This window comes from Podarcis melisellensis, assembly GCF_964234715.1.
Source record: "Podarcis melisellensis genome assembly, chromosome: 11".
Taxonomy (NCBI): domain Eukaryota; kingdom Metazoa; phylum Chordata; class Lepidosauria; order Squamata; family Lacertidae; genus Podarcis; species Podarcis melisellensis.
In genome coordinates, this window is record NC_138543.1 from 16355010 (window position 1) to 16427098 (window position 72089).

A 72089-nucleotide genomic window follows, 5' to 3' on the forward strand; every position below is an offset into this window, starting at 1 on the left:
GAGGAACAATGGCTAAGACCTTGCTTCTGATAGAGTTAGGCGGCTGCAATGGCTTGAGCCTGCATCTGATTTTGTTGTTGTTCTTATTGCACTGAAATTTCACCAGAGACATACACACAAAAATTAGTGATGCCTTTGCAGATAATTACAAACACATATATAGAAATGTTTTATTGCTCAAAGAACATATCAGTGTTACTCTGCAAAATATTAAATGCAGGATTGAAGTGCGTGTTTTGCTACTCTGATATTTAATAAACAATTGCCAATTTTCAATAAAACAACTCTATTTTTTTTTGTTTCGCTAACTTGTATCATGCTAGATACCTTAATGTAGTCTTAATTGCAGACTAATGTTTATGTTCCCATTCTTCAATTGCTCCCCAAATAATTATATTCTAGCTGGTGTCACCTTATAACACTACACTTGTTATTTACAGTTTGGGTATACGTTGATGCAATATTAAAAGTTCAAGAAAAGAGCATTCCAGTTATTCTATAAATTCCAGTCATACTATAAAACAATACTATAAAACAATAAATTCCAGTCATACTATAAAACAATTTTATTAGCAAATTAACAGTTTGCTAACTGTTTGCTACCAGAAACGGGAACAAGGCCCTGTTTGTTTCAACATTTTCTGCATGTTGGATTATAAATACCCATAATTTTACAGCAGCGGAAGGGAACCTGAGACCCTCCAGATGTTGGTGGACTTCAACTCCCATCAACCCCTGCCAGAATTCTGCTCACCGTTAGGCTAGGCACTTCTGCTGTTGCTGCCTAACGGTAAGCAGAATTAGGATGCAAGGCCCCAAAGAGGCCTGGTTGCAAGACGATACACTATGGCATCCCCATGGGATAATTCATGATTCAGCCTAATGCCAGCAGGGCCGTCTTACCCATAGGCGCTAGGGGTGTGGGGCACCCGGGCACCTGGCTCTCAGGGGCGCCAGGCCGAGAGTCTGGGGGCCAAGGGTTGAGTCAAGGGAAGAGCACACCCGTCGATCGGAGCGCCGCTGCGGGCTCTTCTGCTACAGGCAGCTCTGTACCACGAGTTTGGGGGTGACCGAGCCAATGAGATACTGAGGCGGCCAGCTGGCTCTGCCCTCCTTTGTGCCTGGGACTGGGCAACCGGGGACCGGGGGGGTGCCAGGCAGATCTTTGCACCCCAGCGTCGCATATGCTTAAGACAGCCCTGAATGCCAGTTCACAATTCTAAAGGACAATGGGGGCGATGGCTGAAAAAAATAGTTGTGTGAATCTACCCTGTTTACATATTAAATCTTTCTGTGAGTGCCTTTAAATGTACACAGAAATATGACAGCACTTAACTCCTGGCTTTATTTAAATGTCATTTTCTTTTACTTTTGTCTCTGCCTCAGAAGGCTAGGTCTTGTTTTTCCACCTGAAGAGCTCTCCAAGTTTGGCTATTTAACAATGAGTGCATTCACCAGGCCGCACAGTCTTGAGTTTTGTTGTTGTGCAACTTGGCCCGAAATCACAGTGCCATGCATTACACAGAAATCTTTCAGCCGCAACTGCACGCAAACAATTAACTTTTATTTACATTTGCAATGGGGCTTCGCTGGCAGGACTCCTTAATTTGACCCTGGTGAAAGACTCTCATTTTTGTAGCTGCACAAACAGTGAATTTAAGCACTAGGTGTTTTTGACAGGTCCCTCCCCCACACACACACTAAATGCTGGTCCTGCACATTTGGAAGAAGGGAGAGAGGGAGGAAAATGCTCTAGAAATTGCATGAGGCTGAGCCCAAATTAAAATTAAATGATGCTGAAATGTGAAAGCTAAATCATTTACAGCAGGCTGAGAGATGAAATGCAAATTTTAGCTGGCATTATAAAGGTCTCTGCGGAGAGATTTTTGACGCTCTGTCATTTTGTTAAGAGTGCAGATTATATCCATCAATTGGAAATCAATATGTATAGTTGGATGTTATTTTTAAATAGCTGGGTAAATGATTGTTGTAAATAAACAGGACATTTTGAGGTAATTGTTTTAGCCACAAACATTATAATTTTCACAGTGTAGGCTCAGGTTTGATTTTGTGCATGTTAACACACTTAGAAGTGCAAAATATCTATCTATCTATAGTATTTATTCAACATTCCTACGCATCTCTACATGACCACTTCTACAAGGCAGTGGGGAGAGTAGCCGTTGGCCAAAATCAACTTATACCTGCTCTTTGAACTGCACCAAAATCAACTTATACCTGCTCTTTGAACTGCACAAGAAATCTGTTGAGCTTTTGCAAGGAAAGTTTCCCAATGGACTGTCCTCTGTATGTTTTATTCTTGGCTTTAGCTCCACACATATAGATCTCTCTTTTTTTGTTTTAAGAAAATGAATATACAGTTAAGAGAAAACAGCTGCCATTTGGAGAAAATAGGTAGATCAGTTTCTTAAACCCCAGCAGAGTGTATACATCTACATTTGCTACTGGCTGTCCTTTGTGAGCTGCCTTCTAGTAAATATGTTCCCTACAGAGATGATTTGGCAAGCCTGTCTGTGCTGAGGAAACACATTATTTTCCTTCTCGCATCACATGGGTATTGTCAAGCATTCATTTCCAATAACAAGTTCAACACGGTATCTGCAGTTATCAGTGTAGCAGTCTTATTATTTTCTTTATTCCACGGAAGGAATAAAGGGGAGGAAAAGCACTAGCCTGCTCCTACTCTAATATCTGTGCACATGAGATTGTCATTGTATGGCAAGAAATATCTGGAATGGGCCGATTTAGTAGGACTTTTTGTAAATCTGCACTGCAAATCCATGTAACGAAGTAAACATTTTGGGCACCATCCACAGCAATGTTCTCCTGAGCCCCTTTCATGGAAACTGCAGAAGGGCCCCATTGTACTATTCCCATTGGCTTATGTGAACTTTGTGCATGACAACTTCTTGTTACGATTGTATCCCTATTTAGTTTGGGAGTTCACTGTGCTCCTTCTGCATAGTATGGATGTAATTAACCGGGATAGTCACAGGAGCAACAAGAACAACCCAGGAAGAAGAACAGGACAGGAGGACAGGAAGAAGAAGGACCAGTGGACTGGGTTTTCTATAATAATGGCCAGCCTACAGCAAAGCAAAATTTTTGAAAATATTTATGTGAACAAGAGCAGTCTTGGCTTGAAGTTTGGTAAAGTAGTTCCTTTACAGTATAAGATACAGTGGTACCTCGGGTTAAGAACTTAATTCGTTCTGGAGGTCCGTTCTTAACCTGAAACTGTTCTTAACCTGAGGTACCACTTTAGCCAATGGGGCCTCCTGCTGCCGCCGCCGCGTGATTTCTGTTCTCATCCTGAAGCAAAGTTTTTAACCCGAGGTACTATTTCTGGGTTAGCGGAGTCTGTAACCTGAAGCCAAGGTACCACTGTATAGTTAAACAGCAAGTAAAAGGAGAATTGACATTTTTGGAACACTTGATTGTGGCACGTAATGTTAATGCCAAAGGACAGATTACCCAAAATATAGAAAATATTAATAACATTGGATACAGGTGATCTAATATGATTTGGGTTATAATATGGGAAAGAATGTAGAAAAAGATGTCTATGAAATCAATCTCGGCAGAGTTTCAAGAATATACTCATGATAATCATTAGGTGATTCTATACACTAGTGATTTGATCACAAATTAAGCTCACTCTATCCCCAAAATATTAGTGCTGGGGGAAAAAACCCATAAAAGTTCATCTTTCCACTTCTGGTGGGACAGTCCTCTCAGTGGCAGCTTTTTGGGTGCTCCTAGAAATTAATTTCATAGCAAAACAAGACTTGGCACCAATCACTTCATTAGTATGACTGAGGATATGGGATGGGCCAAAGGAAGATGGTTTGGATAAAGAATTGATTCTATTTTTATTGTTAGCAGTCAAGATGGTTAGTACAAGGAAATGGAAATATTTAGAGGGCTTAAATAAAGATTTGAGTCAAAATAACTCAGGAATTAAGGCTGATGGGAGTTGTAATAAATCTATATCCAGAGGGCACCAGATTGGGGAAAACTCCTGTTTGCAAACTACAATGAAGAAGTGTGCAAAATTAATTTGTTTGTCAATGTCAAAAAAGACATATTAATATGATATCAAATCAGCGTGACCTTTTTCCATTTGATAAAGTGAATTCAGGCCTTAAAAACCAGAGCTTTCTATTATGTGTTTATGAGTGTGCCTGCTGAGATTATACAGCAAGTGCAGAACTTTGCTTAACGAATAAAGGGCCTGCAATCAATTACAAAGCAGACCTTCCTATCTAGGCTAGACACATGGAGACCACAATGCTATCTCATCAGGGAACCCACTGCGTCCAGGTGCCTTTTGGAAGAACGATGTAGGAACATGCTTCCTTGCATTTGGGGAATGGTTCGAGGGGGTTATTTCTGAATGAGTAATTAAAGGGAATCAATCTTCTTTGCATTTGCCACTGCTATGAAAAGCACCATAGCTGTGCAATAATCGCATGCAATTATTCAACTACCCCTTTGGCAAGGACAACATAATTAGTCCTGGTGGTGTCGAGAGATTCCCTTTATACCCAACAAATTGGCAGTTTTAATCAAGTGTTGCTGAAAATGTCTCATAACACAAGGAAAACAATAAGTGAAGGTACCAGGCCCCCAAGCTGTGTGACTCCTATCTACAATGGTACAATTTTACAATACTAACAACATGATGAATACTACCAATCCCTGCATAAGCTGATTATAATTGCATATCAGTCTTGAGTCACAATGGTGCCTACTTGTTTGGAATCCAGGATGTCACCCTATTTATGCCTTGGCAGATGAGCTGCTTTGAGATGTTAGCCATCGCTCAAACTCTGCTTCCAGAACATCCCTCCAAGCCACCTACTATCACAGCAATGAAGAACATGCCTGGAACTCTCTGAGTGACTTGCTGAGCCATCAGGAAATGTCAAATAGCCCAGAGCCTGAGCTGCTGAAAGCATATGGGAGAGTTAAAAGAGAGTTCACTGAAAAAAAGAAAACATTCAGCTGGGCTAGGCAAAGAAGAAAACAATCTGTATACAGAGCAAGGGTAGTCAATGGGTATTCCAACCAGCCCCAGCCAACATGGCCAATGGTCAGGGATGATGGGATTTGTAGTCCAGCAGCTTCCGGAGAGTACCACATTGGATATACCTGATGCACAGAGCAGGTCAGAAATTTAATAAATTCCTTGGACATGAACTCATGAGCAGTGCCTTGATGCAAAAGTCTGGGTGATCCACAGACTTTTCAAGTGAAGGACCATCAATTCTGGGGTGCTTTGCTGATGAACCCACACAACCCAGACCATAACATAACACAAAGAAGTAAAGGTAAAGGGATCCCTGGCCATTAGGTCTAGTCGCGCCCGACTCTGGGGTTGCGACACTCATCTCGCTTTACTGGCCGAGGGAGCCAGTGTACAGCTTCCGGCCCACGTGGCCAGCATGACTAAGCCGCTTCTGGCAAACCAGAGAAGCGCATGGAAACGCCATTTACCTTCCCGCCGGAGCGGTACCTATTTATCTACTTGCACTTTGACGTGCTTTCGAACTGCTAGGTTGGCAGGAGCTGGGACCGAGTAGCGGGAGCTCACTCCATCGCGGGGATTCGAACCGCCAACCTTCTGATCAGCAAGACCCAGGCTCTGTGGTTTAACCCACAGCACCACTCGCATCCCATATACGACATAAGTGACGGCAAAATGCAGGGTTTTGCTTCTATGAAGCTTAAAATCTAATTTCAATATAAATGAAGGAAGGAGGAAAGCAAACAGAAAAGGGCAACTTCATAAACATGCACTGACTGTATCTTCATTTTTATGCATATTTATGTAGTTGCCCTTTTCTGTTTCTTCTTCCCCTTCTTCCCCCCACCCCTGTTCTGGGGGGGGGGGGATAACTGGATTTGAGCCTCAAGAGCTATTCCACCTTGATTTAAGTAATACCCATTATGACTTCATTTCTGAGGCCTTTCTGTTGTTATTTGAAGCAGTTAAATCGACAACAGTGTACCTCATAGCTTGTAAAATGGGAACGCTGTGCTCACCTTCTCGGCAGACAGCAACAGCATGATTGCAAATCGTAAGACCTAATATGGCCATCAGGGTGGACCAGTTTGGGGGTGTGGAGACAAAAGGCCACAATATCAATTGGTAGAACAAGACACTCTTAATCTCAAGGTTGTGAGTTCAAGCTCCCTGGGCAAAAGATTCCTGCATTGCAGCGAGTTGGACTGGGTGAGCCTTGTGGTCTTTCCCAAGTCTAAAATTCTATGATCCTATTCTCATCCATTTACATTGCCTGAATGATAGCACAAGGATAGAATCACTTAATGCCCTATTCCTGTACGTCAGTGAGAGAAGCTTGTATGTAGCTGATTCCAAGGCTGATCAATGGGTTTATTTGGGGAATAGATGCATAGGTAGCCAGTCAGTTGTCCCAATGACTAAATAAAAGCTCCTATGATACTTTCATTGCTGACTAGAAGAAGTAATTTTTTTTCATGGGTTATTCCATTTCTGATGTGCTGTTTATAAACAATGCATATTTTCCAAACAAATAGGAATTTAGAATTTTTCGGCATAAAAATGAGAAACATTGTAGATGCTAGCTTTCTGTATACAGAGTACATATGTACATGTAACTACAAAACAATGTATCGAAACACAAGAAGAAATGTACGTGGAGCACAGGAATATATGATAACATTCGTATCTCTTAATGGCTTCAGAATCCCTAAATCAACAAAGCATTTGATTTAAAGATGTATGCATTTGAAAAGCATAGCCATTCTTGGGAAAGAAAAACAAGGAACTGTGTTGTTGTTTTTGAAATAAATATCTAGCATCTCTTAAAGAAATTACCTTAGAGCTTAAAATGCAAAAATCATTCCTTGGGCTACATTCCCATTTTTCGTATTTTATGGCTGCGAGCAGAACTGTTTGGGGTTTGCACATTGACAGAAACATCATTACTTGTAGCAAAGCGATGATTTGTTACATATTCTCTCTCTCTCTCTCTCTCTCTCTCTCTCTCTCTCTCTCTCTCTCTCTCTCTCCCTCTCTCTCTCTCTCTCTGCAAGCAATTTGAGAAACAAAGCTAGGCTGGAAAAGGAGGAGATTGGCGCATTCCAGTATATATGCACAAGAGGTTTTGTGTATAATCTGAATAACTTTCTTCCCTGCAGAGGTCGGTTATCTTAATGACTTTGCTTAAGAAGTTGTCCTGTCAAACACATTTAAAAGCTTTTGCCTCATATGAATAATGTACAAATGGAAGCAATTTGGCAACAGCCTAACTAGAGATAAAGGAGCTTCAAGGTATTGCAGAGACTTGGAAATGCTGAAAAATATAAAGTTATGAAATACCGAGGACCTTTAAAAAAAACCCTCTTGAGTTAAATTTGTCTGAGTACATACATCACAGAGTGAAAAGTAAGTACAAGCTCATTCACTTCTCTTCCCTACAATCTATGCTATGCAATAATTGGGAAGCTATAGTCTTAACAATATACTGTTGTTTTTTCTGCAGGAGACAGGGAAACTGGTACTTAAATTAAACTTGTAGCACACTGTGTTCGCTTCTGGAGCCATTAGCCATGCCTGGACTGGAGACTAATGTGCTTCAATTTGGCGTGGTGTTATTGCAACACAGAGATGGAGAAGATGTGAAGGAAGAAATGGAGATAATCCCAGGATACTAAGATTGCCAGATCAATTCCATGCATGTTTATTCAGAAGTAATGCATAATGGGTTGAATTCGGTTTGTGCCTCTGCGCTCACAAAATGGCTTTCGAACCAGTGGATGCTCCACAAATGGAAGAGGAAAGGGTTGTTGTTTTTTGGCCATTTCCTCCAGCCTCCTATGCCCCACCCCACCCCAAATCTTCTCCAGTCTGTTGCAGGACGAGAAAGTTGATTATGTACCTGGAAGTAAGCCCAACTGGACTGAATGCAGTTGGATTTAATTCTGAGTGAACATGACTTTGGCTGGATTGTGTCCACAATGGATAGCCAGTCCTCCACCCACAGGCCTAAGAGCAGAACTAGATAGGTGTTCAAAGATGTTTATAGATCTAAATAATAGATAAAGACAAGTCAAGCCAGCTAATAAGGAATTTTGGACCGGGGGGGTGGAAATTGGGGGAGTTCAATGTTTTTTGGGGGGGGGATTGAAATAAATTGATGTATTGGCCTTGTTCTCAGATTGTGACCTTGGGCAAAACACTTGTCTAAGACCAGATGTCCCTTGAGGTTCTCTCCAGCCCTACCATTCTATGATTCCATTTTTCAGCACCACTTGTTTGTCTTCTGTGAAATGGATATTGCAGCACCAAGGGTTGGGGCTCAACCCCCACTTCTGCTTTGTACTCAGTTTGGGGACCACGTGCCCCAGGATTCTGCTTTCAGCAGTGATTCACCAAATGCTTTTGGAAGGTCGGAAGCAATGCTCTAAGGTCCCTTGTCCATAGCACCTGTCATTCAGATATATACCGCTTCTGAATGTAGAGGGTCCATTGAGCTACTATAGCTGATAGGATGGCTTTAAATCAAGGGGTACCAACTTGAATAAAATATTGGGGGGACAGGTAAGCCACACCCCGTATAAGTAATCACATGACACACACACACACACAAACACCATTTGAATAGCAATGCCCATCAACTTTGAGAGGCCCTGGCCCCCTAAAATATTTTATTGGGGGGGCAAATGGCCCTCACTGCTTAAGAGTTAGCTCCTATGATAGATCCAGAAAATGGAAACACACAAACAGGCCTTTTCTGCAGTGGCACCCCCTCTGTGGAATGCTCTCCCCAGAGAGGTTTGCCTGGCACCTTCACTACATACTTTGAGGTACCAGGCAAAAAGTTCCTCTTTAAGCAGACCTTTGGTTGATTGTCATCCAATGTGGGGTTTCTTGGGGGGTATTGGGTTGTTTTCTTTAACTTTTATTATGTATTATGTGTTTTTATATTGTAATTTTATCCTGTAAACTACCCTGAGACCTGTGGGTATAGGACGGTATGCACATTTAATACAACAACAACAGAGCTGAATTGGAGAAGAGGGGGTGGAATTTGTGCAGCTGGAGCTGATGGAAAGTGTGATAGGAGTGACTTGGAATTCTGAGTGGGGCATATAGCATCCCAGCTTTTGGAAAGTACACACTGCCCTTGACTAAAAAACACAAGCACAGTCTAAAAAAAATCTAGACATTTCAGCAGCTCCCCCCCCCCTTTTTCACAAATACTTGTGGACATGCAGTACTTAAACAATGCAATTTTTGCATACGCACAAACGACCATGTAGTCTGTATATGAGACAGGCAGAACTAGATTATCTGCATATGAAAGAACAGAATCTGGAAGAATGACCCTGGCCACCTTAGATATATACAGACAATTACTTGCTGAGAACACGGGAAGAGTAAATGGAAAGTAAAATCTGTTAGACAACCCATAAATCAAGCTTGTTATCTTTAGCTCTTTGTTACAGTAAGAACCAAGCCATTTTAAATCCCAAGTTTTAGCAACAAGCCAAGTATATAGATGTCATTCACTAAATGAGAAGCAGATCAGCACACTTAAACTTTTCTGTGCACATTCTTTCCTTTCACATACTCTTTCACACACACACACACTATTAAAGCTGTATGAAAAATATATAGACAACTGCACAAATGGAATAGCAAATCTTTAAAATAGTGCCAATGAATTGTTCATCAATGTCCATAGGATTTTAAATACATTTTAAAGAGCCATTGTGAAGCCATTAGATACAAAGGAAGTAATGGAGATCAATGGGTCTAGAACAAGACTAGACAGTGTGGTGCCCTCCAGATCCTGTTGGACTACAACTCCCATTATTCCCAGCCAGCATGGTTAATAGTCAGGGATGATGGGAGTTGGAGTCCAACAACATTGGGCAGGCACATGGAGGAAGAGACAAAGAATAACGATGGAATGTTTTATAACTGTGAAGGCAGTAACTGGAGAATCTTCTTTAAACTTTCTGCATTGAAAAAGAAAGCAAACGAACTGGAGAGCACTGGCTGGAAGACTGGAAAAACAATGTCCAGCAAAGGGCGGAATAACTGAATAATCTAGATTGACTATTTTGAAGAAATATTGCATACAAAACTGACAGATGGATAGCTGGAGGTCGTTATCTTTTAAAAAAATAAAATAAAAATGTTTGTTTTTTCAGATTAAAATTTTACAGTCATATATCAAACATAGATAATAAAAACAAGATTCCAAGGAATCTCCTGGACTTCCATCCTCTCCTTTGTGGGTCCTATTATTAATATTTCCTCCTGCATCTCCAAATCTTTGTAGATGTACGTAGAATTCACCATTAAACTACAAGTGATACTCCAATCCTACTAACAATATTAATTGTTTATAATGGTGTTTAAGAAAGTTATAAATTTCCCCTATTCCTTATTAAAATTTTGGTCTTCCTGATTTCTGACTTTTCCAGTCATTTTAGGCATTTCGGCCTAGTCCATTAACTTCATCTGCCATTCTTCTCTGGTAGGAAAGAAGATAACGTCCCTACCGAAGGTCCGATTATATATTTCTTTCTTTCTTTTTCTCTCTTTACTTTTATTTTACTTGGTAGTTTATTATTATTCCTATATTATTACTCTCTCATTGTACTTTGGTAAGAATTGTATACAGATGAAGGGGACAGACAGTTTGGACCCCATGTGAGAGGTGAGGAAGGGGAGATATCACAGAATGAGAGGCTGTGAGAAGGATGAGCCCAGGTGAGAACTGGAATGATGATGATGATGATGATGATGATGATGATAACAACAATAATGATGATGATGATAATGATAATATCTATACCCCGTCCATCTGGCTGGGTTTCCCTAGCCACTCTGGGCAGCTTCCAGCAAAATATTAAAATACAATAATTCATCAAATATTAAAAGCTTCTTTAAACAGGGTTGCCTTCAGATGTCTTCTAAAAGTCAAATAGTTGTTTATTACTTTGACATCTGGTGGGAGGGCATTCCATCAAGAAGGCCCTCTGCCTGGTTCCCTGTAACTTCACTTCTCCCTGTAACTTCACTTCTTCCTATAACTTCACTTCTCCCTGTAACTTCACTTCTGGGAGCAAACACCTTCCTCTGTAGAGGATGAAAGTTAAGATATAGTGATGAGCGACGACCTTGTAGTTTCTTTTTCTGTTTCTTCTTTCTTTAGCTTCTTTCTTTTCTGTATTTCCTGTCGATTAGTTTGCTTCTTTTATTGCATTGGGAAAACTTCAATAAAAATTAATCCCCCCCCCCAAACTCAGAACATTTGGAGATTACGTGTTGACTATCCTGACTGAAAGGAAAGAGAATCAAAACAGGCAGCACCAGCTAAAAATATTATTCTCCGCTCCTATCTAACTGAGGTATCACAAAAAGCGATGGACAGCACACTTTGCAGCCTCTTTCCATTTGTCAAGGAAAGTACAAGCATGTACTAATATCATAAACAAACAAGTGGGGCCCTGTAACAAAATATTGTGGTGTATCCTTGGTGTATGTTACCTGAGAATGTGGTTAAGGGAGTTGTGGGGCAGGGGGAGTAAGTAGAGAGAGGCTGTTGGGACAAGCCCTCTATTCTGCAGTAGACTAAAAGATCAACCTAGATTGTCTGCAATTTAACACTCCTACTGAGGAAGCCAGAGGCTGGGTTTTGTCCCAGTTACACCTTCTCAGTTTACATCCATCCCCCCTTTTATAGTAACTCAGCTGATTGTCACTGGTTCTTTTGCTATGGACATTTAGAACCACTACGGAAGACGGAACAGTCTTGAAATAAATTTATGATTGACTACCTAGACGACTTACACCTGTCTCCATGCTATCCATCTCCATTAAGCTGGCTTTTACTAGTGTGTAAAGTAGCTTTTCCTCAGTTTGCCTTGAGGGCTTCTACTTGCTTACCTCAACTTCCATACATGTTTCATACCCACCTGAATGATGTTACTTTATGTAAGCTGCTGAAACTAACTTACATAAGCTTAGCTAAAATTGCTGGTTTTTATTTTCCTTCTGCGCTGCTTCTGTTTCACATCTCTTAAATTCTTTTTCCAAACTTCGGAATCGGAAATTTAAAATACTATAACTCAGGCATTTTCCATCTGATTTCTCTGAAATTTGTAATGCTTCTCTCCCTCGCTAGAGAGATCTGTCAAGATAAATCTCACACTGACAGGGGAACGTGTCCTGATTTTATGAGGAATAGAAATGTAGCAAATCTCCAGAAATTCAACACAACAAGTGTAGTAAATATCCAGACAGATGCACAGCCTAACACTCAACACATACAGTTCTCCAGATAACCTACAGTTGACACCAACGCTAGTCCTACTCAGAGTCAGCTCATTGCAATTAATGGACCTAAGCTACTACATATGCCACCAATCAATTTCTCTGACCTGTATCTGTAAAAAGCACAGTGCTTCCCAGGCATAGAAATATATAGCAAATACCTAGGCAGAAATTCAACAGATGCAGCTGTTCACTTGTTATATCTATATATTACTGTAAAAAAAAGATAGTATGATTTAGTGTACTTATTTTTGTAAACAAACAAATGAACCACCATGAACTTTCTAGAATAAAAAACAACCTTCAGGTTAGTGAATAATTTAGAATCTTAGAAATTCACCCCCAAAATAATTACACTTGCCAGTTAAGGCTTTTGCCTTTACTTTCCTGCAATGACAGCAATAAACATACTGAACAGTACTATTGTATACACAAGCTAGATTCCTTGAATCCACATTTTCCTCCTCTTCAGTTTTGCCTCCCTGTAGATGAAGAGGATTCTTGCTGAAAGGTTAAGGAGGGCATGGGGTGAATTTTTAAGATCCTCGATTTCTCCTGTCTTAAACCAGAATAGCACAGAAATGCTGAGTTTTACAGAAAAAGATATATTGGATAAGACTTGTCACCTCAGGTTGTCATTTATAGAAAGACCAAGACAAAACAAATTGACCTGGTATATATCTGTGTAAAACGGAACTACAATCATTTGTCACTATGCAAAAGATACAAATTTGTTTTTCAAAATAAAACAATAAGTTACTGTTTGTGCTACCTGCCTTCATAGTTTGTGGAATTCTAGTTTGTTAATATAAAATATGAAAGGGGAAAAACAGCAGCCATACAACAATACAGAATGGAAAAAGAGAGAATATCACAACAGTACTGTTTAGAAAGCCTCTGCTTCTCTGCAGTAGAAGTACTACTTAATCTTCAAAACCTTTAAGTAGTTTACATAAAACATCCACTAAAACTCTTGATAGGCTCAGATGCTAAACACAGCCTATCCTCCCCCCCCCATAAAACTAGCAGGAAGTTATAAATGAAACTGCGTATCAATATGCATGCTAAATTCACAAAGCTGGGTTGGTCTGTTTAAATAAACATTAAAAAGTTTTTAGTAGGCTCTGAAAACAGAACACCAAAGAGAGCTACCCAATACCAATGCACAGAAATTTCCACAGTACAGTGGTACCTGTGGTTACGAACTTAATTCTTTCCGGAGGTCCGTTCTTAACCTGAAACCATTCTTATCCTGAGGTACCACTTTAGCTAATGGGGCCTCCTGCTGCCGCCGTGCCGCCGTCACACAATTTCTGTTCCCATCTTGAGGTAAAGTTCTTAACCTGAGGTACTACTTCTGGGTTAGCGGAACCCAAGGTACCACTGTATAGGTGACGTTGTAGGATTGGTTCTTGCGAGTGCAGAATGAATATTATGTGGCACTTGTAAAACTATAGATGGTGGTGTTCCACATTGGAGGGGGGGCTCCTGCTCACAGGGGGTTCAGTTTGACCTGCAAGGCCATTCTTCCCAAACAACATCTACAGTAGCACCTCAGCTTCGGGTTGCGAAAGCGGCAACCCCGGAAGTGCTTCACCGTGTGCGCATGAGCAGAAGCAGTCCTTCTGGTTGTGGAAACCTCGGGTTCCAACCGAAGCTCCGGAATGGATCCTGTCCGCAAGCGGAGATACCACTGTACTTTTCCATCATCTGATTTCATTGGTGAGAACAGAGTTTGATCTTGCATTGGCTGCATGCTGAATTGTAATCAATGGATTTAATCCCCGTTCATCAGCTGTTTGAACCAGCACATGATTTAGTTTTAAGCAAGTGGTTTGGTGGTTGATGAGCATAGCGGTGGCAGGAGCAGGGTCGGGGAGAGAAGCTTTTGCAAAGTGCTATAAGGCAGCCCCAGCTGCTTCAACCCCCAGAGGCTAAAACAAGAGCCCAGAACTGTCTTAAAGCCTTTGCAAGTCTCTCCACACTCCCCTTTAAACCTCCAAGATCAGGGGCTTAAATAGGGAGTGTGGGGAGACATACAGAGCCATTTGCAAGTCTCACGGTGCTCTTTTTTTAAGCCTCAGAGATTTGAAGTTGGCAGGGGTAGATTTAGGGCTGTGAGAGTGGTGTGCATGCCCTGGGCACTGAGCCGAGAGGGCGCTGTCTCAAAGCTTGATAAGCAAGGCACTGGGTTTTGGGTGGGAGGTGTGAGGCCTGACAGGGTCCCAGAGTCCTCTTTCCTCCTTCCCAAAACCTAGTTAGTGCTTCTCCAGTTTTGGGGAGATGAGAGGACTCTAGGACCTGGTCAGAGCCCTCATGCCTGTTTCCCAAAGCTGGGCACCTTCTTATCTGCCTTTGGGAAGGCAGGGCATGGATTTGGGTGGGCACTAAATTTTGGCTTTGCACAGAAAGCCATCGTACTGATGGAGGCGGAGACTTGCAAAGCCACATAAGGGATTTTGCCAGATGGATAGCTCCACTCCTCTGTTCTACATGGAGAAGGAGAAGGAGAACATGTTTGGACTAGGGAACATGAAAATTTCACAAGCAACAAGGTTCCTGGCCTTTTACGCATATGAAGAGCATCCCTCTTCCAGCTCGTCAAACGTGCTCAGTGAATTCATGTCACAGATGGAAATTGAGACAAACGTTTGGAAATCCAGTCCAAATATCTACCCAGTAGACCAAACTAGATTGGGAATCCCTTCGTTTTCCACATTTTATCTCTGTTGATATCGGGGGCAAGGAGCCCTTTAAGCTCAAGGACCTCGTTCCTTTTTCAACACCCTTCTGGTGACCCCATGCCACTGGTGGGTAGAGAGAGTCCTGAGGGCCAGCTAAGCCTGCATTTGGCCCTCCAGGGCTGAGTTTCCCCACGTCTGATTGATTTTCACAGCCATCCTTTCTCGACAGGTTTTCCCCCTGGGCTGTTCCTGAGAGTGGGCATAATTGTTCAACGGGGTCATGGGGGTCTTCGTAGACCACTGATTCCCAAATGAAGGAACAGGTGCGGCCACCCCACCTCCTTGCAAGGAGTGACGTCTTGCTTAAATAGGCACCACACTAAAAGACAGAGATATATTAGCAGTGAAACAGTGCCCTTATTAATGGCAGAACAGCTGGCAAGTCTACAGGACAGGACTCATTCCAATCCATTCTATCCAATTGCAAAACTATAAGCACACTACACTAGGGACCACATGCGAGGAACCAGCCATTCAGCGGCACTATAATTGCCTCGCAGTTGGAGGTTTGTTCTAGTCGGCTACTGTTATTCTTTGAGTGGGATTTGTTGGTTTGCCGCTGCTACCTAGAATCAAGTGATGCAAATAAGCTTGCGGAGGGAACGTTTGTTTTCCTCTCAAGCCCCCACGAGGGAAGCCCTTGAAAGCGCTGGGACATTTGTGAAGCCTCTGAGATTCCAACAAAAAAATCCCTCAAGTGCGGAGCGAGCGCCCGGCGTGAGACACAAGCAGTTCGTTGCAGGATCCCAGCTTCCCCTAGCCTTTGCTCATTGCCCCATGAAGGAAAAATAAACTCCCAAGTCTCAAAGAGCCTGTTAGGCCTTACTTCAGAGCTTCCCTTAAGCCCTCCTACTGTGCTAAAGAATAAGCTCTGCCAGTCAGTATGAAACATATAAATGCCTTTAAGTGTACTAGTAGCCTCGACCCAGCAGGAAACCTGGTCTAGAAGGAATCAGTTACAGGGTCTAATCAGGTTTCACAGGCTGATACTTGTGCAGAGGAAAAGATGCTGGGAAGACTTGAGAGAGCATAAAGGGCTTTGCATTCTCGACTGCTCTGAAAGCCCCTTCCAATTGTAACTCAGTAAAAGACTGTGCTTGCATTGGCATATATGACAGATCAACTGGGATTTACCTACACAATATTTATAAACAGTAAAAAGAAGTCGGGCAAAAGGCTGCATGGTGCAGTCCTCCTATTCAGGATCTTAGCCTGTATTTCTGCTTTTTTCCCTGCTTCGTGCTCCTCCTCTGTTAGAGATCAGGAGGGTGGCAACACACCTTTTAATCATGGCTCCCTGTTTGTAAAATGCTCTCCTGCCTGGTGCCTTCATTATTTAGGTGCCAGGTGAAAACATATCTCTATAACTAGGACTTTGGCTTTTGGCTGATTAACATTCTACAGCCTTTTAAATGTCCATAACAAAATAAAGGAACGCAGGTGGCGCTGTGGGTTAAACCACAGAGCCTAGGACTTGCCGATCAGAAGGTCAGCGGTTCGAATCCCCGCAACGGGGTGAGCTTCCGTTGCTCGGTCCCTGCTCCTGCCAACTTAGCAGTTCGAAAGCACATCAAAGTGCAAGTAGATAAATAGGTACCGCTCCAGCGGGAAGGTAAACGGCGTTTCCGTGCGCTGCTCTGGTTCACCAGAAGCGGCTTAGTCCTGCTGGCCACATGACCCGGCAGTTGTACGCCGGCTCCCTCGGCCAATAAAGCAAAATGAGCGCCACAACCCCAGAGTCGGCCATGACTGGACCTAATGGTCAGGGGTCCCTTTACCTTTACACAATAAAATATAAAATTTATTTCCATACCAAAAGAAAATTAAATAGATTAATAGCGCAAAGTTCCAAGGAACACAGATGGGTTTACATCACCCTGTGCCAACACAGTTGCAGTCACTTTACTGAGTGCTCTTTGAAACAGGACCCCCAGCCCACCAAGGGGTGGTGGGTCCAGACATCAGGCTGCCTCTACTCATGAGGAGGTGCCAATGGTGGGTGCCGCTTCCATTGACTTGTGGCCTGTGAACAAAGGAGGGAGGTGGGAATATGTGGAAACAACACTGGCCTCTGCAGTGTGGGGGTACTGTGAGAGCAGAGGAAGAGACTTATTAAGGGGGGCTGCTGAGGGCTGTTAGGGCATCAGCTGAAAGTGAGTCTCCCCCTGTTTCTGCCATGGGGATGGATGGGGAGCACGCCCAGACAACTGTTAGCTTATTGAGCGTCATGGGGTGATGGGGCCTACAGGTTGATAGGAGCTACTTCTGCTACTTGTCCTCAGCAAAGCTGAGCACAACACAGAGGGGCTAAGTGGATAGAAATTTGGAGCGGCTTCCTTTGTTATGCAGTGATGTACCATGGCTTGCCAAGTGCCCGGGGCTACTTGGAAGGAAGAAGTGGGGGGGGATGATAGAGTAAGCATGTGCATTCAACTGCCCAACGGCGTCCACATTACTCAGGAGATTGTAGCCACATAAATAAGAAAAGAAGAGTCGTTCCGTTGTCTGGGGAGGTCACTACCTGGTTCGCATGCAGAAGCCGTTTTCAAAGGAGCCCAGTGACGGAAGTGTGTAGCTGCATTGAGGCAGCACTGAGTGTTGAAATTCTGTGCCCCCTAACAATTTTGTGCCTTGGGCAACTGCCCCTGTGGACCCCCACACTATGCTACTGTATCTATCAGGTGGTTCAGCTGCTGCTGCTTTCTCCATAGTTGTGTGTCTGCACTGGTGAGGCCTCTGTGTATCCTTGAAGGCCAGAGCACTGACTCCCTTACAGCATGCAGTACTCACAGCTGGGAGGTAGCATTGGTGTTGAGGAGCTCCAGCATTTCCCTACTTTCTGTAAAGAGCAAATCATGGACACCTGTTATATCAAGACAGGAGTTGTCTCCCACAGAACAGGGGTCACCACCCAGAAAGCCCTGCCCTTAGTTACTGAGGAGCAAGCTTCTGATATCTTTGGGAAAGCTCACAGTGACCTGCTGGGTACATAAGGCGGTCTCTCAAACCTGTGTGCGTATAGGAGGATGTCAATGTGTTTATCAAAATTAAGCATACAAAATTTTGATTTGCATATATTAATGACACTGTTGTTTCAAACAGAAAACAGCCCTTAAAAATGATGTTGAGGCATGCATACATGTCTTAAGCAAACTGTAGAAAAAACTATCTGGCAGATTTTCATAATAATTTTTTTAGAAGTTCGTTGACTGAAGACTATTCCAACAGAAACACATATGAAATGATAAAGTTCCATTGGCAGGAATTATTAAGAGTAAATGACTCGGTGGAATTACACTATTTCCCAAGATTTACTATTAAGCAGATCGCTCTCTGACTTTATCTACAAGAGCACTTCAATGCTGTGTTCTGGTTTTCTTGGAATAATTTGACATATGGCTCTAGGTAATAAAATAATGGGCTGGCCCAACTTGTTATCTGTTCCTGCTGCTTCAGGATGACTTTTAGATTTTACCTTCTTCTTTTTTGCTCATTTTCTACTGGTGGCATGTTATGAATAAATGAGCCTGCATTATAGATGAAAATATATTCTTCTCAACTGAAAATCATCATTGATAGTGGAAGAGACTGGAAAATGGAGGTGGGGGAGGAGAGAAACCACCTCACTACCAAGAATGAGTTCACTTCAAAACAAAAGTTTCTGATAATAGGGACTGAATAGAATAGTGCTCCTCAGATAGCTCAGTTGGTAGAACATGAGACTCTTAATTTTAGGGTTGTGGGTTTGAGCCCCATGTTGGGTGAATGATTCCTGCATTGCAGGGGGTTGGAGTAGATTATTCTTGTGGCCCCTTCCAGCCCTACGGTTCTATGATTCTATATGCTGCAGTGGTTAGACTTAGGATCTGAGAAATCAGAGTTCAAATTTCATGAAGTTCACTAGATGATCTTGGTCCAGTCATAGTCTCTAAGGCCTAACCTACGGTACCTCTTAAGAGTTGTTGTGAAAATAAAATAGGGAGAGGTAGAACCATGCACACCTTGAGCTCCTTGAAAAAGAGATGGGAAATAAATGCAATAATAGATGAATCATATTCAGCGGAACATTTTCTGGAAGTAAACAAATAACTCTAGAAAAGAAAACTTTGGTAAGATTTGGCTCAATTTGAAACTGGCCATTAACTGGGGTCATTTGTACTCTGAAATCCCCAGGGTTGCATTTTTTGGAACAGTCATAATGAAAACAAGCAGAAGAAGCTGCTTAACATTCTTGAGATAGAAATCAGTGTAGAAATTATGGCAAGGGATAATAAGCTTTTCATGCCAAGTGTAGGGCTCATCAGATCTATCATGATGAGCCTCCTTTTCATGCATCTTGTTTTTTTGTAGACTTTTGCCACTTTTCTCCTAGCCCTGCTTCCAAATCCACGATCCTCTGTACAAATAATAATAATAATAATAATAATTTGTTATTTATACCCTGCCCATCTGGCTGGGTTTCCCCAGTCACTCTGGGCAGCTCCCAACATAATACAGAAAACACAATCAAACATTAAAAACTTCCCTAAACAGGGCTGCCTTCAGATATCTTCTAAGTTGTTTATTTCCTAGACACTTGATGGGAGGGCATTCCACAGGGCAGGTGCCACTACCGAGAAGGCCCTCTGCCTGGTTAACTGTAGCCTCAATTCTTGCAGGGAGGGAACCACCAGAAGGCCCTCAGCGCTGGATCTCAGGGTTCAGGCTGAATGATGGGGGTGGAGACGCTCCTTCAGGTATACTGGGACGAGACCATTTAGGACTTTAAAGGTCAGCACCAACACTTTGAATTGTGCTCGGAAACGTACTGGGAGCCACTGCAGGTCCTTCAGGACTGGTGTTATATGGTCTTGGCAGCCATTCCTAGTCACCAGTCTAACTGCCATATTCTGGATTACTTGTAGTTTCTGGGTCACCTTCAAAGGTAGCCCCACATGGAGCGCATTGCAGTAGTCTGAGCAGGAGATAACTAGAGTATGCACCACTCTGGAGAGACAGTCTGTGGGCAGGTAGGTCTCAGTCTGCGTACGAGATGGAGCTGGTAGACAGCTGCCCTGGACACAGAACTGGCCTGCACCTCCATTATTATTACAATTATATCTGACCATTTTGTCCAAGGAGGTCAAGGTGCGGCACACACTAATTTTTTCTCACAATAATCCTGAGATACAGGGTTAAGCTGAGATAGAGTGACTGGATGGGAAACTGAACCCTGGTCTCCCCAGGTCCAAATCCACCACTCTAACCACTACACCACACCAACCGTCCAATAGTGTTCTGGTTGCTAAACCAGCACAGTTTTTATGTCAACAGCTCTTGAAGAACTGAGCTTAAGCCATCTCAGGACCTATTTCATACCTGGGGTGCAAAACCTGGTTTCATTCCCCTCCATTTTTCTTTTGTTGTCATCGTTGTTTTTGAGGAAGCCGGTAACAGGTTTCACCAATCTCTTTGGAAGGGCTGCTATTTGATATTCCTTCCAGCTTTTGATGTAGTCTCTGTAATAGTATTTGGAAGCTCAATTTGATAAGAGCTACTCCCTCCTCTAGCTTGTGCCGCTATCCCAGGCAAGCACAAACTTGCCGATCTCCAGTGCTGTGATATATCAGCAGGGCTTGATCCATTATTTTCACTGCTCCAAATGATACTTGGCTGAAATAAATCTGCGGCATTGGCTAGCTCCTGAATGTGAGCTGATAATTGATAGTGGGAGGAGTGCTGCTAGACTCAATCCCTGCATGTCCATGTTGGCTTTCCCAGCTCTTTTGCCCCTCTTCACATACAGGGGGTTAAAGAGAGGTGAGCCACTAGCGCAGGCTGCCTTCAGCCATCTCTCAGGACCAATTAACGTGACCCTACGCAGGACAGCAAAGTGTGTTGCAGCAAGTGGCAGCGCAGTAAAACGGAACAGAAAAAGGAACAAAAGTGGATTTGGCATAGGTATCCAAAGTGTTTGGCAGGATTCTGAAAGCACGAGATTGCCCTAAAATCTCTCGACTTCTTGGTAAATTGAATTAAAATTGGTGACCAGAGGCGCTTTATGTAACTGTATAGTGTTATCCCATTTAGCCACCAAGTACACGCGGCACCATAAAGAAGGACTATTTGTGGCCTTTTTAGACCCTAAGGCTGCTTTTGACTCAGTCAACAGGGGGCTGTTATGGTCCAAACTGGAGACAATGGACTTAGACCCCAGGATATTTTACCTGATTAAAAAGCTTTACTCAAATAATACCTGTCGTATAAGAATAACTCCAGGGGACGAGGTGTCAGACCCTGTTGCTACAAATTTAGGTGTGAAACAGGGCTGTGTTCTTGCTCCCTCTCTTTTTAATCTCTTCTTAAATGACCTTGCCCCGTTACTAAAACTGGTAGATGCTTGTCATGTGACAACAATGCTCACAGCCCAAAACTCAATGCATCAAAAATTCCCGTTCTCCTATATGCAGATGATATGATTCTGCTCTCACAGACTAGAATCGGCTTAAAGCGTTTGTTAAATGCCTGCGTTGACTATCTGTCTAGTATGAAAATGAGTATGAATTTCGATAAAAGCAATAAATAAATAAATAAATAAAATTAATAAATAAATAAAAATTGGTGACCAGTGAGCATAGGAGCCAACTCCATAGGGCTGAGGTGTTCCCAATCTGTTGGGACAGGGCTGAGTCCGTCCGCCCCAATCTTGAGCAGCCAGGCCTCACAGTGGAGGGCCTCGCAACAGAGGCAAAAGACCTTGCAGGGTCTCACGGCACGCATCACGGTGCGTGTGACGTCACACGTGTGCATTGTGTGCCTGACATCACATGTGCGTGACGCCCCGCGCCCCCCCCATGTTGGGTGGAATCTGGTGCCTCTGCCAGTGAGCTCCCCTCAGCTAATTTTGAAAGCGGATTCAGCAAGAAAAGAAAGAAAATATCCTCCTTTCTGAGCCCAGTTCTGAAAGCTGGGTCATGTGCTCTGGATGATACAATACAGGCTTCGAGGAGGCAGAAAGTCCTCTCCTAAATCCCACCCATGGGGCCCCTAATTTAGGCCCAACTTCCCACTTGCCTAGTCCCACTTTTCCTTATGGCACCCCTATTTTCATCAGAGAAATGTTGGAGGGCATGGAGGAATGTTACCCCGAAGCCAAGGAGATAAGTAATGATACAACCTATAGAAGACATCTGAAGGGAGCCCTGTATAGGGAAGTCTTAAAATGTTTAATGTTTTATTATGTTTTCATATATGTTGGAAGCCGCCCAGAGTGGCTGGGCGACCCGGTCAGATGGGTGGGATATTATTATTATTAATTATTATTATTATTATTATTATTATTATTATTATTATTATTATTTATTATCATCATCATCATCATTATTATATAGGACATCTCTATTTTCATTGGAGAAATGTCAGAGGATATACTAGCCTGGTGGTAGCCCAGAAAATTTGTGAGAGGCCTTTGTTGCTATGACATCCCTCCCAGAGCTACAATTCCCAATGCCCTTAACAAGTTAGAGTTACCCAGGATCCTTTGGGGGAAGCCATTAGTGTTGAAGTGCTATAACCGTGTTTTAAATACATGGTATGAATGTGACCATGGTCTCAGTCAGATTTAAATGACTGACCTTTGCCATGACTTGGTATTTGGCAATGGTGAGAATGCAACTCACCTGGAAATGGTTCCCATCTCCCATTAGATGATGGAAGTTCTCCTCTCTCACCATGTTCCTCCAGCCAGGAAGTATTCCTCTGAACTTCAAGGATATATGAGCCTTTCATCAAAAGTACAGTGGTACCTTGGGTTACATACGCTTCAGGTTACAGACTCCGTTAACCCAGAAATAGTACCTTGGGTTAAGAACTTTGCTTCAGGATAAGAAGAGAAATTGTGTTCTGGCGGCACGGCAGCAGCAGAAGGCCCCATTAGCTAATGTGGTGCTTCAGGTTAAGAACAGTTTCAGGTTAAGAACGGACCTCCGGAACGAATTAAGTACTTAACTCGAGGTACCACTGTATAGCATTGCAGCATGAGCTAGGCAATGTGCCAGTAGATCAGCTTTCTTCTCTTTCAAAACAACATGATGCTTATTCAAATCTAGAAAATAATCTGATTTTAACCCTGGCTGTTGTGTGCTACACAAATGCTTGACATGACCTGGCAATTGCTATTTATGCCAATTAATTTCTTTTTTTAAAAAATTGATTGTTTTCCTTCTTTTAAATGAGGTTCTAAAGAGAGAGAAAGTAGGCCAGGATGAAGTTGGAATTCAAACGAGGGTAGCAAACAGCACTTGCAAGTTAGGTGACGACATCTGTCTGAGCAATTACAAATTGGGTGAAGATATATTTCACAACAATTTGGAAACTGCATCTTGCAAGAATGTAACACAAGCCAAAATACAAAAGGTCCTGGAAGGAATCTTGTGTCAGTGGGTGGAAATTTCTCATGAAGGACTCACAGCAACATTAATCAAGAGGCACATATTGTATGGCCTGAACCCCCTGGAAAGCTGTTGTGCAGATGGTTCTGTAGTGAATTGTAGAATTTTAAATACCCGTCATCATCCTTGGCTTTTCCATTTTCTTCTAGTTGTGAGGATGGGGGATGGGGACGGGCCTCACAAGTGGGGTAGCCTAGGGCCTCTCTTCATCTAAATCCGGCCCTGTTCTGTGCTATGTCATCTCTGACTCTCAATGGGCAAAAGGAAGCGAAATCCATATCGAAAGAATCTACGGTTTATTAAACACAAACATTCACAAAGCAAAACGCAGGGTTCAAGATATGAATTCCATGCAAAGTTTTGACACGAGCAAGAATACATCACGGCATTTTGAAACTGAAAAGCCTTCCTACTGTCATTAGAACAATGAACAGGAAGCCTCGTGTATCTCCCCCCCAAGTGTCCCTATTTTCCAGGGACAGTCCCAGGTTTACAGAAGTCATTCTGGTTTCTGATTGGATCCTGGAATGTCCCACTTTTCCTTAGGATTTCCCTATTTTCATTGCAGAAATGTTGGAGGGTATGGAGTTATGCAACCCCCGAGCCAAGGAGATAAGCAACTATACAACTTTTAGAAGACATCTAGAGGCAGCCCTGTATAGGGAAGTTTTAAAATGTTTTATGTTTTATTATGTTTTCATATATGCTGGAAGCCACCCAGAGTGGCTGGGGCAACCCAGTCATATGGACAGGGCATTATTATTATTATTATTATTATTATTATTATTAGCCGCCCGTGTTGGAGGGTATAATATATATATATATATAATATCTATCCTTTGCAACTAATTGCAGACATGTAGAGGCTGGAACGCAGTTAAATTTCAATTTAGACAATGCCGCGCAAATGTTTCTAGATGTTGCGCATATACTGTTAGGAAGTACTTTTTGTTTAATAGAACATTTGGCAGCTAAATAAAGGAGGCAGGACAATTAAGTGTTGTTGGAGGGGTGGAAGAGAGTACAGTAGATGGCATATACTGAGAAGGCATCTGTGAATGAAACGCTGGCCCTTTGAAACACGGATAGAAATAACCTTGTGTTTTCAGATGTATGGCCTTTGTCTCATTAGGTGTACCTTTAACTGTGATAAACATCCACTTAAGTGAATATCATTTCCGTACAATTATGGCAGGATCATACATAATACACTAAGTTCCCCTGGCAGCCAATGTGTTAGTCATGCATATTTCATGAGCCATTTTATTCCCAGAGTCAGCTTTAAACAGTGCTCAAGCCAATGGCTTTGGTATGTAGGAAATAAAGGTCTTGTCTATAAAAAAAGATCCCACGGCAATTATAGGAGCTCTGCACTTTATCAAGGAGTTTAACACAATGACCCGCTTGTAATATTAGCCCAGCACCGGTATTAATTTTCCTCTTAATATATATGTAATCACTCCCGTTATTTATCAGTGGATTCCGAGGACGGAGCGAGGGGTTAGGGGAAACCTTGCTTTTTCTTAGACTGCATTTTCTTGCATGTAAATATCTTGATGGATACTGAACGATGAAGGGCAGCCGTCCCCAAGGAAAACATTTGTAGTTCTGTAATAAGGGAGCACAAACCCGCCTAGGCTCCCCGAACAGGCATTTTGAAGGACAGGCCTTAAATATATATATATCATGAGCCGTGGAGCATGATTCAAGCAAACCAACATCTGTTATTGCAATCTGATGACTTTTCCTGCTGTGTGCAATGAAAGAAAATAAAGCCGTACGGCGGTATTAAGAATAAAAGAGGGTTGAAGCTGTAGAGAAATCCAATACAGTTCCATAGCCTCAACAACAGCAGGGAGACTATATATGAATGTAATTTTTTATATACAGGAATAAAATAGTCATCTAGGCAAAATAAGGTGCAATCTGAGAACCTTTTCAGAGTTTATGAATTTGCTATGTATGAAGTGTGCCTTCATGAATGCTGTACTTTGACTGCCATTGCTGTTGATCACATGCAACTATTGCGCCATGCATGCATGCACCAGGAGGTCATAGTCAGTGACCACTGCTATTAGGTAAAGGTAAGGGACCCCTGGACGGTTAAGTCCAGTCAAAGGCAACTATGGGGTGAAGCACTCATCTCATTTTTCAGGCTGAGGCAGCTGGCGTTTGTCCACAGACAGCTTTCCGGGTCGTGTGACCAGCGTGGCTAAACTGCTACTTGCACGCGAAGGATTGTGACAAGTGCCAGAGCGCATGGAAACGCTGTTTACCTTCCCACCGCAGTGGTACCTGTTTATCTGCTTGTGCTGGTGGCAGAAGCTGGGACAGAGCAGCAGGAGCTCACCCCATTGTGCAGATTCGAATTACCAACCTTTCAATCGGTAAGCCCAAGAGGCTCAGTGGTTTAGACCACAGCGCCACCCATGTCCCTAGTACTGCTGCTAGTACAGTGGTACCTCAGGTTAAGAACTTAATTCATTTTGGAGGTCCGTTCTTAACCTGAAACTGTTCTTAACCTGAGGTCCCACTTTAGCTAATGGGGCCTCCTGCTGCCGCCGCACCGCTAGAACACGATTTCTGTTCTCATCCTGAATCAAAGTTCTTAACCCGAGGTACTATTTCTGGGTTAGCGGAGTCTGTAACCTGAAGCGTCTGTAACCTGAAGCGTCTGTAACCCAAGGTACCACTGTATGCATGAATGAAATGCAACAGGTGTGTGCCATCAACATGTTGACAGGACTTTCTGTGTTTAGTGGGGGGGAATTCATGTGTCACATATCTGAATGCAGGTCTGTGGGACTCTAAAGCAGTGCTGTAACTATGGCGGCACTAGCCTCTTGTGAAGCCACAAAGGGGCGCTACTGAGGCTGCCAGCCTGCGTGTGCAAATGCATGTGGGTTGGGTGTACCAAAGTGGGTCTTTGACCTGGGTGAAATAGAATCTAGTTGCTTTCTTAAATCCAGGCAACTCTCAACTTATGTGGGGGTTATATGTTGCAGGGATAGTGCCTAGAGTCAAAACCATGTAGGGTCAAAAAGCATCGGGTTCAACAGCAGATGAGATTGCCAAAGGCTTCCCCCCGCCCCCGGATGCCAGCCTCCTTTCCGCACTCCTATTTATTTATTTAGCCAAGGATGTAAGGCTCAATTCATGCAAGTCAAATGCATGTAAGGTGCGATTTACCTGTACGTACGGATCTGAGATTCCTTGAAATCCGCAGAGGTTTCCTTCGATGTAAAGAGTGGAAGGCAATGCTTTAAAGGTCAGATTGCATTGCCTCCAGTGGCAGATTTCCTCCATCTACAAATAAAACCTTCAAAGGAGAGCTTTTCTGAAGTATTGTAGCATGAGAGGAAAGGGTTAAATTCCCCTCCATGCCTGCTGTGATCTTGGTTACTATCAATCTCTCCCCACATAGAGTTGATGCTATTTGCATTTAAACAACAACAGCCTTGCAGGTTAAATGCAAAATTCCATGTAACATCACTCCCCTGGTTTGACCCAAAAACACTACCATATAATTTGTAGATGTTGTGGTTGTTGTTTAGTCGTGTCCGACTCTTCGTGACCCCATGGACCAGAGCACGCCAGGCACTTCTGTCTTCCAGTGTAGATAATACATAAATAAACTGATATCCCAAGCATGCTTGGAAATAAACTCTAATGATTTTAATAGTTTCCTTCCCAGTTGCAGTGTATAGACCAAGGTGCCTTCGGTGCTCACAAACCACAACTTGGCTGGCATGTTTTGTTAGGTTTTGCATTTATTTTCCAAAGTGCTAATCCTGGAAAAGTGGTAGAATTAAGCTCTGAAGGAAAAGCCCCTTTTATCGCTCTGAGATTCTGATAACATGCTTGATGCCATCTGGGTGTGTGTTTTTGAAAAAATAAAACAACGCAGATTTTCCATCGAGCCATTCCCTTGAAGAAAGCGTGTGTTCTTCTTGATGTGCTAAATTAATATTTATGTTGCTAAAATATCAGAGAAGCCACTGGAAAAAAATTAATATAAAAAGGTTATAATTATCTCTCTTTTGGGGGGGGGGAGGGGGAATGTAGCAGCAATTGAAATGTAAATCCTAGAGCGCTGGGGAGATATTCTTGTTTGCATTGTGCCTAGGGCACCCTGCCTGACTGCCACAGCTGCAATTGATCATTTCAAATCAAAGGAAACTGGCGATGTCTCTGGTGGCTCAACTGGGGTTGGGAGGGAGGGAATGAGGGAGCTGCGAAGGATGCTCTGTTTGGCATGGCTGTTATCAAAAAATGAGCAGGAATGTGCTTCAAATCTTTCCTCTGTTGAATTTGCAGCCCTTCAAAGTATTGCCATAATAAATAAAGTTTTCAAAACACATAGACTCTAAAAGGCGCATTGAAAATTCCCAAAGCGTTTTCTCCACACACTCTCTCTCCCTCTCCTTTTCTCTTGTCACGACTAGACAACAGCAGTATGAGACAAATGTGAACAAAGGGATTTAAGTAAAAGGGACATTTCTTATACTCTTTAGACCTATGTTTTCATGGGGTCCTTTACGGATTCCGTGGGAGGTGAGGAGAGCGAGACACTCGCACCAGCAATTTGGAGATGAAATAAAGAGGCAAAAGATGGGGAATCTGAGCACTAATTCTGTCTTGTGAATTTTCGCATGACCCTATCTCTGGGGAAATAAACAATGCTTTTGGATTCACCACTCTTACCTTTGAAATAATAAGGAGGAGGGGAGAATGTGCATAATGTAGCAGTGCCAAAGATCTATTAAATTCTGTTTGGCATACATGAAAAAGATTTAATCACAGATGCCAGTCAGAAAACTAATCCATTAATCTCGCAGTTTCTCTTATAAACACTGTATTTTTTTTACTTTTATTCTTTTTATTAAAAAAAAGCCTCCCCCTTTCTCAATTAATTTAGTCATCCATTTAAATTTCATGCATTTATCATGTAAATGTGCCTTATTTGCAGAAGAAAAGCTCGGGACCCAGTGAAATAAATAGTTATTTCATTAAAATGGATACAAAAACCCCTGTGATTAGGGTAATTAATTTGCACACTAAAAGCAATCTTCCCAGTTTAGATCATTAATATTGATGGTCGATTTTTTTTTTTTGTTCTCGGAAACATTCCTTGAAAAACACTCTGAGAACTGACAAGCAGGAAGGAAGAAAATTGGAACTGAGGCTTCAATAAGCGTTTGGCTATTTCCCCTTTTTCAGCCAGGCAGAATTCATAACAGAGGACTTTGATACTGATATCCTGACGTTAACTGGGTTACTTGAATCATGCTGGATTATGCGGCCTGTCAGAAGTATGACTGATTTATGTATGCTGCTCTTGCTTCTTCTGATTGTATTTCATTTTGTTATTTTTTATTTAAATTGGAAGATAACATTACAGGAGATTAGGCTGCCGTACCCCATGCTGGCATACACATCAGTGCCAGATAACAAGGCAGTGCCTGCCAATATACCTATTCTTATTAGCTTTTCATCTGCATAATATGCAAATAGTACCGTAGGCTTCCCCAGACGCCTTTCTAGCTCAACTTTTATTCCAGACATGTAATTTGTTCCCTTTACATAGAACAGATGTATTCCACCTAAGACCTTGCACAAAAAGTGTCAACTTACCATATTTTTCCATGTATAAGATGCCCCCATGTATAAGACGCCCCCCTATTGAGCTTTCTTCGGGGGGGGGGTGCCAAAAATCGCTCACCCGCCAGATCAACAATGCTGCTCGCACGTGTCGCAAAAGCCACCTATCCTCTGTCCCCTCACTGGCAAAAATAGCAAATCGCCCGTCCAATTGCCGCAGCGACAGCCAATCAACACCAGCCCTTGTTGCAGCCACCAGTAACAATCTCCGACTCGTGGCAGCAACCAATCCCACGTCCAAACAATGCACTGTCCATGTATAAGATGACCCCCAATTTTTAACATGATTTTTGAATTGAAAAAACCTAGTCTTATACACGGAAAAGTACAGTACTCTCAGGTTATGATGGAAAGGAAAATGCCAGGATATTTTTTATTAAAGGGGGAAAAAGACCTTCTTGAAATAATATCGGATGACTTCCTGAAAGTTCTGTTCTTGTTGCTAGGAAAAACTAATAAACAACTCTTCGCTTTGATATACAGTGGTACCTTGGGTTACATACACTTCAGGTTACAGACGCTTCAGGTTACAGACTCCGCTAACCCAGAAATAGTACCTCAGGTTAAGAACTTTGCTTCAGGATGAGAACAGAAATCGTGCTGCCGCAGCGGGAGGCCCCATTAGCTGAAGTGGTGCTTCAGGTTAAGAACAGTTTCAGGTTAAGAACGGACCTCTGGAACGAATTAAGTACTTAACTTGAGTTACCACTGTATATATATTTCATGGCAGCAGAAAGAAAGTCCTAGGTATGCTCTCAAAGGATGTGAGGTCACCACCTTGCTCAAGTTAAGGAGGTCTGGGAAAGCCCATGCAGAGCTTATCTGAGGAGAATTGTCAGAATAAAGTTACAAACTCAAACAAAAAGGCAGTCAATCCCTGGTTTGTGTCCCCGCCTCTGCATGGAATTGGGTCTAGGCCATGCCTGCATGGGAGACCAACTGGGAACCACACAAATGTTGTCCTGGATTCCGCTACAGAAGAAAGGCAGGAGATAAATGTAGGGGGAAACACCAGTAATAAAAAGAGACATAGTCCAACCCATGTCACGGCTTTCAGTCTCCTCCTACAGGTCTTGTCTACACTTCTGCTTGTTGCATGCACAGAAACACAGTTTTGAAGATGGGTTTCCCCCTTGTCTCACCCCATTCCCAGGGAAAACCCGCTCTTTAGCTCTAAACTGGAGCAAATGTCAATCTGGGTGAAAACCTGAATTGCTGTTTGCTCTGATTGAGCGCTAAAGAGCAATTTTTCCCTCAGTGAAGGCCAAAGTCATATGGAGGTTGCAAGCACCCAACATGGTTTTGTCAGTTTGGAATAGTGTTTCAATATTGTTGTTGCCTCACCCAAACTCTATGTTGCTTTTGTTGAATCTTTGGCAGGACTCTTTTAAAGAAAAGGGTGAAACGGGGGAGCTTTGAGGGGAAAGAGCCTGTGGCTGCATATGCGTGGCTCAATGTACCTTACAGAGTGCCTATTTTCAGATGATGCTCCTCATATAATGATAATTTAGAGGTGTGAAATGCAAGGGCAAACATGCATTTCAAGCATGCAAGGAATGGTTTGGAGAAATGATACGCAATGAATAAATGATGCTTGAGGACAGAGTCACTCCAGTCTCCATTCTCAATCACCTCTCCCATTTTTAAACAGCATTGGGCCATAGTCATGTTTGCCTAGAAGTGTCATTTGGCTCACAGTGGGTGGTGCATTTTCTCTAAAGGTAAAGGGTCACCTGACCATTAGGTCCAGTCGTGGCTGACTCTGGGGTTGTGGCGCTCATCTCGCTTTATTGGCCGAGGGAGCCGTCGTATAGCAGGACTAAGCCGCTTCCGGTAAACCAGAACAGCGCACGGAAACACCATTTACCTATTTATCTACTTGCACTTTGATGGGCTTTTGAACTGCTAGGTGGGCAGGAGCAGGGACCGAGCAACGGGAGCTCACCCTGTCGCGGGGATTCGAACCGCCGACCTTCTGATCAGCAAGTCCTAGGCTCTGTGGTTTAACCTACAGCGCCACTTGTGTCCCTGCATTTTCTGTCTGCAGGCTAAAAAGACGTCATGTGGTGCCTTCTGGGCAGGCCCTCATTTAGATGAAGAAAGGCCCTAGGCTACTCCACTTGTGAGGCCCCTCCCCATTCCCCACCCTCACAACTAGAATGAAGTTGTAATGTTATTCTTAAAAAAACCTGGCCTTGGTTGCCCTGCCCTTGTATGAAGTCTTGGGTTTGCAATTTTGTGAGAGGGGTTGTTGCCTGCTGGGGAGCGGGTGGGCTCGCGACACCCCCTAGATTTAGAGGCTCTAGGCTTCAGCCTACTTAGCCTATACATAAATCCAGCACTGGATACTTTGCAATGCTGTAGCACCCCTAAGCAGAGCAATACAACAGCCAGTTTTATACCACTTTAAACTTACTAAGATCTTCTTTCACTTTGTGGTCTACTGTCTGCAAATGACTTAGCTGTTTGCTTTTAAACATGCAATTTCCCTCTGTCTTGTTTACAAATATATACCTTTTTTAAAAAAAAAGAAAACCTATAAGAAGGAATAGCAAAATTAAACCTGATGAAGAACATTTTACATTTCTGGAAAATAAGAGGAAACTTGGTTAAAATAGCCAAGATTTTCTTTTAAAGTGCTCTGCTGTGCATGTTTACTTAGAAGTAAGCCCCTCTACAGTCAGTGGAAGTCGCTCTCAGGTTACGTATGCAATGGATTGCAGCCTTAAACACTGAAATCCAAAGGATTCTGAAGTAGTTTAATTCAAAATATTCTGTATCTTAACAGCGTTATGTGGAAGATATCTATTCATGACTGCTAAGAGGATGAGGCAGTTTTAACTAATAAGATGTCAAAGCTTAGCAAATACTTCCCTCCCCTTTCTTGTATCGTGCTCTAGACAATTCAACGAAAGTTTCCCTGATGAATTTACTGGAAGTAAAATCAGTTGCAATGTGGTGAAGTGTTAACAGAGCCGGCAAACACAAAATTATGTATCGGCAATAGTTCTCCCACATTTCTTTTTATTATTATTATTATATTAGAACACATTCATGTCTTCAAAATTGATGTAGCTGCCAGCTGAAAATTAGATTTAGGTATACAACTATGTTGTTACAAGACTAACTTTAGCCAGATTATATTAAAATCTGGTTGCATATTTCTTGCTGAAGAGAAACCGGGGAAAGGTGAATGAGCCGTTCTGAAAACTCTTGGGGGGTTTTTTTTGCCAATAATTTCTTCCTGTGTTATTCAACCCCATCCCTAATTCACTCCCTAATTCACCACGAGCTACCATATTCAGGCACTGCCCATAAAAATTATTTATACCTATGACAGAACTTCTAGAGTTAGGAAAACAGTGATGTAAAGGCTATACAATTTGTTATCACTCCCCAAAGGACACTTGGCACCAGAATTCTCCCATAAATGGAACATGTGTTCCAGGTAACAGTACATCTGTCATTTTATAACATGAAATCGTTAAGCAAAAAAACCCCTAAACAAATTAATTTAATTCTGTGTCTTCCACTTTATTCGTAACACATGCTCTGTTAGTGTCCACCAGAATAAACTGGAGTGAAACAGAAAGCATGATGTCATTATGAACTCACTTTCTACCTCTGTCAGAGACTTGGCAACAAAAGCTGTACAACCTGAAATCTGACCTCATGTTCGGCAAGAGATACACACACTCTTTCTTGATGCCTTGATTCAAAATTTGTGTAGGCTGCTCTGCATCTTGAGATCACTGAGTAGGGAACAATAAACGCATATAAAAACACTCCATTTGCAATAAAAATGAATTATGCAGAGTAGCCAAAAATTACAAGCCAACATGAAAAATTATTGAAAGCATTGGCGTAAATAGCCATTTTAAAAAGTTTAATCTATATGAAAACAAAGCTGGCTCAAAACAAATGTGAGAGAGGAGCTCTGAGGCACCACCACAGAGAAGGCCCTCTCTTTCATCACAACAGTGTATACAACACAGGGGTGAGCAAACTTTTTCAGCAGGGGGCTGGTCAACTGTCCCTCAGACCTTGTGGGGGGCTGGACTATATTTTTTTGGGTGGAAATGAATGAATTCCTGTGCTCCACAAATAACCCAGAGATGCATTTTAAATAAAAGGACACATTCTACTCATGTAAAAACCCACTGATTCCCAGACCCTCCGCAGGCCAGATTTAGAAGGCAATTGGGCCGGATGTGGGCCCCGGGCTTTAGTTTGCCTACCCATGATATGACCCCTTGTAGTGGGATTATACCTTGGTTTTCAAACGTCTCCATTGCCGAACATTTCGGTTTTCGAACGCTGTAAACCCGGAAGTAAATGCTTCGGTTTTCAAATCTGCCTCGGAAGTCGAACATGAAACGTGGCTTCCGTATTGAGTTTTCCGTTTTGAGGCTTCCGTACTGAGTTTTCGGTTTTTGAACGTTTCGGAACTCGAACCGTCTTCCAAAACAGATTACATTTGAAAACCATGGTACCACTGTATAGGGAATTGTGCTCCCTATAACATCCAGGAAGAGCTCTATAAAGAAAGGTGCCCGTTTTATGAGTTAGTTCCCATGTCATTAAGGGGTTTATAAGTAATTAACAATACCTTGAATTTGGACCAGGAATATATTGGCAGTAGTGCAATTCATTAGGAACCAGAGGAATGGCTCTGGCTAACTGCCTCCACCCCCAATAGCCAAACAGCCACATTATGCACTAGCCAAAGCTTTTGCATTGTCATTAGAGACCTTCAGTAATATGGTGCCCTGAGCAAGGATAAAATTTGGCAGCAACTCAATCACTCATCCTAGGGGCCTAGCTTGAGTAGGTACCCGTATAACCGGAGCCTAGCTTGAGTAGGTACCCGTATAAGTATAGGTATCATCCACATTTTGCACCCCTTAGGCTCAGTGCCCTATCTGGCACTGTTGGCTACCTCATTGCTCAGCCCTAACTATAAAACATTTATGGAAAGGATTAGAAGCACAGATCCTAATACCAATCCTTTCTACACCCCTCCATAGTGATAACTCTCCATTTAGTCCTGCTCTCTGTTTCCTGTTTCTTAATCAGTTCCTGGTCCATGAGAGAACCTCTTCATCCCCTAGTATCTGAGATCCACAAAATGCTGGAGATGGAACCTAGGCCCTTATACAGAAAAGCATGTGCTCTACAGATCTACTATGGGTCCTCCCCAAAGTACTGCCTCTGCCTGAACCAGCTGAGGTCCAACACTTCAAACTTCTAGGTTTGAATCACTAACCTTTAGAAGACATTTAGAGGCAGCCCTGTATAGGGATGTTTTTTAATGTTTTGTTTTGTTTTTACATATGTTGGAAGTCACTCAGAGTGACTGTGGCAACCCAGCAGCAGTAATAATAATAATAATAATAATAATAATAATAATAATAATAATAATACTTTATTAATTGTACTCCACCCATCTGGCTGGGTTTCCTCAGCCACTCTGGGTGGTTTCCAACAAAATATTAAAAATACAATAAACATTAAACCTCAGACATTAAAAACTTCCCTAAACCAGGGCTGTCTTCAGGCAGATGTCTTCTAAAATGTCAGATGAGTGGGGTATTAATAATACGACGACAATGACAACAATGACGATGATGTAATAGGGTATCCCTATTTTCATCAGAAAAATGTTGAAGGGTATGGATTTTCTGAAGGTTCCATGTCAGACATTTCAGCTTGCCAGAGTGCAAGTCTCCCCTCTACTGCTTCTTCACTGGGGTTCGCCTGACTACCTTCATCCAATTTGGGGGTGAGGGGAGAGAGGCAGATGGAGAGAGAATGGGGAAAGCCCTGCTGGACAAGCAGAATTGCTTCCACAGATGGGTCTGTAGTGTGAGATTAGTATATACCCAATTTAGAACATAACTTTTCAGCAACCTGCTAATAATTCTGGGACTTCCTTCCCTGGAGAAATGTTAAAGCAGTTGAATAATTCTAGTATGGACTAAGACATTTGTCAGGGAGTGTTAAGTTGGCTGCTATTTTTAGGTGATGGCTTTATGCTAATTTATACTAACTACTTCTTTCTATTTATGTTATAATAAGGTTTATTAAATTCCCACAAAACACTAGGTGCATAAATGCAGTACTGAAATTCTGTGCTTTTCGATCGCAGGCTTTGTTTCTCACACATTATGTTATTGTTCCTGAAGGTTGCAAGAAATGAACAGACATGTATTGAAAAAGCAAATTAAAAAGCCAAGAATGCTGTTCTTATAACGATGTGCATTTATATGTGTGTAGTAAGTGTGGTCTCTCTGCTTTCTTCCTCTGTGTCTCTCATGTTTTCAATTAAATTTCTCAAGGTGTTAATGTTACTGTTGATTATTTTCGCTCCGAGAATGTATGTGAGGCTGTGCTTAACATGAAGCGCATTCAGAAGTAAATTCTTGCATTTGACCTTCATAATATAATTACATTTGTATAGCCAGAATTAATAAGCCAATTATTTTTGACAAGATAACAGGCACATAACATTGTTTGCTTTTCTTTGCTGTTTTGTATTGCTAGAAAATGAGAAGCCTCCTCCCATGCTAGTTTTAGATTTGATTGGCTTTTATATCTATAATCTGTTCCTGTGAAATAAGCAACAATCTAGGATATTCCTCTACGATTTGCACACATTAAGGCCAGTTTCTTGAGAGTAAGTCGCACTGAACTCGTTTGGACTTACTTAATATTTCCTGTCCTTTGATCCCACGGCAGTCCTGTTGGATATTATAGACAAGGAAGCAATGCTTTGAACTAGAAGGGAGATAATTACCTTCCTTTTAATAGCAGCGCGGTTCCTATTGTTGCAAAATGGGAGGAGATCCCTGTACTATCAAAGAAAGCCATGAAAAGAAATATTAACTGTGGAAAAGATCTCACATCAGTGGAAGACTACCGATTAATCCAGATTTAATCATCATTTTATATACTGAAAATGGCAATGGACTCGGCTAACAAAAGAACACATGGATTCTCTTTAACAATACTTTATTTATACATATGTACGTGCAATTTATATACTACTAATCATTGAAAAAGAAAAAAAACAAAGGGAGAAATCGTAATCCCCCGCAGCCCCTCCCTCCAGAGCGTGCAGCCATTGCCACAACTCAGCCATGCAAAGCAGAGAGAGCAGAAGGTGCAGATTTTTGGGGGGGAGGGGGGCAGACAAATCACTGTGCCAGTGGGACCAGTTCAGAAAATCCCATTTCAGGGTTTTCCACTGGTGGCACCTGCCTGACCACACATTGAGTGGGCAGAAGGGTAAGCTCTGCACCCGCAGGGCGATGCTGGCATGATATTGTTACAAAAGTCGGGTGCCTGCCTTTCTCTGCCGAGGGACAGCAAAAGGCCACGGGGTCCCATGCACCCACAACGGGTCTGTGTCTCTTTGGAGAAAGGAAGACACGTCAGAGACTGCTGTGCTTTAAGAAATATGGTTTCTTTGCCCATTTACACCTTCAGTCTGCATAGGTCAAGGTAAAGGACCCCTGAACAGTTAAGTCCAGTTCAAGGCCACTATGGGGTTGCGGCGCTTACTGTATTTTTTGCTCCATAGGGCGCACCAGACCATAGGGCGCACCTAGTTTTTAGGGGGGGAAATAAAGGGAAAAAAATCCACCCCACTGGCTGTCTTGGCTTCCTCTTTAGCCGCACACAACCTCTCCAGCAGGGAGAGGCTGTGCGCGGCTTTGGCAGAAGCCACGACAGCGAGGGGGGTGGATCCCGCTCGCTGTCTTGGCTTCCTTTGTAGCCGCGGGCTGGGGCAGGGGAAGCCTGAGCTTCCCCCCACCCCAGCCCCCAGAACGGGTCCGGGAGCAGGGGCGAGGTTACGCGCAACCTCGCCTTCACTCCCGGAGCTTGCTGCTCCGCGCTCCAAAGGCTTGCGGATAGCTGCCTGAAGCCTGGAGAGCGAGAGGGGTCGGTGCACCAACCCCTCTTGCTCTACAGGCTTCAGCAAAAGCCTGCATTCACTCCATAGGACGCACACACATTTCCCCTTCATTTTTTGAGGGGAAATAGTGTGTCCTATAGAGCGAAAAATACGGTATCTTATTTTCAGGCCGAGGAAGCTGGTGCTTGTCCAGAGACTCTGTGTGTCCCACCATGCAGAGGGGAGAAAAGGGGAAAAGAGTAACACAAAACAGGGCATAACTCTAAGGGGGGGGGGAGAGAGATATGTGATAAAGCTACCATTGCAAACACAAAGTCAGAAAACACCCCCAAATTGCAAACATCGTAAATTAAAGATAGGACAGAACATGTCAACATCCGAAAAAATATGCTCTGTTTTGATTCCTTAAGCTCAGTTTTGCAAACATTCCCTGACAATTTTAACCACGCCTGCGCCGAGCAGCAATAACCTAACATAAATATCAGCATTTTGTGCCAACCTGTGTGCAGCCATCCTGCATTTAATTTGCTCCACGAACTGGAAAATGAAAGTCACATTGTGTATGGTGTGCTAAACTCATACATTATTAAACTGCCAGATCCTAACTCTTTGGATGGCAGCAACTTGTCAAGCTGTGGACGTCCACACAGGCGGTTTATGTATGGGTTGCATATTCCTTTCTCTCCCTGCCCCCTCAGATGCAACCAATCCTGCCTGTCAGCAAAATATCCTAGCAGTAAACAACTTCAGGCAAAACTTCTTATCCCCCAAATTGCATTCAGATTCCCTGTCTCTTGGAGTTAAAGGGGAGAAATGTTCAGGGTTTGCAATTGATTCCATTAGCCCCTCAGGTGTATGGCCTAGCAGCTGGCTGTATCAGGAAACCTAACATGTTTAATTCAGTATTAGGATTACTGTATCTCAGACGTAAAGTGGGGAAGGTATCTGCCATATATTGTAACAGAATGAGAGGCATGAGAAGTGAGGGAAGGAATGCATATTATTTCTGCTGAATCACTAAAGATACCCTCCAAGTATCCCTGTTTTCCAGGGACAGTCCTACTAAATTTACAGAAGCTGTCCTGGTTTCTGATTTAATCCCAGAATGCTCCACTTTTCCTTAGGACGTCCCTATTTTCATCGAAGAAATGTTGGAGGGTATGGTACGACATCCTTATTTTGATCTGAGAAATGTTGGAGGGTATATATATATTTTTTCAACTGGAACTCACCAGAATTCAGTTCTGGCACCTCTCAAGTTGGTGCCATTGCCATTCTGAGAGAACAAGGGAAGCATTCACAGTGAGCTCCAGCACCTCTTATTCTAAAAAAAATGCACTCAAGATACCAGTTTTCACTGGAGAAATGTTGGAGGGTATGCATAAAGTCAATACAGTGGTACCTCAGGTTACATACGCTTCAGGTTACATACGCTTCAGGTTACAGACTCCGCTATCCCAGAAATAATGCTTCAGGTTAAGAACTTTGCTTCAGGATGAGAACAGAAATCGTGCTCTGGCGGCGCAGCGGCAGCAGGAGGCCCCATTAGCCAAAGTGGTGCTTCAGGTTAAGAACAAGTTTCAGGTTAAGAACAGACCTCCGGAACGAATTAAGTACTTAACCCGAGGTACCACTGTACTTCACAGAGACCGTCTCTACCACCATGAGCACTGTGCGAGAAGGAAACCATTACCCAGTTGTCAGGGAATGGTCTGAAGATGAGAACTGGGGAATGCATTCTATGGCTGACCAGCTTCTCTATGATGGGGACCTGGAGGGGGAAGAGTCCCCCCGCTTGTCCATAGCTTGTTAACCACCAGCTGTAAATGAACTGCATGCGTAATAATAATAATAATAATAATAATAATAATAATTTATTTATACCCGCCCATCTGGCTGGGTTTCCCCAGCCACTCTGGGCGGCTTCCAACAGAATATTAAAAACAGTACAGCATCAATCATTAAAAACTTTCCTAAAAGGCCGCCTTCAGTTGTCTTTTAAAAGTAAAATAGTTGTTTATTGCCTTGACATCTGCTGGGAGGGCATTCCACAGGGCAGGCGCCACCACCGAGAAGGCCCTCTGCCTGGTTCCCTGTAACCTCACTTCTCGCAGCAAGGGAACCACCAGAAGGCCCTCGGTGCTGGACCTCAGTGTCCGGGCTGCATCATGGGGGTGGAGACGCTCCTTCAGGTATACAGGACCAAAACCCACACTAAGGCAGGGATATGGTGCAGCCCTGATACAGCACTACACATTGTGTATTTACAATAATCTCATACTGAGACGTTAGTGATGGCATAAAGGGCATAGAGACAGAGGGCACATAGATGGCACCCCCAATATCACTGGTGAGCAAGGACGTCTGAAGGGGGCCACTAACTACGTTCAGCTGAATGTGCTTAGAAGTTTCCTCCAGACTGGTAAGTCCGGTTTCAAGAGTTAGGTTTCAAGAGCCCTATCAGCTCACTTGAACTGCAGCTGCAGCCTTCTTAACATCCATTGTGCCATTTCTCTTTCATCCAGTTCGTTTGACAGCCTTGCAAATATTTCCCGGAGACCAAAACTGATTGTCTCAATCAGATTTCCTTACACTTGATGACTCAGATGCTTGTAGGGCACTTCAGAATACCAACTTCAATTGGCTTGGTTGCCATATGTGAAACTAGCGTATCTCTGAATCAAGCCTTCATCATTATACAATTAGGTAGGCCAAGAAGCACAATCAGTTCTGCTGATCTCTGCTCTGTTTGCATGGGCATGACCCAACATGACCGAAAATACCTCGCCATGGTGAAAGAGAGAAGAGACTTTGTCATCCAGCATCCATATGTTAGCTGTAATACGTACTTTGCAACTGCAACCACCTTACATGACTCTTTTTGTTTACAATATGAATTCTATTTGGATTTTCCATCTCTTGAAAACAACACATAAATACAAATATTCAGTAGGGCAGGGGACGCTGGTTGGAGTTGCTCACCTGACTTGAACATACCCTCCAACATTTCTCAGATGAAAACAGGGACATTTCATAACCCCCCACCCCCATTTTTGCCCCCCCGTAGAGCATTTCTACCACCACTACATCAATGGTACATGGAACACACACCCTCCGGAACAACTACTTCCTGTTTTGCAGCATTCGGTTTCCAAGTTGCTCGTGAACTAAACTATTCGAAAACCAAGGTACCACTGTATTTACTTAAAAATATACCCCACATTTCTGGAATAAACTCATAATAACATATGTAGAACAATAAGTCATTCAAGTTACAAAAAAAGTAGTTCAAGTAATGAAAGAACTTGGGAATCTGCCTTATTCTGAATCAAATCATCTATTCTGAATCAAATCATCTATTCACTATTGTCAACATTGTGGCTCTCTAGGTTTCAGTGGGGTGAGATGTAATATTTGATGTATATGAAACCAGCCTATGTTCATCCTATGGGTTACAAGCTGAAGTTGTTCCTGGCAGTGGTGTAGCTTGGGGGACTGGGGGTTGGGGGACAGCCGTCACCCCAGGTGCAGTTTGGGGGATGGTGTATTCCTCATGACGCCCTGCTGCGTTGTGAGCTGTTGTGTCCTTTTCACACTACCCTCCAGCTGGAGGGCACCTTGAGAAGGACGCAACAGTTCACGGCACCCTGCAAGCTCTACACCATTTTTGTGAGTCTTGCAAAATGGCCCTGGGTTCGCATGGTGCCATGAGTGCACCCCTCAAAGCAGGGTGCCATCAGTTGTGTTGGCTGGTCAGGCTCCCTACTGTGTAGCTGGGCAGGTGGCACAGCCCAGCTCTACTTAGCTCCAATGGGTGGGGGGTGCTCCAGTGGTGCAGTCCATGATTGCAGTCATGGGATTGTTGTCTTTCACATGACAGTATATGTTTTGACTCCACAGAGTGGGAAGTGGCGGAAACAGGATGTTGGTGTTACAGTGTTCCATGAAGTGGGACTGTTGTCCTTTGTTCATTCTCTTTGATGACAGATGCTAGAGAGAGAGGGAGCCATGTTGCAGTGCTCTGGGTATAAGGTAAAGGTAAAGGGACTCCTGACCATTAGGTCCAGTTGTGGCCGACTCTGGGGTTGCAGCACTCATCTCACTTTATTGGCCGAGGGAGCCGGCGTACAGCTTCCAGGTCATGTGGCCAGCATGACTAAGCCGCTTCTGGCGAACCAGAGCAGCGCACGGAAATGCTGTTTACCTTCCTGCTGAAGTGGTACCTATTTATCTGCTTGCACTTTGACGTACTTTCGAACTGCTAGGTTGGCAGGAGCAGGGACTGAGAAACGGGAGATCATCCCATTGTGGGGATTCGAACCGCCAACCTTCTGATTGGCAAGTCCTAGGCTCTGTGGTTTAACCCACAGCACCACCCACGTCCCTATGGCTCTGTGTGTGTTTATATGTAAATAATGTAGACTAGCCAAAATGCTGAGTTGCTGAGGTCTGTCACGTAAGCTGCGAAGACTCTGCAGATCCCTCAGTGTGCCGATGTCTGTTGGCATCGGTTGCTGTGATGTTTGCTGAAGAAAGCTTTCGAAGCTCCTGGACGATCTACCAAGAGGGAGGGAACATGGCAGTCGGGCATGTGTCTCTGCCAGGGTCCTACTTGAGAGTAGGCTAAGCTTCCCAATATTCTGCCTGTGAGCATACATATCCTTCTGGGGTGCTTACAATTAACACAAAGGTGCGGCAATAAAATGACAATATAAATTCTGGTATAACAATTAATCAGGACCCTCCTTAGTGGCAGAAAGCCCTGGGGTTGGGAAGCCCAGCTGAAACTGATTCTGATAGGGTTTCTTGCCTGCCTACTTGTCTTTCCTTGAATTCTTCTCACAAGGATGGTGGTTTACGGCCTTGAGAAAAGTAGTTTGTTCCTAGCCTGCCCCCTTTGCTTGGAGAGTGTCTGATGAGTGTCTCTTCACCGTGAATGCAAGGCCCCATTTTGCAGCAGTACTTTTTATCTGAAGGAGTCGCCGTCTTCTGAAAACCCTCTTCATCCAGCAGCCATTCCATGTGACTGATCATTTCTGTTGAACAAGAACATAAGGGAAGCCACAAAGCCTCTGAAATAATGGAAAGGAATTCATTCACGATATTCACCCTCTGGCAGGAGAAAAAAAAATTCAACCCTCCCAACAGCCAAATGCAAAATGACCTCATTAGACCTGGAAGGCAGACTCTTTCAATCTTTCAAGGACTGGCTATATGCAAAGTGATGTCAGGAACCCTGAGTAAGTCTCCTTTGTGTGGTCTGGCGAGGCCGTTCCTATTCTTGTGTGTAGAAACTCATGGCAGGACTGGGAATAAATATGGGCTGCATTGCTGAGTCTGACACATCGGGCAAAATATTGACCACATCTGCCAGAAAATAGCATAAGATTTTGGCTTGGAGGAAAAGCAACAGCACAAGCTGAATGAGAAAATGTATTAGTACTGTTTGATAAATTCTAGTGCAAGCTAGCAGGGAGTCAGTAGAGCATAAGACTCTTAATCTCAGGATTTGGAGTTTGAGCCCCACTTTGAGCAAAACGATTCCACATTGAGCAAAACGGTCCAATATACCTGAAGGAGCATCTCTACCTCCATCTTTCTGCCCGGACACTGAGGTCCAGCGCCAAGGGCTTTCTGCCGGTTCCCTTGCTGCAAGAAGCCAAGTTACAGGGGACCAGGCAGAGGGCCTTCTCGGTAGTGGCACCTGCCCTGTGGAACACCCTCCCAAAGAGAAAAATGACTACAGTGGTACTTCAGGATGCGAACGGGATCCGTTCTGGAGCCCCGTTCACATGCCGAACGGAACACAAGATGCGACAGTGCATCTGTGCGTGTGCGGGTTGTATTTTGCCGCTTCCGCGCATGATGTCATTTTGAGCATCTGCACATGCGCGAGTGGCGAAGTAATGCGCTCCGTTCCTTCTGGGTTGCCACGGAGCACAACTCAAACACGCTCAACCCGAAGCACATTCAACTCGAGGTATGACTGTACCAAACTTTTAGAAGACATCTGAAGGCAGCCCTGTTTAGGGAAGCTTTTAATGTTTAATAGGTTATTGTATTTTTGTGTTTTGTTGGAAGCCGCCCAGAGTGGCTGGGGTAACCCAGCCAGATGGGCGGGGTATAAATAAATTATTATTATTATTATTATTATTATTATTATTATTATTATTATTATTATTAATTATTATGCGGTCCCTTCCATCTCTACAGTTCATTGATTCTATGACTCACAATGTCACAATGAAATGTGATATGTGTAACATTACAGTATGAGAAACATGCTGAATTGTTAAAATTATGAAGGCTGTAGCATCAATGTGATACGCAGGAGGAGTGACCTGCATGACCGTTATGGCATTTGGCTGGCAGACACCTCAACATTTTCACCCAACCCACTATCATGTTAGGGGTGAAAGTTGCCAATGCTCTGCACATTCCATATCAACCCCTTCCCCCGTCAATGCCAAATTAGGCCCAGGGAAATGGTGGGCCATTGTGGAAGTCTTTACAGGCCAGATTAGGGCCCTGAACTAATGGTTAGTCACATGGGCATAGCCAGGATTTTTATTAGGGGGGGGGAGGACTTTTGTTGTGAATGTTTTGTGTGAGTGCCCAGAGGTGGAGGGAGGATGGATGGCAGACTAACAGATTGAGATTGAATCCTAACAAGACAGAAGTACTGTTTTGGGGGAACAGGGGGCAGGCAGGTGTGGAGGACTCCCTGATCCTGAATGGGATAACTGTGCCCCTGAAGGACCAGGTGCGCAGCCTGGGAGTAATTTTGGACTCACAGCTGTCCATGGAGGTGCAGGTTAATTCTGTGTCCAGGACAGCTGTCTACCAGCTCCATCTGGTAAGCAGGCTGAGACCCTACCTGCCCGCGCACTGTCTCGCCAGCGTGATGCATGCTCTAGTTATCTACCGCTTGGACTACTTCAATGCGCTCTATGTGGGGCTACCCTTGAAGGTGACCCGGAAACTACAACTAATTCAGAATGCGGCAGCTAGACTGATGACTGGGAGTAGCCACCGCATCTATATAACACCGGTCCTGAAGGACCTGCAGTGGCTCCCAGTACGTTTCCGAGCACAATTCAAAGTGTTGGTGCTGACCTTTAAAGCCCTAAATGGCCTTGGCTCAGTATACCTGAAGAAGCGTCTCCACCCCCATCATTCAGCCCAGAAACTGAGGTCCAGCTCCGAGGGCCTTCTGGCAGTTCCCTCACTGTGAGAAGTGAGGTTACAGGGAACCAGGCAGAGGGCCTTCTCAGTAGTGGCACCCGCCCTGTGGAACGCCCTCCCATCAGATGTCAAGGGAATACACAGCTTAGAAGAAACCTGAAGGCAGTTTTGTTTAGGGAAGTTTTTAATGTTTGATGTTTGTTGTTTTACTATTAATAATTATAATATTCTGTTGGGAGCTGCCCTGCCCCCCACCGGCTATGCCCATGGTTTGTCATTCCTGCTATAGCCAAGTGGACTCTAGTCACCCATAATTACAGGATTTGAACATGGGCTTTTGCAAAGTCTTGCACAAAATCCTGGAAAAATAAAAGAACACCTCTGGATCAGGGGTCAGTTTCATCATGTAGTGTGCTTGGCCACTGAGTCAGAAACAGCTCTTCTCTTTGAATCTAACCCACAATCACTTTTATTTTTATGCAAAGATTTGACTGATGCTTTTTTGTCTTTGCAGAGACTCAGTTCTCAAATGCCTTATCAGAGAAACCCAAGAATATCTTTAATTCCAAAAAGAAGCCTTTCCATGCCCCCCCAAAAAACCTTTGTTCAAAACTAATCAGATGGGGGGGGGTTGCTTTGTGAAGATAAGTAAAATACTTTGTCAAGTTCTCTGTAGAAATCCTTTTAGCTATCATCAGGGGAGGGGGAAATGTTTAGGCAGGCAATGCTGATTTTTCATATATGGGCAAAATTTTACTGTGTCAAATTATATCCTTCCAAAAGCCTTTACAGCAGCCTTAAAAATCCATTTTGTGCAAAACAATGATCATGCACCAGCTCAGAGTGATTGCATGGTAGTTACTTAGCCTGGCAAATGGCAGGAAAATGTCAGCTGAAATGAAAGACACACAGCCCTGGGCTTATCAGAGAACGTGCGGATGATTCATGTAGCATCATAAATAAATAACACAGGCTGTGTTAAGGCAGGCTTAACAGCCGCCGTTCTCATACCACCGCCAGTTCATTCCAAAGCACCTGTAATAGGAGCTTTATTTGGTGACAGTGACATGCAGAAAGATAAGGTATTCTGTTGTTAACACTCATATTTCAAGGTCACCAAATGTTGAATCTCTTAAGTGAGCAGGGAAAAAAACAACAACAGCCATCTGATAGCACGTACATTAATGGATCACCCAAATACTGATAGCTGCAAAGCAATGGTCTCCGAGCTTGAAAAACGGGATGGCTACTTGTTTGCTAAATAGAACCATAGGTAGCTTATGCATGTGAATAAACAGGAACAACACCAGAAAAAGAAGCCATGGTTTATAATCAGCAAGTAATGCCATGTGGGGTTAACAAGGACATTTTTGACACATGCTGTTTGTTCATTAAAAAAACACACATCATTCTTCAATATAAAAATAATGGGAGGAATTCAACACTACATGAAGGCAATCATTCTGCCAGGGCAAACATTTCAGCTTACAAGTCAGAGTGATCCCCCTTTTCTGAAGACCCAGGGCCAGTTTTGGGGCGTTTGCTGATGAATCCCACTCCATGCATAATCAACAGAAAACAGGGTGATTGCAAAATTTTAAGCAGCATAAAATAATGGCTAGAACTGGCAGCAATGAAATCAGCACAGTTTTAATGATTAAAAATCCCGGGGAAATTAAAATTAAAAGTTAGGTACCAGGAAAGATTTTCTGGGGGAAATAATTCCACATATGGGGTGCCACACCTGAGAAGTCTTTCTCCCCGGTTGCTCCTAACCTCACTCCTGAGTGTGGGAACACCCAGAGGAGAGTCTTGGCTGATCTCTCTACATGGGCAGACTGTCAGCTAACCTGTCACTAGCCATGACGGATTGTGGGGTTGAGGCAGAATACCTTTCCTGGCATATCCCCTAACTGTGGGATTCTCCCCTACCTGCCTGCCCCCCGCAAGAATTACAATGGCACTGAAAAATTCAGGATCCAGTTGTCTGAATATATACATTAAAATTAAAATCATAGCCACTTTTAAACACATCAGCTTATGCCTTGTGCTTCACTGCTTTCAATTTTCTGTACCTTATAATGTTCCACCTTTGGAGACCTACAAGGAACCCAAGTAAAAAAATGTATAAAAACATCTCCAACTTATGCTGGAGGTGTAAAGATAAAGTTGGTACTTTTTACCACATGTGGTGGAAATGCAAAATAGTAAAAGACTTCTTGGAAATGATATACAAGGAATTGATAAAAAAAAAAAAGGTTTAAGATAATTTTTATCAAAAAAAAAAAAGAAGCCTTTTTATTAGGATTGACAGGAGATGAAATACCAAAAGATTTAAAATAACTATTTAGGTAAGCGACAACAGCCGCAGGAATGCTACTTGCCCAGAAGTGGAAAGAATAAAAAGTCCCGACCAGTGAAGAGTGGATAGCCAAGATGATGGACGATTCCGAAATGGCAATGATGACCGTGAGGATCAGGCACCAAGATGACAAGAAATTCAATCAAGAGTGGGGAAAAAGTTTATAGAATATCTTAAAGACCACTGTGTATACTTAAAAACTTTAGCAGGATTATTGAAACATGTATAATGTAATATTAGTTGAAGGGGGGAAATTGATAAAATCATAGCTGTCAACATTTCCCTTTTCCTGCAAGGAATCCTATTCGGAATAAGGGAATTTCCCTTTAAAAAGGGGAAACGTTGACAGCTATGGATAATGAATTAGAAAAATGTAATTAAATGCAAAGAAATAAGGGGAAATTTGGGAATCAGGAGTTGGGGGTGGGGGGAAGTCCAAGGGATTCAAGCAATCCCAGGAGTGCAAAATTTGAAAATGATGTTGATGTACCAAAATTCTGTTTAAAAAAATGAAATTATATCTATCTATCTATCATCTATCTATCTATCTATCATCATCTATCTATCTATCTATCATCTATCTATCTATCTATCATCTATCATCTATCCCAGGTGATGATTAAGAAATATTTCTCTTCAATCTCACTCCATATTCCAGTCGGCTGCTTATAGCAGTGCAGGGTATTGGAAAAGTGTTCTCTTCTGGTGATATACTAAATGTGAGATGCATTAACCTTAGAAGGAAGGAGCAAGGGAGAAGTAGTGAACAGCTTGGAATGAATGTGAGAGATCACCCTGCAAACCCACAGAATGAATAAAACCGTCTTGGGCACAAAGCAAACAGACATATTAAATAGAAACTTCTTATCTTGCTACCAAGTGCCCCTATAATATCACAAACAGTTAGCTAACATAGTCAGCATTTCTGTATAACCATTACATAATTTCCATCTGGTCTTTTCTTCCTTTGGTACAAGCTAAAGTGTTTCAGGAATATTGATCTGACTGACGGCCTGAGGAAGGAGCATCAGGGTGGAACCTAATTGTCTCTTCCTGGCTGCAGATACTTGAGATAGCGTCTGCAATGTTGTTACATTACATTCTCCCCGGCTGAAATATTGCAGGCACAGTGGGAAGGAAGAGACCTTGGGACTTAAGACAATTTGCCTACATTTAGTTCTATTAATATCATTAAATGGGAAAATCAGTGACACGGCGGCTAAAAGCTAGAGATGAACTAACCACCACTTTATCTTCTGTTGCCAAGGACTACATGATGAACTCGGCTGTGACCTAAATTTATTACAGAACAGCACTCACTGCTCCACCAAGCACTCTGCTGCAATTACAACACATTAAGCAAAGAAGCAAATCTCAAGGGGAAATGTCTGTTCTTTTAATCAAGTAGTAGAAAAACCTCCAAGTGGACTAATAATAATAATAATAATAATAATAATAATAATAATAATAATAATAATAAATCCCAGTATATCTCCAGTCAATCTGCACTGCCATAACCAACAGGTCATGATGACAGAGTTTGCCCACTCTCAGGTAATCTTTGATTCTGTCTGTTCCAAGCTATGTTATTATCTCCTCCCTTTCTGACTTCATTAAGAGCTCTGGGGAATTTCCTATATGATCATCAATAATTTTGGCTTCATATGCAATGTTTTTTGCAAATACTAGGCTTGGTGGATGGGGAGAAATTTCAGTTGTTTTGCATGCCCGTGAAACCTAATTCTCAGTGGAAGCACTTTTGTACTTGAAAGGAAAATAATATGATCACATTGGCTCCCAGTACATTTCTGTTCACAATTCAAAGTGTTGGTGCTGACCTTTAAAGCCCTAAACGGCCTCGGCCCAGTAGACCTGAAGGAGCATCTCCACCCACATCATTCTGCCCAGACACTGAGGTCCAGCGCCGAGGGCCTTCTGGCGGTTCCCTCACTGCGAGAAGCAAAGCTACAGGGAACCATGCAGAGGGCCTTCTCGGTAGTGGCGCCCGCCCTGTGGAACGCCCTCCCATCAGATGTCAAGGAAATAAACAACTATGTGACATTTAGAAAACATCTGAAGGCAGCCCTGTTTAGGGAAGTTTTTAATGTGTGACATGTTGATGTATTTTTAATCTTTGTGGGAAGCTGCCCAGAGTGGCTGGGGAAACCCAGCCAGATGGGTGGGGTACAAGTAATAAATTATTATTATTATTATTATTGTTGTTGTTGTTGTTGTTGTTGTTGTTGTTATCGTTGTTATTATTATTATTATTATTATTATTATTATTATTATTATTATTACAAGCTACCTTCGTTAAGAGCATTTCTATAAGCAGAATAAATTCAGCAAGTGAACTCTTTCCTCCTCTCCACACCCAAAAGTAGATTCCTTGTTAGGTCATGAGAATAGAAGACTTGGCAGTTGGCATTAGGCAAGGATGTAATCATATGAAAAGGCAAATACCTCGTGTTATGTACACTTCAGGTTACAGACTCCGCTAACCCAGAAATAGTACCTCAGGTTAAGAACTTTGCTGCAGGATGAGAACAGAAATCTTGCTCCAGCCGCACGGCAGCAGCAGGAGGCCCCATTAGCTAAAGTGGTGCTTCAGGTTAAGAACGGACCTCTGGAATGAATTAAGTACTTAACCACTGTAGTGCCTCCAAAGGATCAGGTGTCTTGCCTCCACAAAATATCCACCAAGGGCAATTTTAATTAAGCATCAGGACAAGAGATGGGTTGGCAGTCAGGAATCCAGCCTCTGGCCTGGCTAAGCTATGTAGTGGGAACTGCAGCATAAAGCTCCCAGGTGAGAAAGATAGGAACACATTAAGTCTGTCGGAAAAAAGGAACCCAAGGAAAAGGTGTATGGTGCCTTGGGAGAAACAATTCAAGGAGAGTTGCTGTTATATTGGCAAGGTCCTAAAAAAGCCTCAACAACTTCAAAAGCTCAACAACTTCAATCCTAAAAAAAGCCCAACATGTTCAATCCTAAAAAAAGGTTAACAACTATGGTCGGCCCTTTGGTATGCCCTCACAGCCCTTCGCTTCATCAAATCTGGCCCTCTTTGAAAAAAGTTTGGACACCACAGATTTAGTGCCTGTTTTCCCAACTTGGAGCGAAAGCACAAAAGCCATGAAGGTGGAATCTCACGTTGTCTGCCCCAACACCAGAGGGTTCTAATTCAAGGACAGAAAGCCTTTGAGGTGTGTGGGACTTCTCCTTTTAATAACTACCAGATGGAGCCGTGTTCGTGGGATTGTTAGTCAAACGATTTATCTTCTTGCATTTATATCCTGCCTTTCTTCCACCATGGAAGTGTATGTGTGGTTCTACTGCTGTAACTCCATCCCTGTGAATTCTCAGTGGGTCAAATCTCTAGGTTGCTACAGAAAGCACAGCCTACTCAGGAAATACTGCTTCACTTTTACATTCTATGTGCATGTTCACATGTGGCAGTAACAAATGCTCCTTTATTGACTCAGCAGGATGTACGACTTGGGTTAGCCCCTTAGGACAAGGTACCCCTGCTACTTGTGATATGTCTTTTTTCAAAAAAGACCTCTTATTGTATCTTGGTCTCATGAGTCATTTAGTGTGCAGTTGGCAGAGGGAGAATAGTTAAACAGTCCTAATCTTCTTAATACTGTTTTCTTCCTCTGCACAGAATTTCACTCGGGAATCAAAACATCAGAGGAAAGCTACTAGTAGATAACTGTCCTCTCCCACATGATGATTAGTATGACAGCAGCTTGGCAAATCCAAATGTTTCAGAGATTTTAACAGGATTTATTGATAGTTATGGGAACAGATGACTATTCCATGTGTGCAGCGACGGGTGAAGAAGGACTCTATTTTCTACCAATTTCAGCTACATGTTCCTGTTTGAGCTGCAATCACCTCTTCTTCTTTTACGGTAGTATATAGGAATCCAGATCTTTCAGGAAAGCTGGGCTTTTTGTTTTGCTTCCCCCCCACCCACTTGGTTCTGCATCTCAGGATGATTGCAACAACTGCAATTTCACTGCTTGATGGGAAACGTTTGGCAGCAGGGAAACCCCCTTACTGTTATTATCTAACATGCTTTCATGATTATTTGTGTGAGGACACTAAGCGCTACAAAGGAGATAGACATAAGCAAGCATCTACAGCACATCAGCCGATGGGGCTGAGGGGGTGGGAAATGAAAGCCTTGTTATTTCAAGGAGAAGGACACACAAGGATTTATTTAGCCTCTCAGTCTTGGGTGTAATCTATGAAGCATCCTCTGGTAGAGGTTCCAGGCATTTCAATTGTGCTTGAATAGAAGCATTAATGGGTGTACTGCACCTTTATATGGTAATTTCCCATCTATTAGGCAGCGTATAATAGTGTTTGGGTAGGATGTAAATGTCAGTACCTTGCATAATGAGGAGTTTCTGGAGGCAGCGATGATTTTCCTTTTCCAGTTGATCTTCTGGCTGTGTGGGAACTGATTCTATTCTATATGTCTCCATGTTTGCATATATATAACATAGGCACACATATCTTCCCTGTGTGTGTGTGTTTTATTATTTATTGCTTGTTTTTGTTATAAATTCTTTTATTGTCGTTTTGTTGTTGTTTTTTAAAGCCCCTCTTTAAATCGACACTGAAAGGCAGAATGCACATCCTTTGATACATAAGCAAACAAATACGTAGCAACAGGGTTTCTTTGAACTCAGAGGCGAGGATTACAAAGTATTGATAAGAACTTTTCAGAGCTACATGAAAAGGACAATGCTTCTTGCTCCATGCAACAACAACAAGGGCTGCATTGATTTAGGGTGAAGAGTAAGTTATTTTACTGTTTGACCCCAAATCTACTCCTACTCACCCCTAACTAATGCTTTCCTCACACAATAGCCATTGAATAAATGAGAATCTAAGTCTAGAAATCATTTGTACCTATTGTCTCCCTTTTCAAGTACAGTGGTATCTCTGGTTGCAAACGGGATCTGTTCTGGAGTCCCGTTCGCAACATGAAAAGAGTGCAACCCACAGCAGCGTGTCTGTGCATGTGTGGGTTGCGATTCGCCGCTTCTGCGCATGCGCGTGGTGTCATTTTACGCTTTTGTTCATGCGCGAGTGGCGAAACCCGAAAGTAACCCTTTCCAGTACTTCCGGGTCGCCGTGGGACGTAACCTGAAAGAACGTAACATGAAGCAGATGTAACATGAGGGATGACTGTATGCAGAGACAACTTTTGGACAATGGCCCTCACTTTACTATGTTTTGGTATGTTCAACACTCATTGACTACAGCTTCAATGGCATGCACCAAAGAGCCATCACAAGTAAAACATGGCATACAGAGCTTTCATAATATCTGACATCAACTCAAACATGATACTTTTCGATGGAAACTACACGTTGAGCTGCCAGTTACTAAGGTTCAAAACCGGTGCTTATATTTTCTTTCAGCAATGCATCTCAGATGTGTCTAAGAACATAGTTATATTAACAGTGTTTACGAGTCATTCTGCAGAGGCAGCTAGACCCACTCAAAAAGAATGTATGTGATTATGGTAGCTGAAAAGTATAGATTAGAAATGTCAAGTATAAAATAAGTGGCATCGTCTTTGGAGACCATCTCACCTTACTGATATTCTGGCACCCATTCTTTTCTTTATCTTTTTTTCCTATTGGCAGCAGGTAAAAATATATTTGTTGCTCAAACATTTATAGGGTGGTTGTTTTATTGCTGAAAGTATGCAATCTAAGAGCATAAGAAGAGTGATGCAGGATCGAAAGGCCCATCTATCTGACTTTTAGAAGACATCTGAAGGCAGCCCTGTTTAGGGAAGTTATTAATGTTTGATGTTTTATCACTTTATTATTGTTGTTGTTATTGTTATTGCTATGTTGGAAGCCACCCAGTGTGTCTGGGGAGACCCAGCCAGATGAGTGGGGTATAAATTATTATTCTTATTCTTATTCTTATTCTTATTCTTATTATTATCGGTATCATGTTCTCATAGTGGCAAGCCGAATGCCTATGGTATGGAGAGCATGGAAACATGACTTGTTTACAGCATCTTTCCACTTCTGATTCCAAGCAAATGGAATACAAAAGCATATACCCTCAAAGGAGCACACAGCCATAATGTATAGGAGCCATGGCCAGTTCTTCCTAAGGCTCTGTAGGCTCTGTATAGGGCTAACTATGTTGGTTTCCACCTGCTCTCATTAATAACATTATGGGATTTTTGTTTCATCGTCATAATTTTGTTCGCATGCTACTTTTCCATCATTTTGCAATTATGTAAATCTTTTCACATTGTCAATGATCTTTTTACAAGTTTTACATGATTGAAAAAAAAGTAAAGAACCACTGACAGTTAGGTCCAGTCATGAACGACTCTGGGGTTGTGGTGCTCATCTCGCTTTACTGGCTGAGGGAGCCAGCATTTGTCTGCAGACAGTTTTTCCTGGGTCATGTGGCCAGCATGGCAAAGCTGCTTCTGCGAAACCAGAGCAGTGCACAGAAACGGCGTTTACCTTCCTGCTGGAGTGATACCTATTTATCTACTCGCACTTTGACATGCTTTTGAACTGCTAGGTTGGCAGGAGCAGGGACCAAGCAATGGGAGCTCACCCCATCATGGGGATTCGAACCACCGACCTTCTGATCGGCAAGTCCTAGGCTCAGTGGTTTAGACCACAGGGCCACCCGGGTCCCTTTACATGATTACAGAGCATTATTTATTATTATTATTTGTTGAATTTATATACCACACTATACCCGGGGGTCTCAGGGTGGTTCACAGAATAAAATCAAAATATTTGTTTAGTCGTTTAGTCGTGTCCGACTCTTCATGACCCCATGAACCAAAGCACGCCAGGCACTTCTGTCCTCCACCGCCTCCCGCAGTTTGGTCAAACTCATGCTGGTAGCTTTGAGAACACCATCCAACCATCTCGTCCTCTGCCCCCCTTCTCCTTGTGCCCTCCATCTTTACAAACATCAGGGCCTTTTCCAGGGAGTCTTCTCTTCTCTGCTTTGCCGTGGCAAAGGGGCTTGAATAACTTAGAGAAGCTATGAACTATGCCGAGCAGGGCACCCAAGATGAACAGGTCATAGTGGAGAGTTTTGACCAAACGTGATCCACCTGGAGGAGGAACCAGCAAGCCACTCCAGTATCCCTGCCAAGAAAACTCCATGGACAAAGACAACAGGCATATAAAAAATCAAAATATAAAACCACAAATTACCTCATAAAAATAAAAACAACAACACAATAGCCGCCCCCACAAAAAATAAAAATAAAAGGGCATAGGAAGTAAATCAGATCAACCAAGGGCCTGGTTAAAAAGGAACATTTTTGCCTGGCACCTAAAGGTGTATAATGAAGACACGAGGCGAACTTCCCTGGGGAGAGCATTCTACAGATGGGGAGCCACTGCAGAGAAATAAAACACATCAAAAAGTACACAAAAAATTGAAACAATAAATGAGGTGGGGAAAAGGGGCAGCATAAAGCACAAAGCAGATCTTCTAGGACTCACAACCAAGATAGCCTCTGGCATCCTCTGTTTTTGTAATGGTGGCAGTAGATGCCCAGAGGACTCCCAAACAGATGAGAGGGGAGAGGAGGCTGAGGCAACACTCCACAAGGGAGGGTGCTCAAAAAAGGGTGAGAGTCGGCCAGCTCTGCAGGAAAGGGGTGATGTAACTGGGCTCCTGAACCCCACGGCGGTGCCACAGAAAGAATGCACTTGGTCGAGGGCACCATGGACTCAAAAAGTTTGAAAACCTCTGGTCTATTATATCACCCAGTTTTCAACACGATGATACATCCAGCCAGGCAATAAATAAACTGTCAGCCTATCCCATAAAAATATAAAATTCTACAAGGAGAGAAATGGGAGTGGGCAAGAGAAGCGTTTCCTTCCCTTGCCATCTTCCCTCTCTTTCTCTGTGGTATCATTTTGAAGCCTGCTTTCCAAAACAGAAGTTGAACAAATGAATCCTTCTGTCTTCACTTTCAGTTGTCAGCAGTGCTTCAGTGTGAGATGAAATAAATTGCCAGGCACTTTCATCTTCTATAATCAGCTCTGCACAGCTGAGTACACCCACAACCCTGCGAGCTGTCTCTGCCAGCGCTAATTCTACGTGGAATGGAAAGTCTTTGTTAGTGCCACATTTCTAATGTTCTACACACAGGAGTGGGCTTTATATTTTATTCCCCCCCCATTTTTCTCCTTCACACTCCCCTCCCGCTTTCCTCCCGATTAGCTATTGTACAATCCATTTTCCACAGGAAAGAAGCTTTTAGGTGGGGCTATTATTTACGAGATGGGTGTTGTCTTTCTCAACATGCACACCACAATCACGGGAGTAGTGCTGGTTTAGAAGCACAATACTTCTCAATTGAAGCTGATTCAGAGAAGCCCTTGGACCAATCCCACAGGAAGTCACTTTCCCCGTTTTAAAATAGCCTTGAAAGCTTCAAAACAATAACAACACACCTCCGATCAGGAACAGATTTGTACAGTTGTTTTTATATTTTCAGTAGACACTATAGTTTAGAAGGACAAAAAAAGTGCAACAATTAATGCAACACTATTTTGTTCCACAATGCTTGCTTTTTTTAAAAAAAAATAACAGATGTAATCTTTAATGGCCTAGAAGTATTTACCTTTATTGTTCAAAATCCAGTACACACAATTGAGTAGGATGGTATTGGATAACCTCGGTTGGCATTTTTTCTGGTAGCCTGAATTCAGCTCAATGGAGGCAATCAACATTCCAGGGCATTTTGAGGTTTACAGAAGCTCTTCATGGGGAGCAGTGGAGTTGAACATACTGACCTTTTGTAAAGCAACACAGAAAAGCAACTATACTTAATCTCATTTTTGGGGGAGCCCTTGAGGCTTCTATTTCTCTTTAGCTTCAGAATTAGTGCAATTACTCATCTTCAAATACAGTATAGATAGATAGATGACAGATGATTAAATAGATAGATGATAGATAGATAGATATAGACATAGACATAGACAGATACATGATACAGTGGTGCCCCGCAAGACGAACGCCTCACAAGACGAAAAACCCGCTAGACGAAAGGGTTTTCCGTTTTGGAGGCGCTTCGCAAAACGAATTTCCCTATGGGCTTGCTTCGCAAGAAGACAGCCCATAGGGAAATCTCTGGGGACCTCTTTTAAATACTGGCGGTGGGGAGCAAAGCCTTCCCCCCCCCCTCCGGCCTTCAGAAGAGGTCCAGGAAGGCCGGCGGGGGCCGAAAGGCTTTGCTCCCCACCGCCAGCATTTTAAAAGCAGTCCGGGATAGCAGGGAAGCGCTTCCCGCTATCCCGGATGGCTTTTGAAGGCAGGCGGGGGGGGGGAGCAAAGACTTTTGCCCCCCGCCTGCCTTCAGAAGAGGTCCTGGAGGAGTCTTTGCTCCCCCCTGCCTGCCTTCCCGGGAGAGCGGAGAAACACAGCGCGTTTCTCCGCTGTCCCAGACGGCTTTTGAAGGCAGGCGGGGGGGAGCAAAGACTTTTGCCCCCCGCCGGCCTTCAGAAGAGGTCGGGGGACAGACTGTCCCTGAACCTGGTCTGAAGGCGGTTTCCATAGGAACGCATTGATTGATTTTCAATGCATTCCTATGGGAAACCGTGCTTCGCAAGACGAAAAACTCGCAAGACGAAAAGACTTGCGGAACGAATTAATTTCGTCTTGCGAGGCACCACTGTATAATATATATATATATATATACTCTGAGTGTTGAAGGATATAGAGCAGGGCAGAGATAGAGTAGCTTTGTGATTGTCACAAGGGTAAACCAATCAATGTTCTGCATGGCCAGTTAGGGTACCAATAGAGTGTTAGTTTCTTGATGTTCACAAGAGCCAACCAATCCGGACTCTTCATAGCCAGCTTATTCATGAAAAATAGGGATGGCCCTACCATGAGGCAGAAAGCAGCTGCTGCCTTAGGCAGGGGAAAAGGTTAATAATTTAATGTGTTTTTATGTATTTTTACTGCCAGGGTGGAGGAGAAGTGCTTGTGGGATTTTCTGCCTTATATGTCAAAATAAATTAGCTTGACACCAGATAAAACACACTTTTTTATGGAGAGGAGGCATTTGCTGCTCTGCCTCAAGCAGCAAAATGCCTTGGGCTGGTCCTGATTTTGGACTTGACTCTGGGCTTTGGAAGTGCGTATATGTGCACTAAAAATTGTGATTGTGGATTCACAGCAGGCAGGGTTCCTACCTCCTGAGGCTTACAACCATGTAAGGGGCCCCGACCTTTCAGTCCCTGCTGATCCTTCGGTCTTATATTTACTGCCTATTCACCTTCCTCCTTGAAGCACACAAACAATGTTCATAGCAAGGAGATGGCAAAATCCTCCTCATGACCGGCACCCTCTTTTTGGTTGAGTGTGTGGATTGGGACCAGAAGACGAGGGCAAGCAAATGGGCAGCTTTGATGGTGGCGAGGAAATGGTTGCACTCATGGAGGGAAGACCCCATAGACAGCATTCCACCCAAGCCCCCCTAAAACATGGAACCAGCCAACACTGACAGCAGGCTCACCCATCAGGGTGTAGGTGCCAATCATCAATCAATTTGATGGATGGATTGATTACTGTCCATCACATCCAAATGTGATTTAATATTAAAAAGATCAATAACAACAAGTTCCAGCCTAATACAGATCGTGATAGACTGTGATAAAATATATTCACTTAAAAACTTTCTTAGAAAAGAAAGACCTTCACTGTGTGTCAAAAGGGATACCAGGGATGGCACCTGTCTGGTATGTAACAGAAGGGATTTCCAAAGGGTAGCTGCCACCATGTTGAAAACTCAATTCCAATATGCTATTGAATGGACCTCCTGATGAGATGGCATGTGAAGGTTGCTGTCTCCTGCAGAGCACAGTGATCAGTTGGGTATTGTCAGGGACCATGCAGAGAAGGGCGGCACTGAGGAAGAATGGTGGGAGCCTCCCCCTCCCCCTGCTCCAATCAGGATCTTGAATCTTCCCAGGAGCAGTGGGACAGTATAGATTTGGAACAATGGTTTGCAGAAGGACATAGTTCAGAGGGCAGAAGCTGGGAAGTACTGGATGGGGAACAGTTAGGAGAAGAAGAACTGGGGGAGAGAGCTAACAGACTCAATGTCGCTGGAAAGAGTCCATCCACTCAGCGCAAGGTCAAGGAGGGCAGATAAGGTGGCAGCACAGAAAGCCCAGTGGTTGCGAGATCAAGTTGCATGATGCAGAACTGATGTGGGTGACTAGGGGGGATGTGGGTGGAATCCTTAACTGGGAGCACCTTCTTTCCGAGGAATAGATGCTTTGTTCTCTCACTGTGATTATTAAAATCTCTAACTGGTAAGAGACTCCTTTTGCTTGTTTCTGCTTATCTACTGTCAAATGGGGGGAGGAAGCCAAGTCTCTGAAGCCTGACAGGTATATAGGGGATGGGACAGTCTGTTAGTTGTATAGGACTTGTATGCATCATTTGCTATCAGTAATTTGTGCATTCGTTTGGGATGGATTATATGCCAAGGTGAGCAAATATTCTTGCATATAGCTTCCTCCAAATTGGCAGTGTGATCTGCATTTTTTAATGGCTTTCCACACGTGGTTGATGTGACACTTGCTAGAGCATGGGTAGGCAAACCAAGGCCTGGGGGCTGGATCCGGCCCAATCACCTTCTAAATCCAGCCCGCAGACTGACCAGGAATCAGCATGTTTTTACATGAGTATAATGTGTGATTTTATTTAAAATGAATCTCTGGGTTATTTATGGGGCATAGGAATTCGTTCATTCCCCCCCAAAAAAATATAGTCTGCCCCCCACAAGGTCTGAGGGACAGTGGACCAGCCCCCTGCTGAAAAAGTTTGCTGACCCCTGTGCTAAAGGCTAGAGTCATCACCCCTTGCATTTTAGCAACATGTATCTAGAGACAGAGAGCCATGTACAATACTTGGAATCTGGCATAGGCAGGCTAATTTTAAATAGAAAAGGATTTGCCAAGAGGACTCACAAATCACAACAGTCTTCTTAATGGGAACTCCATCATTCCAAGATTTTACAGCAATATTTCTCTGTGCGTATATTATTTACTAAGCTGGCTTCTTTGTTTTAATCTAAAATGTGTAATGAGATGCAAACATGTGGTCTTCGGTGAAAATCAACAACATGTCAGCAAAGACGTCAACCATTGTCTGCAGAATTGAGTTTTCTGTCAAATATTAAAATAATGTTTTTCCTTGCCATCCCTCTCCCCAACCCTGGGTGAAAAGTACAGTGATTTGTTACTACAAGGCTAATGAAGTGAGTCACAAGTGCTTGAGAGTCAATTGAAAGTCCCTCAACAGCAAAAAAATACCCCCCCCCAAAAAAATCACACTGTGAAAACAAACTCCTTGCAAGAGCCTTCTCTCTAAATCTTGCAAGTTCCAACAACTGTTAATTTTGTCTCACTTCTGAGTGGAGTGTTTATATTACAAACATGTTGCAAGTTATGTTAAAACTCATCTCTCCCACCAGCCTTGTAAAGCAGAATATCGACACTCAAAACAGTTGTGGCCAATTTGTGTGGAAAGGGAAGTGTGTGTGTGAGAGAGAAAACATAATGGAAGCCTCCTGTCAGGGATAGAAGAAAAAAATATTCTACATCTTCTTTAGTTCAAAGAATCTCCCTTGCTTAAGTTGGTGGGATTTTATCTTCCTTTTTTGTGTAAGAAAACCTGACACGAGGTTGTTTGTGTCTGTTTGGGTTTTGCCAGATGGAAAGGTTTACTCATTAGAGGCAGCTGTTTTAGCAAATTACCTCACTCAGTATAATGACAGAGTTATAACAGACTATTGAAGAAAATCCTTTCATTTCCCAGTGAGATCATGATAAGTAGAAACAAGTTCAATGAGATGTTTGATTTACTTTGGAAGGTATTCAGTCAGACACACGGGATACAGTTGGAGACAGTGAGATATGCCTTTTCCCCTTTTTTTCAACATGCACATATTTATATATCTGACATTTGGTTCTGCTTTGGGGGGCGGGGGGAAAGGAAGTATTTTCTCTTGGGTGATTTGTTGTTTGATGTTAGAACTGGAAATCCAGGGTAGAGGAAGTTACTTGCTACACATTGATGGGGGCAAAGCATTTTACAATCATACCAATATATTTTCTTCTTTTTTATTCCATACCCTGTAGGGACGCGGGTGGAGCTGTGGGTTAAACCACAGAGCCTAGGACTTGCCAATCAGAAGGTCGCGGTTTGAATCCCCGTGATGGGGTGAGCTCGGTCCCTGCTCCTGCCAACCTAGCAGTTCAAAAGCACGTCAAAGTGCAAAGTAGAAAAATAGGTACCACTCTGGCGGGAAGGTAAACGGCGTTTCCGTGCGCTGCTCTGGTTCGCCAGAAGCGGCTTAGTCATGCTGGCCACAGGACCTGGAAGCTGTATGTTGGCTCCCTTGGCCAATAAAGCGAGATGAGCGCCGCAATCCCAGAGTTGGTCACGACTGGACCTAATGGTCAGGGGTCCCTTTACCTTTATTCTTTAAATCTTCTTAAAATGGGGCGCAGTCCACAAGGAATTGCTCTTGTTCAAGTTCTATAAAGTTGATGACACTAGACAACAAGGTTATTCTCAAAAGGTTTGGCTCAACCAGTTCTCTTACTGTTAAAATCACTCTCTGAGGCTTGCCCATCTCTGAAGGTTAGGGTACCCCCACCAAGCACTTATCTTATTCTTACCAGCCTAAAGGATTTGCAGTCTTGGCCACCTCACTTTTCAGCATCCAAGGCAAAACTTCTTAAAATATACACATATCCTGCCATTTTAGATTTTAATCTCGGCAGGAACTGCTTTAGTTGTACCTTGTTGTTCTTCAGTTTTAAGCTATTCAATGTTTTTATTATGTGACTTGTAAAAATTATGTGTTCTTATGTTTGTATGCCATCCTGAGAATGGAAACATTGAGAATGGAGGGTTGATAGATAAGGATTCTGTCAAACTTAACATATCTGGAATGGAATCCATTGGATTCCAAGGAGCTGTTAAGTCAAAAGGCTTCATTCTGTGTGCATTAAGAGAGGAGTTCAACTGTTGTCCTCATCTCAGTAACTAAGGCAGATATCATTGCCCACTCTGATGAGCATGAAGCTGAACATGACAGGGAGACCACACACACCCAACTCAGGACTTCCCCCGCAACTGCTGTGCGCTGGTTGGCATCTGTCACTCTCAGGAGACAATGGGAGAGTGCACCTTTGGAAAAATTGCAGTGCCTTCTGTGGCTGTAGAGACCAATATGGGAGAGACATGTTTTGTTGCAGCTTGGCAGATGAAGGCATCCAGCTGTGCTGATGCATCTGTATCATGGCGTTGTTGTTTTTCTGCCCTCCTCCCGGTGGTCATTCCTCCTCTGGTGACTGCTGTGGATGTATGACCTAACTGACTGTCTACAGGTGCTGTGGTCATCTGCAAGGGATTCCCACCTGGCAGGGCTGATGTTGCCAGCCTTCGTGTCATCTTAGCAGACATCTTTGCAACACAGAGTTGGTCTGTCAATGGCCCTGGTGCCTGAAGCCAGCTCCCCATAGAGCACATCCTTGGGGATCCGTGTCATTACCTTGAGGCTGTTGGAGGATGGGTGGAGGATAATGGATTGAGGTTGAATCCTGACAAGACAGAAGTACTGTTTTGGGGGGACAGGGACCTGAATGGGCTAACTGTGCCCCTGAAGGACCAGGTGCACAGCCTGGGTGTCATTTTGGACTCACAGCTGTCCACGGAGGCACGGGTCAGTTCTGTATCCAGGGCAGCTGTCTACCAGCTCCATCTGGTATGCAGGCTGAGACCCTACCTGCCCGCGGACTGTCTCGCCAGAGTGGTGCATGCTCTAGTTATCTCTCGCTTGGACTACTGCAATGCGCTCTACGTGGGGCTACGTTTGAAGGTGACCTGGAAACTACAATTAATCCAGAATGCGGCAGCTAGACTGGTGACTGGGAGCAGCCACATGATCTGGAAAGCTGTCTGTGGACAAATGCCAGCTCCCTTGGGCTGAAAGTGAGGAGCGCCACAACCCCATAGTCGCCTTTGATTGGACTTAACCGTCCAGGGGTCCTTTACATTTACCTTTTTTATACAACACAAACGACATAGTGAAGATGCTCTTTCCCTTTTGTCTCTCAAAGTCCAGTATTTTCTAATGTAATGGAAATATATGCTGGTGCCTTATGCACTCCTTGTCTGTGAGCAATACTTAGCTGAGAGGGGATTTTAGTGACAAATATGAACCCCAGCAGGATCTGTCAGAGAGTGCCTCCGCTGCTGACTGAACCGTTGTACAGACATCCGACATTATGCATGAGACCTGTGCCAGTACTGTATGAGCCATGGGGCTTCTTAAAAACACAACCGCCTTAAAAAGCATTAAGGCTTGACTTCTCTTTGCTGTGCTTTGGTTCCAGAAAGCCCTCTGGGGTGCAACCCTCGCTTGGGGTTCATTGTGACGGAAACACTGTTTCTGAACTGAACTGCTTCAGAACAATAGAATAATGAATCCCTGACAATATTCCTTTGTGCAGTACATTACTATTCTAATCATATATTATAGGTAGCTCTGAACACTTCCTTCGAGCCAACATTTCATCTGCCTTCCTTGCCTTGTAGGAACCCTGCTGGTGAGACAATGGATAGCTTATAAAGCTAATGGCCTCTCTCTCTCTCTCTCTCTCTCTCTCTCTCTCTCTCTCTCTCTCATTCCCCCCTTGGAGGAGGAAAAGAAAGGACAAAGCGCACTCAAAGACTTCCCCTCACTGATGTGTGTGTTTTAAAAATACAAAGATGAAAAATTGTGTAGAAAGAAAGAAAGAAAGAAAGAAAGAAAGAAAGAAAGAAAGAAAGAAAGAAAGAAAGAAAGAAATCCTGATGCGCTGGGTGGCCTTCATTAATATTTATTTTGAGATTAATATTGATAAGCAACAACAGCAACCCCCCCCAAAATAGGCGCAGCTTGCTCTGTTGTCTATCCTTTCAATTCCCTGTTATTCAAGCAGCTTGCCATTAGATTGCACCTCCCTCTGTACCCACAGCTTTCGAAAGCTCTGGCAGGGCTCCAGCTCACTTACGCTTAAATGGGCACTCAAGCTTCGACGGACACACAGCTAAATAGAGGCCAATAATTCAATACAGTATGACTGTGCCGGGGCTGCTAGTAAATCCATCAAGCAGTAAATATCATCTGAAGCCAATGCAAGCTTTTATCTTTCCAATTTTGTGTATGTCTGTGTGAAGCCCAAGCATTCAGCGAATCATGTAATTTATTCTGCAGTGCAGAGCCTGGGCTGTCTCAGACACATCATATTGACTCCCCCCCATCTGTCACGAGTAGTCAGCGCACTCCTTGCTATTCCTTCCCCCCCACCCTGCACACACCCCACCCCCACCTCATGCAAGCACATCACATTTCATTTCATTTCATTTACTTATTTATCTATTTGCACTCTCCAGCACGACCGGGCAAGGACACATTTCCTCCTGAGCAACAAATGCTAAAGGGAAGGAAACTCAGGGCCGGGCGGGGCAACATCTGAATGTCATTAGAGCAAGCATGTTAAACATTTGTCCAAACCGGTTTGTTAAATCGGCGAAGGCGCTTCCAAGCAACTGTTTGTAATGGGTTCGGGAAAGGCTCCCTATTGCAATGTTTTTATTAAGCTGCAAATATGCCCTGTTATTTTCTTTTGCTCTTTGGGTCAGCCAGGATGGCAGCGTAATGTAAATAATACTGAACAGCTGGGCTTATTGAATTATGGTGTGTGTTTGGGTGGATAAGACACAGGCGCAGGAGATGAAACCGATACAGGTTAGAGGGGCAGATTTCCCCCCCCCTCCCCGTGTGGATGTGCGACTCGCATGCATGCAGACACGCACAAGTGCAGAGAGAGAGATGCTGCTGTGAAATCCATCCCCCGACCCATAAGTGAGGCTGCGTCCCCCGGGGAGGACAGATGGCAGAACCACTGACCTCATTTCCAGAGGTTAACCACAGAGCTGAAACAAATGGTGCTTTTCAAATTTGCAAATCAAATTCACCCCCACCCCAGAATTCAAATTCAGACATTTTCTTTTAAAAAAATAATAATCAACGACGGATGTTTCTTTTCTTTCTAATTACCATCTTAGACAGGTCCACTGCTCGCAGATGACCCATACAAAAGCCTTTATGCCTAAAGGTAGGCCAAATGCAACCATCGTTGCAAGAATCCTTGTGCAGTTATGGGCCGGTGTCTGTCTGTCTCTGTTAGCTTGGCCATGTAAGTCAGGGGTGGGGAACCCTTCTTATCCCAAGGCTATCCTTCTAGGGCCAAATGGCAGTGGTAGAGGGAGCCAGAGGCACAGGGAGCAGAGCTACATATCTAAAAAATTTCCATTACAGTGGTACCTCGGGTTAAGTACTTAATTTATTCCGGAGGTCCGTTCTTAACCTGAAACTGTTCTTAACCTGAAGCACCTGTAATGGTTCTAGGGGTTGCTCGTGCGTAAGTTGTCGCCACTCCTGGCTAGGTTACCTGGTTGAACCCTTTCTGTCTGGACAGCCTCTCACCCGTGGCTGTCTCAGTCGCTAGCAGAATCCGCCAGTGGGCGTTTCTTGAACTTCTTCTAGCAAAGAAGGTCTTTGACACCAAGTCTCCTTGACACGGAAGTCTTCTGCGCAGGGAGGGTGTGGGCAGTGGAGGACCTGTGCTCTCCCCGCTGGTCTCCGGCGAGGAGGCCTGGAGCCCCCTCGCCGATTCCCTCATCTGCCCCCCTTCTCCACTGGTGCTACGCTGATTTCCTTCCCCAGCAGATGGGCTGCCTCTCTCCCTACTGGGACCCTCTCCGGCATCCCTCCGGAGCCTTCCCTCCGCCTCTGGCTCCGATGGCAGTTCCCTGACAGCACCACTTTAGCTAATGGGGCCTCCTGCTGCTGCTGCTGCACCGCCAGAGCACGATTTCTGCTGTCATCCTGAAGCAAAGTTCTTAACCCAAGGTACTATTTCTGGGTTAGCGGAGTCTGTAAACTGAAGCGTATGTATACAGTAGGTTAGTTTTTAGACACACACTCTCTCTCAAACACACCCCATCTATCCAAACAAGCAAGAGATGTTCTCAGACGTCAAGTATACTTTCTCTAGGTAGCTCAGTAGGTAGAACATGAGACTCTTGATCTCAAGGTCATGGGTTAGAGCCACATGGTTCTTTCCAACTCCACAATTCTACGATCCATTGATGATGATGACAATACTTATTATTATTAATTGTTGTTGTTTATTTATACCTCGCCCATCTGGCTGGGTTTCCCAAGCCACTCTGGGTGGCTCCCAACAGAATATTAAAAACACAATAAAACACCGAACCTTAAAAACTTCCCGAAACAAGGCTGCTTTCAGATGTCTTCTAAAAGTCAGATAGTTGTTTATTTCCTTGACATCTGATGGGAGGGCATTCCACAGGGCGGGTGCCACCACCGAGAAGGCCGTCTGTCTGGTTCCCTGCAACCTCACTCCTCGCAGGGAGGGAACCGCCAGAAGGCCCTCAGCGCTGGACCTCAGTATCCGGGCTGAACAATGGGGGTGGAGATGCTCCTCCAGGTATACTGGGCCGAGGCCGTTTAGGGCTTTAAAGGTCAGCACCAACACTTTGAATTGTGCTCGGAAACGTACTGGGAGCCAATGTAGGTCTTTCAGGACCGGTGTTATATGATCTTGGTGGCCACTCCCAGTCACCAGCCTAGCTGCCGCATTCTGGATTGGTTGTAGTTTCCAACCATGCAGATACACTCAGGATATGAATCAGGGCCAGGGCAGGGTGTTGCCTGAGGGGAATTCCAGTTAGCTAGGTCTAGAAGTTTGCCTTTGACCCTCAGTTCTCCATCTCTTACGGAAATTAAAGATGTGGAGGGAGACAGAAGTCATCTCCTTTATGTGTGCGTGTGTTTCTACACTTGTTAGGGCTCACTTTTTATTTCTGTTTATTGTGCACACATCTACTTTCCCCACTTAGCTTCTTTAAAATTTCCACGTTGCTATGAATTACATAAGCCCTTTGGCTATCCAGGACATTTTGTGCCTGATGTATGTGCTAATACAAGAGTTTTAAATGTTGCCATTCACTCTATTTGCAATTAAATTCTGTTCCAAATATTCCGAGCAGGAATTGATTAGCTCTGCTGCTATTCCCATTGAGTGCAGAGATGAATTATCCGTCTGTGGGCCAGCCACAACTATTTAAATCAAATGAAAAAGGAGATGGCTTCCTTACAGTCCAAAGCTGCCAAGTTATGAGGACAGCCTGCAAAAGTACTGCGCACTAAAAACTCGCACAAAAGATGAAGAACAGCTGGGGAAACTAAGGCCTTTGGAAGATCATTAATGTGAAAACAAAGATGCTCATTGAATATAAATTATGGATTTTACATTTAATAATATTTTTTTAAAAACCACACGTAATGATCTGCAACCACTTATTTTCTGAGATCCCTTTCTGTCATCTTCCTGCTGTGTGTCTCATCATGACACATTCGGTGTTCACACCGGAACGCACGCTCAGACTCCTATTCCATTCACCTTTGCTAACCTCCATTTAAAAAGAGCTTTGCTGCATGCTTTTGTACTGAGCAAAGGGCAAATCAGTATGCTGCGGGTTTTTTGTTGGTTTTTTTGTTTTACTTTTTGGGGGGGTAGGAAAAGAAGCAAATTAAAAGGCAAGGCTCTGAACCGTTTCCCAACACCTGAGAGCAATTAATGTAGCCGTAGTCAGGAAGCATTGTCAATTATTTAAAATGAAATGAATATGTAACAATGACCTTTTCCAATAGGCATTGGCTTTTCATACTTACACCTGAATAAGTTCAAGAGGGAACAAAAGCATAAGAGATGTTCTGACTATATACTGTAAAACACACAAACAGAGCACAGAGTAAAACAGTATTATGGCTGCCCTTTGCAGTTATTTTATCCCATATGCTCAGCTCAAACTGGTGATCTGACAATTGTATCCATGGAAGAATACCCCACTCTCTACTTGGCAATACTTCCTCAGCTTTTTATACATTATTTTGCCTCGTCTGGGCTTCTCTTGTCAACAATATTAAAAATTATTATGATTATGAGGGAAATTATCAAAGGGCAGGTGGTATATATTTTCCTAGGGTTGCCGTCTTCTGGTTTTAATTAATAAAAATTGCCCTTCATGTGCCATTCAGAGTTGCTTGCATGAAAGAAAAGACTGCTATAGCTGCCTCTGGCTGCTCTGCAGGATTCAGCTGAATCTGCATAAAGGGATGTTCACACCATACAGTTAAAGCACATTTAAAGCAAATGGATCCCCCAAATTATCCTGGAAAGCGTAGTTTACTCCTCACAGAGTTGCTGTTTCCAGCACCCTTAACAAACTACAATTCCTTTTGAGGGAAGCCATGTGCTTGAAATGTGGGTGTGGCCACAGCCATACTCAAAATAACAAGTTGAAGCATTTTGTGCTTTTCAGAGCTCTGAGAAATGCCATAAATGTACACACAGCAGTTTAAAGAAGATTTGATGCACCTGCATTTCACGTTGTCCACATGACATTGTCCTCATCAAGGTGGAAGCCCACATTCCCTTTCCTCATTCAATTCAGATTTCACACCTTCCAACATTTCTCTGATGAAAATAGGGATGTCCTATTCCATACAGTGGTACCTCGGGTTAAGAACTTAATTCATTCTGGAGGTCTCTTGTTAACCTGAAACTGTTCTTAACCTGAGGTACCACTTTAGCTAATGGGGCCTCCCACTGCCGCTGCACTGCCGCCGCATGATTTCTGTTCTCATCCTGAAGCAAAGTTCTTAACCCGAGGTACTATTTCTGGGTTAGCGGAGTCTGTAACCTGAAGCGTCTGTAACCTGAAGTGTCTGTAACCCGAGGTACCACTGTATTACAAAATATTTCCAAAGTCCACAAAAGCACACGTGGAGAAAACAGAACTGTGCGACCCATGCACGGGTTAACAGCCTGGTGGATATAATGGGGAAACTACACCTGTTGAATGTTCACCTGCTTTAGCGGTCTGAATTAAGCCATACCTCCTTCTGACTATTTCATTTGTTTATTCCCAGAACTCCTGGCCTGCCTTTATCAAAGCACCGAATGGGAAGCAGACACCTGGAAAAAGCTCAAGTGTCACCAGAGCTAATTATTTAAAGGATGTTCCTGCCAATAGTCCTTTGTACTGAGTGGCTGTCAGCTTGGTCCGCTATTTTGGAAGGGGGTGGAGAGAGTCTTGGGAAACATTACCCTGGATCCTTTGAATTAAGCGAGCGCGGCATTTGTCAGCATGTTTTACAAGTCTGTTCCCTCTCATTTCATGAGCCATCATTTAAAGGGTTACGTTTCATTTGTAGAAAGGTCACTTTGCTATGGAGAAGTAAAACTGGCATTTAAAGTGATTTGTGTTTGGACACAGGAGCTCTTTGATTCATTACAGAAACAGTTATCATATGATAATTCTGAAATATATAAGGATCTTCATGTGGCGTATAGATCATTTTATCTGCATGTTCTTGTAGGGTTCGAAAATAAGATGGACCTTATAAGTGACGCCAGAGCTTTCCAAAGTGTGTGTTGTGCACGACACATTAGTGCATGGGTAGGCAAACTAGGGCCCGGGGCCCGGATCCAGCCCAATTGGCTTCTAAATCCGGCCCCTGGACAGTCTGGGAATCAGTGTGCTTTTATTTAAAATGCATCTCTGGGTTATTTGTGGGGCATAGGAATTTGTTTGTTCCCCCCCCCCTCTAAAATATAGTCCGGCCCCCCACAAGCTCTGAGGGACAGTGGACTGGCCCCTGCTGAAAAAGTTTGCCGACCCCTGCATTAGTGTGTTGGCTGCAATGTGTAGGTGTGTCACGTTAACACTCCTCCCGGGACTGGAAAGGGGTTAGTTTAACTTCTGGTTTTCTAGTAGAACTGAATCATTGTGTCACGATATGATGCCTGTCTAAAAAGTGTGTCACCTACATGAAAAGTTCGAAAAGCCCTGAGTTACACTGTAAAGGTTTCTTAGAAAGCTTCACAAGCAAGGAACTTTCTGAATCACCAGCTGACACAAATGTACGAAATTAACATGAATTATAGACTGGAGGTTTTTGCATGTGTTAAACAGTGCAGGGCTCTATATTTTGCAATACAATTAAAAAACACACACACACCAAGCAATTGTGAGCTGATCATTCAATAGAGTGAAATGCATAAATTATCCCAGCTCAAAATGTTCAAAGTAATATTAACCTAAAGATATAAGTCATCAATTTTGTCCCAGCAAATGACACTGCGTAGTTAGTATTCAAGTGTTACTACATAAATAAAATTGATTTATGCTGACTCATCCTAGCAAAGGCTGCCAGGTTTGTGTTTGTCTTTTTCTTTTGGATGTCCAAATTTTGCTCCTTCTTTCTTGAGCAATCACCTCTTGGCTGCACTGTGCAGCATTTGCTACAAACGCCTCAGCCGAGAAACTGGGCTAAGGCAAGGGTAGCGTGGGGGGACGGAATAATATGTTTTCTGCAGTGCCAGACTAATGACCCTTAAGTGCTTGAGGGGGGGAAATGAGCTGTGTAGGCTGCCTGCCTTTTTACAAAGACTCTGGCTCATGTATCAGGAAGCAACCTCTTGTAAGGATTACAGTTGTGAGCTGGGGGTAAATACTGCATGTAGTGCCTAATTTTATGATTATGGCAGGCGATTGGCATATTAAGTCCTTACCATAATATGCTTCCATTCAGGTTTGCTTAAGTATGTTTGCTCTCCCCTCCTGCCCTCCCCTCCGCAGCTTATAAAGATTCCCTCCTTTTTTATATATATAATGTACGCTTTAATCATCTCCATCTTTTCTCCTGCTGTTTTTTTGCAGAGCTCATCATGTCATCAAAAAGACATTGATCAAATGCTGACAGGTAGGACAGAAAGCTATTTACTTTGAAACGGTAGGAGGGATTCACAGGGCAGAGAAGCACAGTTAAAAATCTGCATTGGCTGGTACTTACATTACCAGAGCTGTTCATAACTCTACTTGAGTGGGTCCCTAAAGAGCCAGAAGAGGAGGCTTAGATTTCCTTCCAGAAATGCCGCCTTCTTCTTTAAAAAAAGAAAAGAAAAGAAAGTCTGCAGTGCAAAGCAGCAAAAGGAAGACCAAAACACAAGCTAATGGGTTTCAGAAAAAAAGAGGATTATTTAACTATAATTAAAGAGAAATGGAGAGCCAGGGACCCCATTGCTCGGGATTATTTGCCGTCAGTTCAAATCAGCTGACTTTAAATCCATCCAAAGCACAGGTGATGTTGAGATGGAGCTGTTTTCCTTCGAGCATCCTTCCTGAAAGCGGGGGTGGGGGGCCAGACATTGCAACTGTGGGAAATCATTTAGGATATTGGCATCAGCAAATATAATTGGCGGGCAGCAGCTGTTAAGTGCAACCCTCTTTTGAGAAAGCCGCCATTTTGCAAACAAGTGTGGGGTCGTGTAACATCGTTATTCCATTTACAGCTCCCATTAGGTCAACACACCAACGTCTCCCCTGCCAGCCTTCCATCTCGTAGGCCAACGCTTGCTTTTTGAAATAGAATCTTAGACACCACTGGCAGGCTTCCATTATGTTGCTGTTCTGTCTTTGATGGGAAATCAGTTTCACATTGTGTTATTTTTATGTTTAGAATGGCGAAGAGAAGAAGGATCCTTTTAAATTAAGTGGGCCCAGCTTGATAGCACTTCCAAATGGAAGGGGGAAAAGCTGGGAGATGCGTTATCATCTCAATAGTTTACCTGAAAAGGACTGTGACACTGAAACAGTCAAATCACCAAAGTCTAAGCAAAAGCATTGATGTGCCTGATCTACAGGCTGCTGTCATTAATAAGGACATTTCTTTAGAACCTTAACAACGCCTTTGGGGAGATACCTGGAAGATACACCTCCGCCCATATAAACGTATATAAAGTGCTTTCTTCGTGCCCTTTTCAAGATATTATTGTATGGCTTCCCACTCATTGAAGATGAATGAGGGAAATCTATTATGAAGCATTAAAACGGACAGATAATGAACCCCTGCAGCTGATTAGTAGCATAGCAACCGGCACAGGAACTTTCTATAGAAACCTATGCATACCCTTTTACACCTGCTCCTTTCATCCACTTCCCCGTTTAATTTGCCTCGAACCATTTGATGGTGGTGTTAGACAGAGAGATGCCTTCTGGAGAAGGCTATGAGCACACTTTTTGTATACCGTGCTTTCGAAAGGAAACCAGGACGGCAATCCTATACTGTACCCAGATCCCTGGGAGTTAGCCCCCATTGAACTTAGTGGGACATGCTTTTGTAGGCACGTACACAATGGCGGGGACGCGGGTGGCGCTGTGGGTTAAACCACAGAGCCTAGGGCTTGCCAATCAGAAGGTCAGCGGTTCAAATCCCCGTGACGGGGTGAGCTCCCGTTGTTTGGTCCCTGCTCCTGCCAACCTAGCAGTTCGAAAGCATGCCAGTGCAAGTAGATAAATAGGTACCACTCCGGTGGGAAGGTAAACGGCGTTTCCATGTGCTGCTCTGGTTCACCAGAAGTGGCTTAGTCATGCTGGCCACATGACCTGGAAGCTGTGCGCCGGCTCCCTCGGCCAATAAAGCGAGATGAGCACCGCAACCCCAGAGTCGGTCACAACTGGACCTAACGGTCAGGGGTCCCTTTACCTTTACAAAATGGCAGTGTAAAGATCTGCTTGTTCCCGGATGGTTTTTATTACGCTTTGTTTCCTTTGCAATTCTTCTCCGAAGCCCGGTATGAATTCTGCGATAATAGCAGGGGAAGGGGTGAGCTAAACGTGCTGCCTCCCAGTTTGAAAGATGCTGGTTGCTTCTCAATAAGCAATAACCTCAGGAGCCTAGACCAGCTACAGTGGCATTTTGTTTGCTATTGTGCCAACAAACCCAGACCAGACTATATCACAAATAGCAACATAAAGGAAGACTGTGTTAAAACAGAGTCAGGAAGTAATATGCACTACATTATATCTTCGGGTGACAGGGATGGTGAAGTATAATGTAAGGGCACATTTGTGCATACTTCTTTTATTATAGGTGTCACGGCCACCCAGGACGGGTCCCAGCTCACCAGAGACCTCACTCCGTTGCAGTTTATTTACAGGAAAAGTTTATTGAAGATTTCTGCTTCTCGTACAGTTCAGCATTGTGGCCGTACGTCTGTCACGTTAGACCGCTGAAGTCCCCTCTGACTCCTCCCCTCTTCCACACCAACTTAATAGCCTGGCTCTAGACCACCTCTTCCTCTCCTTTCTTTTCCGCAGGGTCTTCCTGCCCCCCTGGGTTCCCTCTCTCCGTGACTCGCCTGAGGCTGAATCCTCTGCCGCCTC